Source organism: Leptosomus discolor, chromosome Z, assembly GCF_034619465.1.
Source record: "Leptosomus discolor isolate bLepDis1 chromosome Z, bLepDis1.hap2, whole genome shotgun sequence".
NCBI classification, from domain to species: Eukaryota; Metazoa; Chordata; class Aves; order Leptosomiformes; family Leptosomidae; genus Leptosomus; species Leptosomus discolor.
Genome location: NC_141419.1, coordinates 84346029 through 84417263, shown reverse-complemented (window position 1 = coordinate 84417263; position 71235 = coordinate 84346029). Strand labels below are relative to the sequence as shown.

Sequence of the window (71235 nt, the reverse complement as noted above, 5' to 3'; positions counted from 1 at the left end):
AACCAGGTGGTGGTCAGAGGACTGGAGCAGGGTCAGTATTCCACAAACGAGGACCACATAGGTGATATCCTCTGATTAATAGGTGTTTAGGGCTGACCATGTTGATGGAGCAAAAGAGATCGACTCTACTGGAAAAAAGACAATTCCAGGCAAACTTTAGTAGACAGATTCAGGAAGGAACCTGAAGAGGTATGAGGGGCATTGAGCTTGAAACAGCTTGTTGAGGCCTCAGAGGAGGTACGAAGGACTCACACTGCTGGATCAAGAGATGTGCTTTGCAAGCAGCACCAGGGGAGGGAGGAGGAGAAAACATGGAGGTACGCAGGAGTTTTGGGGAAAAGTGTGAACTGGGTCCTAGAGATTCATGGAGGAAAGCAGAGGTTGGGTTTGGGAAATCCATGCCATAGACAACAAAAAGCTTTATATTACAAAGGTTTTCAGGCATTTACGGGTGCCTTTAAATTACCATCTGACCTCAGAAGACTTACCGAATCCCTTGGGCATTCTAGCATCCTTAAAAACCTCAAATTGCAGCCTAGCATTTACACTGACATGTAAAATTATCTTCCCTGTGAGAGCTTGAAAGACAACCTGGAAGACTGTAGCTGTGGCTCCTGCTTGGCCACTTGCAGAGCACTAGGTTCCTCTGAGCCATGGTGGGTTCACAGCCAGGTGCATATATTATCAGCAGCCTGAGCAGCTCTCCTACTCACACACCCAGTCAAATACCAACAGGGAAGTTGGGTGAAATTCCCTAAATAGGTCCTCAGGAGAACAAAAATGGTTCTCACCTACAAAAGCAGGATCTATAAGTCCAAGTCCATTTGCTTTCAGGGGTCTTTAGTTAATATACGTGATTATAACACACTAGTCCAAGGCAGTTACACAAGTTGATGCTACTCAGTAAGGTAAAAGGTGGGGCAGCTGATGTGCCATGAAGCCGGATGCAAAGCAGAAATATGTACAGGTCAATGGCAACAGCTAACAGCTCCTTTCACATGGAGAAGTATCAGCAAGACCCAAGTTGGCTTATGGCTGGAGGTCCATCGGGTCCTCAAGCTGTTTCCTCTCTTCCATACAGAGCCCCAAAACAATGAGGCCTAATCTAAAAAGCACGGTGATACAATGTGCTCCGCACACTACAGAACAAAACCAGATGGGTCCCTAGAGCCCATGTGTTGCAGTCTGGAAATGGTGATGCAGCTCTCAGTGAGCACTCTCTCTGAACAGTCCTGTATTTCATCCACTGTTCACCATGGTAGAGAACTGATGTCAGGGAAACCACCAAATGCTCTTTTTGTTTCTCCTGCTTTGTGACTTCTGTCTAACTCCCCAGGAGAGATGTACAGCAAACAAGCAGCTCCCATCAGAAAATCACTGTGGTTTTCTGAGACACAGTGACATAACAATATCTCCTCTCCAATCCTGGTGTTGGGATCTAGGTCCTGATCCTATCCCCACCTCGGACAGAGAGGTCTAGCCTAAGGAAATTCACTTAAGCTTCAGGGTGTCTCTGAGATATGATAAGTCTGGAAGGTCCCAGACTGATGTGGAAGTCTTATTCTCATATTGCAGAGAGTCAAAGTTCAGAGGAGTTGGAGTATGTGCCCAAAACTATTCAGAGAGTCAGGTACTCAAATACCTTTTGTCTGACACCTGAGACACCAAACTGATACCTCCTGAGTCTACTGTGCCCATTCTCCTCTTCATAAATTGCTACCCAGTGACTCCTGGCTATAGTGGAGTCAGTTTGTGCAGCCTGAACATCACAGAAGCTCAGCACATGTTCTATGGTTGTGATGCTTTCAGGAACACTGTTTGCTCTTGGTTGCAACATGGCTTTTAGGAGCAATATTGTTCCTCATGAATTTCCAACATCCCCTTGAGATTCTGCTGATTCTCTTGCACTGTCAGGATCCCATTGTGCATTTGGGATGAGCTCAACCGTTCAGAGAGAACAAACACTTTAAATATCGACTGATTTTTTCAGGGGTATGATTTTATACAGCTACAGCCCTTTTTCTTCCCACCCCTCAAGCTCCTGGAATCACATGTTTCCAAAATAGCTTAAGGAACCAACTTTTAAAGCCTTGCAAACCATGCCTGGGCCCAGATCTCCAAAACTAACCCACATTTATTGGGTTGTCTTCTTAGAAAAATCAGCTGCTTACCATAGTGTTGAGTGCTTTTACCAGCTTTGACTGAAAATCTGAGACTTATCAAGCAGCATTTATTTTTACAGTCTCTTGCCAGATGTGTTGTGTAGCCATGAATAAATCAGGGTCATGTCCACATTATAACACTAGCTCAATCATAAAACCTAAGCCGACAGATTTAATGGTTTCAATATAAATAGGACTAAGCTGTTGCTAAACAGAAATAAATGGATTAAAAAGTAGGTGTTGTGCCACACTCTAGGCTTGGAATCTGATTCTCTTCTGTCTTCTCTGCTCGGAGGTCCTGAGAGAAGATACACCAGTGGCCATAAACGCTGCTGACTGCCGGGTGTGGAATTTGAGATTATGGCAAGGATCATTAAAGAGGAAACTTGCCTGGTCCCCCTACGAAAGCAGAGTCGAAAAGTAAACTGCAAACATCCAATCTGTCTCTCACTGTCCAACAAGAAGCAAAAACAAATATATAATGAGTCACAACATCTTCCTGTTTATGCTCCTTTAGCTAAGAGGAGGTAGATTTCCATCTGAGCAGCTCCACCCTGTCTGCATCTATTGTCTTATTTGTCCTGGCTCCCACACTCACTACTTTTACACTCGCTCATGCCCTTTACAGCATTGTATCTCCTACCCTGTCTTTACATCTGCTGAACAGCCGACCCCTCTTCAGTGCAGAGAAGCTAAGTCCCCTAAGTGCCCTTGCAAGGGACCCCCACCAGAAGCAAGGTCCCACCAGTGCTACAGACTGAGTCCTAATAGTGGACCTACCAGTAGCGTTTCTGTGTTCCCCAACATAGATCTGCTTATGAGGGTAGACCAGACCTAGCCACATTTTATCAAATGACATCCACAAATTTTCCTCGACCCTTGGAACGTTGGGATCACTTGAACATCTGAACTACTCATGACATGGGTCTCTGCCCTAGCTGGGTTTCCTGCCACAGTGAAAGTTGTAAGATAAATGCACATCAAGACAAAGAAAGGAGAATAAAGGAAACACAAGTGGCCTTGTGAGGGTGAAGCCACTTAATCTTCATCTTCCATCACCTATCAGATCCCACAACTTCCTCCTCTGTGAGATTCCTGCTAGCTCTGAGCAACGAGTTCACATTGGAATATGCCTTTGTGTCAAATTTGACAGGACTGACAGCTGCCCTCAGGGTGTCAGGTAGAAAAGTTGCCCTGTGTTCTGCAGGTTGGAGGAGACCACAGCAGCAACGACAAGCTGGACTTTGTTTTTCTCCATACATACCTCCGTTCAGACTGATCTGTCCTCCACCAGCCTTCCCACGGCACTAGTACTATTGGATCTTGTGTGGCAGTAGCAGAATAAGGACAGTTGGCTTCAAAGAGAGGATTTCAAACATGGATAATGGGTTCTGAAAAAGGAGTACTCAGCAAACCTGGGGAATTGACCTTAGGGGGAAAAAAAAAATCTAAATCAATAACACAAGTGCAAGAGATCCTGTGGGCTACCCAAAGACATTACGGATGTGTTTACTCATCACGAGAGATCAGTTAGTGCATCAGAAGGCATTACTGCCAATTGGTAATTGACTGTATGCAAAAGACTAGCCCATTGCAGATGCGATAAAAAGGGTTTGCTTAACACAGCCATGAAGGTGTTTAAACTAACCCATTTAATTTCACAACCAGGACAGGTTCAAACAGAAGGAGAGAGTCAGTTACTATGTTTCATCTGACAGGTAATAATTTCTAATGAAATGTTGACTTAATTCACTTGAAATTACATGAACATGCCCTTAATTAAGCACAGAAAGTCAATCTGTCCTGATGAGCAGGGGAGAGAGGAAGTACAGTAAGAGATGACAGTGACAGCACCAGTCACTGGTTGGTGACCTGGGAATCAGAAAGGGATTGTACATCAAATGGAAATGATGTCACATGAGTAACAATGAGCATGATGGAAAGGCCTAGGCAGGCAAGGATAAACTCAGATAGGCTGAAGAAGCTGCAAGGGTTGGAAGCTAGTGAGATATATAAGGGGCTCCACAGAAGATGTTCTGGAATTACATTGGAAGTAAGTGGAAGATGAAGAAGTGCAGACGTGCTACTTGCAGGAAAAGAGAACACATTGCAAGTGACTGAATGAACGGTGGTACGTCCCGTGCCTTGCTTCAGATGCAGGAAAACATTAACAGGGACAAGCTACCAACAACAGAAAGTGTTAATAAGCAGTGGGAGAAGAATCTGGAATAGGAAAAACACAGGTCAAAGCCCAGTGGGCAGAGTTTAATAAACCAGGGGTACTTACAGAAGAAGCTGGAGACACTTCAGACCCATTAGTAATTATGTCCAAGATCTCTTGGCATTCTCATAGGACTGGTGCAGGGTAAACACAATATCTATCTTTAAAAAGCAGGCCTAGGAGTACACCAGGAATCCCAGCTCAGTCAAACCACCTTCTGTACCTGGAAATAGCCCCACCTGCCCTATTAACCTGATCCATTTGTAAGTGCTGGGAATGTAACGAGGTGATAGGTGCAGCCAAGATGGGGTTGTTGAGAAGAAACGATGTCAAATCAAACCTGTTTCCTGGCAGACTACCTCGTGGTCTGGGAGGAATCAGGAGATGAGATACTACTCTTGGCACTGTCCTGCATGAAATCCTAATACAAAATCAACAGAGTGCAGCTGCAGTTCTGTTTTAAAAAAATCTGCACTCGGAAACTGTTGTGCAAAGCACGCTCTCAAATACGGGCATGTCTCAAAAGCATGCTCAGAAGGGCCAGCCTTGGGCATCCTTTTCGTCTGTATTTTTACTGATTCCCAGGGAGAAAAAGAGGAGGCTTACAAGTGAGTCTGGGAGGACTTTGGAGAACAGGCTCAGGTAGGATATAGATGACTTTAACAAACCAAACTAAAAGGCTGTAGTGCCCAGGAAAAAAAACGGTGGTATTGTGTGGGTAGTAAGTTCAGGAGAGCCAGAACTGGGGCATACAAAGTAATTATTTTGCTTTTTCCAGTGCTGATGGAGCTGGAGCTGGTGTCCAGTGTCCAACTGCTGGCACTACACCTCTGAAACACAACAGACAAGCCAGAGGAAGTCAGGACAGATCAGCAAGAAGAGTTGGAGATTTCAAATGAAGAGGTTTGGTGTGAGTTGCAACCTGCCTGGGGCACAGCTCCCACCTGCCAGAAGCCTATCACGAAGACCACAAGGATTGCATGTGGCAGGGACATGCAGGCAGGGTTGGGGCATCCATGCAATCCAGGGAGAATGAGGTTCCTGCGGGCACACCACAGTGCTGGTGCCGGTAACTGTGGTCTCCCAGCTCCAGCATGTGCTAGCAGTATCACTGCCCCACTTTCACAAGCCCTCCCTAAGGTTTCATGCCAGAGTAGCTGCATTCACTGGGCTTTGCAAGTTCCTGGTGAGTTCAGGGGAAAACAGCACTGTGTGTGCAAGGACTTTGCATGGGAGAGGAATCACCTTTGCCCACACAGATCTGGACTTCATGGTTTCCACCAGTCAGTACCCATTTATAGCACAGACCTTTCTCCCAGGGCTTGGTCAGAACAAACCCAAGGGTGCAAGGCCCTGACTGGGAACCAGAGAGATGCACATGTTGAGCAGCAGGCATCTAGCAGGGGCTGATGGAAAGCAGGGCAAAGGGAAGAAGCAAGGAGTTGCTGTCACCCCATCAGTCCAGCTTACTGATTAGTGCCCCAGATGACACAATGCAGGCGATTCAGCAAGGACAGATGGAAGCAGCACCCCTCTGCTCAAGCTCCCCACGGGGTCCCCATCCCCCTTGCCACCCCAGTTCTGCTGCCAGACCCTTCTGGGCTGAGAGACCAGACGCCCAGGTGCCTCCATGCGCCCATCCTCTCCCCAGCACAATGTCACCTCACCTTGTTTTCAGCCACTCCATGCCAAAGGGATCCTGCCAACTTGTGACACAAGAGCATTATTCATCAGCAGCTGGGAGAAAGGGAAGTCGAGTGTAACTTTCACAGTGATTTTTATTTTTTTTTATGCCGTTCATTCCCACAGGGGATACCTCCGCAGTTGGCGTTGAGTAGGATGAGCTAGGACCATCAAGCGAGATTCACATCTTCATTGGGCTGAAGGACGTTTTCCCAGACTGGGAGTGCTCACCTGTCACCTGCTGCAATAGTCTGAAGGGGTTCAGGAAGGAGACCCACACAAAGGTGGACATGCACCCAAACAATAGGTTCATACTGACATTTAGGGCCAAGCCTAGTGTCATCTGTCCCCAACCTGAGCCATGTGACCCACCCCCCCTTCCTCATTTATTTTATGTAACTTGTGCTCAGGCTGCTTCCCCATACCCCTAATTGCTGGAGCAGAGTCTTTTGGGGATGGGTCCATCTTTCAGAAAAAGGCCCCTCAGCCACAACAGGCCACTCAGCACAGAGCTACATGGTTTGCTGTCCCCCTGCTTATAAGATGGAAGCAGTTACCACCTAATCTCAATTAGTCCCCAGTCTTCCCCCACTTGGCAGGCAGAGCATGTGGGACATCCTTCATCAGCAGCTTCACAGCTCCCTGCCCCTGAGCTTGGACCCTTCTTCCTCATGTTGTCTAAATGTAGACAGTTTTGGTCATTAACTTGGAAGAGAAAATTCATACCTACCCACCCAGCCAGCATGGCTGCTGGAATTTCTCTTAAGTTACGAGCTAACCAGGCCCGTCTCCAACATTTTTCTTGTTCTCCATGCTCAGTCCAACATTTCTCTCCCCATCCTGCACAGGCGCAGAACTTAGTGCTGCCAGCCCCAATGTCCCCAGCAAGCTGCTTAATGAAAAGCCCCTTCCCAGTTCAATTCTTCCTGCAGAGAGACTCCTCCACTGCTCACACCTCCCAGGGCAGCCATGGCACTTTGCCTCCAACTCAATCCAAGCATGAGTGACTCAGTGATGTTCCCTGAGATCTCCCACATCCGTAGCATTGGGTCCACCAGGACCTGGCACTTCCTGGGTCCCTGGTGCAAAGACCTGACCTTGCTGAGCCTCTTGAGATCAGTCTTTGCCCAACTCAGAAGTGTGTGCCAACGGGGGCACTGCTGGAAGAGGGTTAAAAACCCAGTGCTTGCATATTGGTGGGGTATTTTGGAAACCGTGAGGAATTCAATCTACTTTGTACCATGGTGGACCAGGAAACCCAGACAACCACAGGTGGCTTGCTATGTGGTTTAGGAAGCTCTCAGTTAATTGCCATCTCCCAGCTGAGATGCAGTGCTGGACTGTATAGTAATTTAGATGCAAAACTGCAGATCAAGACATTCACCTGAACTCAATCACAAGCCAGAAAATAACCTTTACATGCAACTCATAAACTTGCTTTACATAGCAGGTTATAAAACCAGGGACCTTTTTTGTCCAAAAGGCAAGGAGATAATTAACGTCTTATGGGAAAGCAACTCAGATTTAGTGCAGACATAACATCTACATGAGGAAAGCAAGCTTTGTAAGATATTTATGTTTTTCAATGAGATATTGTTGTGCAAGACATACTGTATGGCTTGTTGGCTGGGAGCAAAGACGTAGGAGGGTGTTATTAGACCCATTAGAGCCATTAGCTATATCAGAAAAACATAAGCCTACATTCTGCTTGACAAAGATTTTAGTCTGAGAAAGACACTGCTTTGAGAAAGGCAGTAGTTTAACTATGGGCAAAAGGCACTGCAGATTTTGAATGAAAAGTATGTTTTTCTAGAGGCATTTTCTATCACCCAAACATCTCAAGTTGATAGATGGCTGTAAAAGTTTCTACAGGTGTTGATAACCTTTCTCATTCAAGACACTAACTAGCCTTGGTTGTTCCTTAACTGATTATGATGACAAAACTCTTTGAAGAAGTTTAGTGTGGATTTTTTTTCACCTTATACAAAGCTTGTAATTACTCCTTCATTGCTTTTTTATGTAAATCAGGGAGGGTTTATGTTGCATATGGCAAAATCCCTAAAAAAACAAATCTTAACAGAATCACCACCAGAATACAGAGTATTTATAAGAATCAGGAAATTATTTTTCTGGCAGCATAGAGACAACTTCCTTAGAAAATTCAGAAAGATCTGAAGGAGGTTAGGAGGAAAAAATGGTGGAATTTTTAAAAAGAAATTAAGTGTCAAGACTTTCTTCAAGAATCAATGTAATTAAAAAGACAACTTGCATGCTGGAGGACTTTTATACAGAAAGTGAAGTTTGTCCAGTTTATCTGGAACAAAACCTCCACTGCTGTAAGACCCTGAAAAATCTAGAATGGCATCTCACCAAACTGAAATCCATTCAGGTAAGTTCTCTACCCAAGAAAAAAGAGAAATAAAAACCGTTTCTCTAAGAACAAAAGAGTCCCCAAAGCCATGAGCTGAAAATTTCAACAAGTGAACCCCATTGACTCATTGTAAGGACATAGAGGCAACACAACAGCTTGCTTCAAATCCAGACAAGTATAAAAGAATTGCATTTTCTTTCTTCTTTGGGTCTTTGGAAAGAAGTGATCATAAAAAATCCTCTGAACTGAACATGTAAATGTGTCCTCTATCCTCATCCCTCAGCACTCATCACACCCTCTCTGCAAACAACCCCATCAAGAGGAACAACAGAAATAAAAGAATTTATCACATAGCACAATTGTCAAGACTCAGCAAAGTTTCAGCAAAATGATGTAACAGAGACTGCTACGCTTTGGGTGGGGCAAAGCATTTAAACCACTGCCCACGAATCAGACCCACATCTTTATAGATGTAAATGGGGTTTTTAAACACTCTGGTTAATTCAGTATATCCCTGTTAATCTCACGACTGGGACATGTTTTCCTGGAGATGAAACACAAAAAAAAAATTTCAGTGACAAAGAAAACCAGTAGGATTTGATTCTGCTTTGGCTAGTTATTGAGATTTGCTATCTCGAGTCAAGTCTTTAGATGACTTCTGAATAATAGGCTTAGAGGATTTCTTTGATTTCATAGGACTTACTAATAGCACCTGTGTTTGTCCATTGAACCTAAGAGTTTATTCTTGACGTGCCTGTAAGGATTCTCCAACAAGGAAATGGTGCTGCTGCCTGTGAAGCCTCTTAGCTACTGATGATACTTGCAGCAGCTCTTCTACTAATTTGGGCAAAAGGGTGAGCCCACTTAGAGCTGTAATCCCTGCAAGGCCTTTCTACAAGGGGGTTGCAGCTAGTACGAAACACTGTTTGCTTTCTGCTTACTTTAACACCGTACAAAATAACTTTGCCTTTGTTTACATTGCCCTGTAAGTCCTGGGCAAAGACACACAGGAAACCCTCTAGAGTGGAAACGCCCTCTCCACGAACCAGGATTAAAATGGAGTCTGTTAAGAAAAATCAGGCAGCACATGTAAGTGCCCCAAGTCATGTCCTTGTTGAGGTGAGAGGCATTTTCATCAGTGCTGTGAAGCTAATGTGGGGCAATGAGTTATTGCATGCCAGAGACAATGACTACCCCACTTCTAAACTGTGCCTCAACTTACCAATGCCTTTTAGACATGTCAGTCAAGGATTTGAGAGACAAGAAGCTTCTAAAACTGCAAATGAACTGTAGTGAATGTAACTGGAACAGAACAAAAATAGCAAAAAAATAAAGAAAGCCCTTGCCTTTGCACTGCAATGACAGAGGTCCTGAATCCACCCACGTGGAGTGCAAGTGTCTCACCTCCTCTGGCTCGTCCTCATTAAATACCTTGTCCTCAAACCGTGTTCCACGTCTATCAGGTCTTCCAGTCTTTCTTCTGCCTCTTAGTGAGGTCCTCTGCAAGAAGGTCTGCCTCTCTAAAAAAGTTACAGATACAACAAGGTTTTGACTGACTCCCAAACACCTCTCCTCACTAGGAAATAGAGGTATTGCAGTGAATAATTTCAGCTTTTGCTTTCTTCAAGCCACAGCAAGTGTTTTTAGAGGAATCAGTTCCTTGACGAACAACAGCAGTAGCATCACAGCCAAGGTTTCTGCCTGCTGTTCCTGGAATTACCTTTTGTCTTGATGCTACCAGGTAAAATTCAAGGCAGTGTTGATTATGGGAGAGGTGGATGACGTTCAGGAAGGTTTGTTTGTCAGCGCTGTGCAAAGTTGGGATCAAATCAGATGCTGTAAAAAAAAAAAAAACCTATCTGAGGCCACTATATTTACCTCCCAGAATCAACGTGCCAGTCTTGTGATGCAGAATCATAGAAAAATATACTTGGGGAGGTCTACCTAGCAGTTCATCGATACCTGGGGCTGGATTAGTGGATTAGTATTGCTCAATACACTTTTACTAATCCAGAAAGGGAAGTGAGCAGTTAGATGACAACTGGTTCATTCCTCACTGCCTTCTCAACTGTGTTTATGAATCTGTTAAATAACAATGACTATAAATTAGCACTAGTTAGTTACACAACTGTAGAGAACTGGGATGCAAAGTGACCTTGAGAGAGCCAAGAAGGGGTCAGCCCTATCCTTGTGATTACAGAGAGATGTTTATCTAGCCTGTTCTTTGAAATTCCCATGCCAGGAATTTCAAGCCTGCCCCAATGACACGTTCCAGCACCCAGCGATCCAGCACCTAGTGATCCTACTATCTGTAAGATTTCAGTCCCTCCATCTCCATTGCTCCAACACGCTCTCCTAACTGTCTGCCCCTCTAACTGAGAGAACAGTTTCTTGCTTGTATTTTATGCATTTAAAAATCAGCACTGGGCCCCTTTTCAGTCTTATCTGTGCAACAGCAAAGGTTCACTGTCTCTCACTTCAGTGTCGGACCCTAAATAGGTTCTCCTGCAAGCGCAGACCTTTTTAGAGATGTTGTATCTGTAGTCAGCTCTAAAGCATACAGAAATTCGCTTTTCTTAGTCAACTCTTCCAGACCCTTTACAAACAGACCAGAAGACAATAGACCAGTCCGAAAAATCGCTGCTTTAGACTAAACAACCCTGGTCTCATCACTCCTTCTCCCTGTGTCATGTTTCCTCACACTCCAATCACTTCTGTGGCATTCCTATGGACTCTCTGCCACTGGTACATATCTTTCCTGAAGGGCAGTCCCCAGAGTTGGTCATGTAACTGCCGTGTAGGCATGGCCGACACTAGCAGATTGTTGGAAGTATTTCATGTGTCCTACAAAAAATGTCGCTGTTTATACATCCCAGGCATGTTTAACTTTTCCTTTCTTTTTTGCAGCACCGTGACGCTGTTGACTTATGGTCAGCTGATGGTTACTGCAACCACCTGCAAAGCCTTTCCTATACAGCTGCAGTCTACCCGACTGTTTGTCTGCCTCTCCCCTGTTTGTACAGAGGACTATTCCTGCATCCATACAGAAACCTGCATCATGCTCCTCAAATTCCACTCTCTTGTCAGAGCTAACAAATACAGTGAACAAAGACCTGACCTGGCTGGGCATGGTGATGGTACAGTGGTCTGTAACACTGGCAGATGGAACTCCATAATGCCAACTGCAAGGAAAAAAACATTTGAATTATTCAAAACATTGCTTAGTTCAGCCTCTCCACAAAGAGACTTGATCTCCACAGTAGACGACTCACTGACAACCTCTATTCCACCTGCAGTGAGTCACATTGCTTATTTTTTATTTAAATCTCTGCTTTCAAGTAGGAAATTGTCCCAACACCTCCTGGTTCCTTGCTGATGGTCTGAAGGCGCAGTCCAGACAGTGCATGTCTCATAACAACCTGCAGAAATGAGTGCGTGATTGTGGTGCTGGCACCACACAGCTCCAGTTAACTCTGGGGAACGAGGAAGTTTAGGCAAGGATTACCAGAAGCAAAAGTGAAAAGTGCAGCTTTCCTAATGCCGAGCCGTTACCCAGCACAACCTGCTTCACTGCAAAAATCTCATCTTGACCCAACACCTGTTTTCACTTCACATTTCACCTCTGGAGGGCAGTGACCCTGCAAGCTCCCAGCAAGGTGGAGCTTCAATGTCTATCTGGGACTCTGTGCCTTGGCTGCTTGGGGGGTGAGGTGGATAAAATATCTCTCAAGAACAGTGATCATCAGGGTCATCCTGGCCTTTCATACACCCTTCAGCAAAAGCTGAAATTCAATGTAAAACAGCAGCAAGAAACAGGAGGAATGAAGTGGACATTTTCTAGATTTATCAAAAGAATTAGTTCTGGAGACTTTTGACTGAATACCTTTACTCTGAAATGCCCCATGCACCAGAGCTGTGTGGAGTGTCTCATGCAGGGTGTCCTGCACAGACTGTGCTCCCCAGTGAGACCAGGGTACTCCACCTCCTGCAGAGGTGGTGAGGGCAAGCCTCAAAGGATCTGGTAGTGCCCATCTCATGAAACTTCCCTCTTTTGTTTCTTTTCACACTGAAGAAAATTTTAGCTGACATCAAGCTTCTCAGCTAGTTCAGGTCACAGATTAAGAGAAAGCAAATGTCCATCAAATTGTCTGTGTATCTCCTAATCACTAGAATCTCACTTACTAATTATACCTCAGCTGACTGAGGAGTAAGTGCTTTTGCACCCAAAAGCCCTACAGCCTTCCCCACTGTAGTTTTTCATGCAGGACATTGTTCACACGCCTGACAGTCCCATCAGCCTCCCTGGTCACACACAGACAGGTGTCAAGTTCTCCTGCCATTGTGAAATACTCCTAATTTAAAGGAATACAAAAGAATTTAAAATCCCAAGTTATCCCACATGCACAACTTCTGCAGCATGAAAGAGCATTGCAAGAACCCTGGTTCTTAGTGAGATGGACAGGGCAATCCCACCTCACCGGGCTATGCAAGCTGTACCATGCCACAACCACACCTGCAGCACATGCCCAGAAATCTCAGCAAGAAGGACCCAACTTCTTTAACAGGAAGGAAGCAAGCCAAAAAGGACTAATGGGAGTACAAGGGAGGCTCTGGGATGTTGCAGCACCCCATTTGACCACCCCTCAGGACAACTTGTGTACTGGTCACACAATGAGCCAGCAGTGCTGCTGAGCCAGAGCCTTTTTCATGAGAGAGCCCCATAGCTATTTTTCTTCCATTTGGCACCTGCATGGGCTGTTTCCAGCCCATTAGCTGTTCCGTCGCAGCCTGGGTGTGGATGCTTCCACTCCTGGGGCATGGATGAGGCCCCATTGATGGATTAACCACCTCAGTGGGCAGCATGAACAGCAGGCAGGATTTGTGCACTCAGGCTGCATCTGTCAGGACGAACTGGATCTTAATCTCATGCTGCAGGGGTCATATCCTCAGCTCACAACCTGAATCACATCCTCACCTCACATTCCTGACCCACCTTCTAGCACGATCCAGCCCCCTTGGCAAAGAAATGGTGAAGGCTAACTCCAGGCATGTCACTGAGGCATCAAAGTAGAAAGACACGCCTGAGACTCCCGCTATAACTAGTGGAAAGTGGGGGCAGCTGAGCCCCCTTTAGAACTATCCCTCAGGAGGTCAAACTCAAGCCCTGCCTTCTTTTTTTTTTAAGGATAATGCAGAGACCTTTTTGGAGAAGGATATGGGCCAAGAGCTGTCAAACCCACGGCTGCATGGATTTGCTTTCCTGGCCCTCTAACACTACATCCTCCTAGGCAGTGAGCAGCCCAGAGACAGCAAACCCCTCTGTGCACCTCCACTTAGCCTTCTCCCGTGTAACAGGAATCAGGTCTGGTCCTTGATTCGGCAAATGGCCTGCAAATAAATTACATAAGAACCCTCTGATTACATAAAGTGCATTGCACAACGCATTATATAAAAAACTCAGGTCACGGCCCAATCAGCCAGCACTCAGCTCTCTGACATCAAGAAAAATTAATCCGAGGAGCAGAAAGGAAGGGAAAGAAAGAGGAAGATGCTTTTCTTCTCTTAAGGAGGCATGTGGCATGCACACGCCAAATGTGCCCAGCGAGTGCACCTCCATCCCCGAGCTGGCCCAAGAGAAGCAGCTCCCAGCCAAACCCTACATTTTGGCTCCAAGCTCACCTGCAGGATACCCAAACTGGAGGGAAGGTTATGTGTCCTGCAGAAAATAGTCCTATGACCACTACTACTACCTTGCCGTTAACCTTGTGTGGCTCTAATCGGGTTTCCCAGAGGGAAAGGTTGTCCATCCACCACTGTAACACACCTTCAGGAGGAAAAATGAGAAATTTTTCTTGAATGCCTGGCTCAAAAAGGCCTGGTTTTCTTTCAAATCAGCAGGAAATAACCATGGGGAATGTTTGAGTGCTGACAGTGATAGAGCAAGTTTCACACCAGAAGATGGAAAACAAAACAAAGTGGGAATGCTATACCGAGTATGGTGCCAGAGATGCCCCCAACACGTAGAACAGAAGCCAAAGGTCCTATTTCTGTGCCCCAACATTCAGATTTTTCCAGGAAAAATATTTGGGATTCATAGATTTTCAAGCTCAAGAACCCCATTAAATTAGATCCAGCATCTCCAATCAATCCACCATAGGGACAGCAGGTGGGATCTGCTCCTTTTCTTGGAAAACCTTGCTCTTGGGAGTTCCCTGAAGCTACCCGTGGTTTCAGTACAATTCTTTCAATGAGCTTTGACAGGTCTTGGACAGGATTTTGAGCTTGCAAGCACTTCAGGGCAGGAAATGTCTGCAAAAGTTTTCACCGTGCCTAGCAGGATCAGATCGAATCAGCAGAGATCTCAGTGAAATTAATTTGTTACTGCTGTTGTTTCTAGTGATAATAGCATACATTACAAAGAAAAAGCAATAAATCTGTAGGGGAGATACACCGAAAATAAACATTGAGGTTTCAGCTGTGCTTTGAAGTACCATGGAAAGGCCCAGAGGCAAAGAAACACTGGGAACTGCTTGGTCCATTGTGTCAGATCTGCAGAGGAGAAGTTTCTTGTACCAGCAGGGAGACTGAAAGGTGTAAGGAGAGGAGAAATACCCTTTCTGAGGGTTGAGTTTTGCTGCTGGGCTGGGCAAAGCAAGATGGGGAATTGGGAAAGAGCAAAGGCAGGTCAGAGAAGTCCTCACAGGATGTTTCTGAGCCTTGGCGGGAGACACTTTCTTATAGCTCTTCCCAGGGGAATGACCATAAAAGAATCCAAGAGGAGCTGGGGTTTTGTGCACTGGCACATTTCCCTTCAATCACAGAACCACCAGCTGTCAACATGGGAACACAGAGGTGGGCCAAATGGATGACATACAGATGGAGGGAACTTAGATCTCTCTGGCACATCCCAACACAACTGGCACCAGATTTAGGGGAAAAAAAAAAAAAAAAAAACAGAAACCTTGCCCTGCGTAACAAAAACAAACGGGAAATTGTGAGAGGTGGAAAGGGAGCCAGAGCACCATTCCCTGTAACCACCCCTGTGCAGGGAGGGAGTTCTCACTGTGTTTTCTGCAGAAATGAATGAGTCAAGAAGTTCCTACAGGCATGAGGGGCAGAGCAGGGAGACATCTTTCCTCCTTGGGTGACAGGAATGGGGAGGATAACTCAGAAAACCTTTATTGCAGCCAATGTCTCCATCAGTCGGGTCAAACAGGTCCTCAGGAGCAGAGGCACCACAGACAAATCGACATGCCAAAGCCTCGCTGTGGCACCAGCAGAAATTCATACACTTGGAGCCTGCCTGAGATCAGTGGCCACTGTGATAGCAATTGGGTTTGGGGGCAGAGGTGAGTGGGTTGCTCCTACCTAGTTACTTCACTCATCCTTCTTTTCTTCCAAAAATGGTGTTATCTAGGGGTTATTCAGTACACAAAGGCTTCTCCTTGCCAAGGTTAGTTCGCTGAGTCACTAGATGGAAAGCCAACCCGTACCACCGAGGAGATATTGTGCGTAATGAAACAGAGACTCTTGCACAAGGTTCTGGGTTCCAAACAATGACTGGCCCCATGCCTGGGGGCTTTTAAAAGCTGCAGGCTTTTATACTCCAAGTAAAATTCCCTGGGCAGACACGGGATGCCAACCCATGGGACACTCAGGCTGGCTTCACCTCCTGCTCGTCCAGTCAGGAAACTGGTTCTGCAGCGTGACCACAAAAACCTGGCCCCAGCAATGCCTGAATCCTCCCTCTGTATTAAACAACGTTGAACAGGCACTTCCACTCATGCTGCCCCCAAAAAGACTGATGTGCCACTCACATCCCTGCCTACATGAATGGTGCATTCAGGAGGTCCCCACTGATAACCAATCCAGACTTCGCACTGCAACCTGTGCAAGAGGAGATAATCAGGCTTTGAAGCTCGTACTAACAGGAAGGTCCCATCAAAGTCAAACAAAAGACAACAGAATTTGACAAAATGGTCTCATAGTTGGTCCTGGCAAGCCTTAGTGACAGTCAGGTAATCCAGAATCCCATTTGATACACAGGATAATGCCTTGCAGGGTTCTTTGTCATAGTGGGTAGCAGCACGCAATTGCTCAGAACCACAGGGGAGGTGAGATCCTCCAGCTGCAGAGGAGCCCTCCATGGGCCGTGGTAGAGGCAATGCAGATCAGCACTGGCCTTCCTGCACCAGGAATTTCCCGGGTCAGGGAACCGAGGATGATGGATACACTTTGCACCAAAGAGCGAGGCTCAGGGGAGAACACTGCAAACTCTAGGGTTCAAACCGTTCGCCGAAGCCAAGTAACGGAAATTACTAATGGCGCATTCTCAGCCAAGCAACAACTGTGTTGGTACACAACACGGGCAGCGCACAAGAACGTTTCCTGACAAGGCACCAGCCCATCAGTCCATCTCCCAGGGCTTTGTCAAGCCTCAGATGAAATGCGGAGGAGTCAGCACTGACCTTGTTCACCCAGTGGTCTTCACCTGATGATCAGGGGGATCCAAACTCAAATCCCTTCTCTCCCTGAAGATATCAGACCTGAAACTGAAGAGATCAGCCCCCATACTAACAGTCTCCCTGAGTGTCAGATGGCCATGGGTGAGATTTCCACATGTCTCCTTTGGAAAGGTTTCCCACTTTGCATGACATAATCCAAAAGAGAAAGTGCAAGTCACTTCCATCAGAAAGGGCATGGCAGAGGGCCTTCAGCAGGATTGCTGGTGAGAGCCTTTCACCTCAGTGCCCTCTCAAGTCCACTTGAGCTTGAGCTTGAGAGGCTTGAGTTCAGGTCTCTGTTGGTGGGGAGGGAGCTGGACCTGGCTCTCCTGCAACCACAGGATGAGATAGAGAGGTAAAAATGTAAAAATAGGAAAGTAGCCAGGGAAGGAAAGGAAGGTAGCTGTAGGAGAGGACAGACTAAGACTATGTACCCTCCCCTGCCCGGAATTAAGGGGGAAGGAAATGGTGTGTATTTGACTTAAACACCTCCAATCTCAAACTGGAGCATTTCGGGAATTTGGGGGACTCCCTTGCTGTGCAATGTATAGAGGCCAGGGCAGTTAATACTATGTTTACTAGAAGGCCACTGGAGTTAAACTTGTTCCTGTCCCACAGCAGTTCCCTTCTCCAGGCATCCCAGGGGAGCTTCACACAAGCTCTCCGTGCCTTGGCTGAAAATTGCCACGATGGAGCTGCTGTGCCTCAGGCTGTGCAGGAGGGTCACAAGGCAGAAGACCACAAGACACAACCACTCAAGTCACCTACAGCCCAGTGCAGAAAAGATCTAGTTGCTGCTGCGAGTACATTAAAGCATCCACTGGAATCAGGGTGATTTATGGGGAGCTCTTAGAGATCAGAAGCAGCCATGTGTTGCCAGTCCAAAATCACTATCTGCATGGGACCAGCTGCCCCTCAGAAGCCCCATAGTGGTGTCCACCCCTCCCTGGGCTCTAATAGAATAGATAATAAAGTTTCTTCCTCCTCCGGGGAGGGGGAGGCAAATTCACTGGGGTCCAGTGAATGGCAACAGAAAGTGATATACGTATATATATTGAGAGACAGGTAGCAGTGACATTCACAGTGACAGTTACGACTTGACTGAGTTATACAGACTTCATTGCATACATCTTGCCACAGGAAAACATTTACCAGTATTTTTCTGTCATACTTATTAATGTTACCACAAACGTTAAGACATTTTCAGGGCTCTGATCTGATGCACCAGGTCAGGCACAGTGTAAAGCCATGATGGAAATGGTCCACACTGTATGAAGGGAGGGAGCCCATGGGATATGCACCAGGCATGAGTTTAGCTGCCTGGTCCAACTCAGCCGACAGACCTCTGGTTCTAGTGCCACTCCTCCTGCTCAGAAACTATGTCTTGTAGGGGATCCATTGCTCGGTGAACACTCTGCAAAAAAGGTTGCATGCCTGGTTTTGACCAGAGCTGAAGCAGCAGCATTCACCCTGGAGCTCAGGTGAGAAGCACTACTGAGCCATCCTGGTGATGCCCTGAGCATGGCTTGAGGCAGGGAAGCCTTTCCCTGCACCGCCGCTCTTGCTGCTAGGGTGCAGGAGAAACAGCAGCGTGGTGCTGAGGGCAGGGGGAGGCAGGCTGTCAGGCAGCTCAGCAAGCAAGTCTCTTCCATCTTTTTCAACATTTTACCTTTCTTAATCTCTTGTGTATCTGCTGCTAGAGCTTTGAGGCACCACTTGCTGCTCAGCCACCTCCTTATCTTGCTCTCTACAGCCTCTTTAATCGAGGCTAATGAAGTCTTACAAGGCAAGGGAAGCAGACATCTTCTTGGAGGCATCAGGCATGAGCATCCATGGGCAGAGTAGACAGATCATGGGTGTAACATAGGAGCACTCACATCCCCTTCCTCAGGTCAGCCAGGTACACCTTGCACCTTCAGCTGCTGCTTGTGTGCTCTCCTATCTCTGCATGTGAGGGTTGTCTCCTTCTCACACTGAGATCAATGATAAAAGCAAGGAATAAATAAATAAATTGAGAAAGATCAGCTCATCAGGCCAAGTGCAAACACTACCTAGTCATCCAGAGTGTCTTGTAACGTGCAAATGGGAACTGACAGAGATCCTCTTCCAAGGGCTGAGCCTGCTCGTAACCAGCAGATTCCCTTGGCCAAAACTGCCTCCTGCATATCGGGGTGTGAGCACTGCTGTCTACCGCTGAATTGTGCACAGCGCAGATGTCTCACAGGCCATGGGCAGTTTTCAATTAGAGAGAATGGAAGCATCAACAGTGACAGATCTATTAGTCCAGCATGTCAGGGAGCATTTCAGGATGAAAGTGGGGGGAGGAACACACGTTTTTATCTTGTCACATTCTTGCATATGGAAGGGAAGAGCTGAATCCCTGTGATGGCTCTACCTAGCAGAGCAAGCCCAGCTGCAGGACCAGCCTGTGCATCTCATGCTACAGCCCACCAAAACATCCCCTTGGGAACATCTCTTGGGGAACTCATCATAAAAGAGCTCAGTGCCTGGCAATGACAACTACAATGGTGGAAAAATAGCCTCACCAAGGAGCTAGGGCTCTCAAGGCACTGCAACTCGCTTCACAACTAGTCTCACCTACTCTTTTTTTCTTTTACTCTGGGGAAGCTGATCGAAGGGAAGCCATGAGCTGAACCCCCTCATAGGAAGCGCTGTGATGGGGAGGGTGCCCAGCAAAGCATGTGGTCTCACACCTCACTTCCACTGCACAGGGCATTGCTGAAGGAACAGACATCTTAGGATCACTCAGGGGAAGGTAATGAGGCAAGACAGCAGCAAGGTGAAGCAACAATGTGGGCAGCACAAGGCATAAGCAGGAAAACCTGTTCTTGGGTCAGATTCCTTAGTCCAGGCCAGGACACATAGCTATGTCCCATTCCTGGCATTATTACTGCTCAATGCTGCAGAGCAAACCCCAACATCCAGAGACCTACAAGGCGGAGGGACTGTCCTGCTTAGTGGAGGTGGCCTTGCTTTCAGAGCAACACCAAATCTTGGTTGAAAGCCTGTGCCACACAGTGCAGTGCTGGGCCAGGACACCTCACACAAGCACTGCTTGATGGAGGATGGTAGTAGGAAGCAGATACGAGGTAGCACAGGCAGAGTAGCCAGCTAATGGGGGTGTACAGCACCCAGTGGCCAGTCCTGCTTGTCCAACACATGGTGGGATGCCTCCTTTCAGCCCCGCACAGCCTCCTCTACCCCCAGCACTGCCCCCAGCATGCACAAGATGCTCAGGGCACGGGAAGAGTGACAGAGCTTATCTACTCTAGGTGGTCCTGCTTTGGCAGGGGGGTTGGACTAGATGATCTTTTGAGGTCCCTTCCAACCCCTAACATTCTGTGATTCTGTGAGGGGCCGTATGGTATGGCTGTGCTCAGCTTGCTTACAAGGGGCCTGGGTGAATCAAACCAACAAAGGGTGGAAAACGGGCTTGGCCTTCAAAGTGTAAAACAATTATTTATTGGCCAACATGCACATACAAAAGATAGCTAGGACTTCATGAGCTCCTCGACTGTGTGTCACTGTGCTCACCACCTTGAAAAGGGGCCCAAAGAGCCTTTGCTGGCCAGGGACTGTGGTCTTCACAGCTCCTATAGGGATGGCCCCACCATGGTGCCCAAAACCCCATTTGACTCCTTGTATTTTTCCCTTTAGGATTTTGCACGTTTCCTTGCTGCCACTGTCTCGCCCATTCCACCTCTGCCTGCAACCTTACCTTTCCCAGCATGGCCATTTCCCCAGCACGTATGGCAGGACTTCGGACTTGGGGACCTGAGCCCTGGGCCATAGAAGGAGTTACAGAGAGATGGGGGGTGAGGGTGGAGGTGAGGGGAGGCTCTCTGTACCTTTTGCTTGAGCTGCTCCACCTCGCAAGGCAAAAAAGAAAAGAGTCCCTTGAGCCAGAGAGCACGTAAAAGCAAGTGCAGCTGCACCGTGAGTCATCTCTGCTTTAAGACAGGAAGGTAAAGTTGATGTTTCCCACCCCCTGAACGCAGAGGACAGTCTGGCATTGCCACTTCATGCTGGGGGAGCAGCTCCCACAGGGTAAGAGACACACAGCCCTCAGGAACTGCATAAGCCAGAGTTCTGCCCGAGAGGAGCAAACGCCACAGGACAGCTGATACATGGTCCCCAGCCGCGTGCCAGCTTAATGGGGTCAGGGCAAACCTTCCTGCAGAGCCAGGACCCAACCTGCACATAGAGAGCACAGGCAGCATCCGACCATCTGCTGGAGACCACTCCTTGGACGCATTACTGTTGAAATTCCAGGTGGATTAAAGATGAATATGGGAACTTTTCACGCTACTGCCACACTCCCACTGGAAAGACTAAGCCCAAACCTACCCTTGGAGCAGCCCGTGTCCTTTGTGCTGCTGCAGAGAGCACAACATGAGAAGTTTCCATCTGCTCTGCCCTTCCCAGCCTTTCCCTCTGTGTCCCAGGAGATGTGACAGGGAGCAGAAGCAGCATTCAGATGACAGAGCTTGTGGGACCCACGGGACTCAGGGGCACAGCTAGGGTCTCTCCCACCCCAGGACTGGATGGTGGTCACCCAGCCCTGCTAGAAGGTCGGTGAGAAGGTAGATGCTGCCCTCCAGCCCTCCCAGCTGCTTCACCAGCCAAGTGGGCCCATGCAGGGGATTCTCCTCTCATGGCTTTGCAGTTCTTTTTGGGGTAACACAGGTTTAGGCTGTCCTAGCAGGCAGTGCAAGGGTAACCCGAAGCCCAAGGGTTTAGCTGGAGATGGGTACGCTACAGAAGGCAGCATGGAGGCAGCTTGGGCAAAGCAGAGGGCAGTGCAAGTTCTACGCTCCTCCCAGCGCCGTATCTATGCCCACTACCCCCACTCCCAGATTAGGTATTTTTGTTGACAGTGGACACAGCCTGGATCCATGTCCTCTTGATAATGTGGTGTGAGTGATCCCCAAACAGACCTCAGCTCCCCTGGCATCAGCATGTTGCAACACTCCTGCTATGCACACTGAGCTCCTTATCGGACCTGTTCAAACCCCAGCAATTCAGGGACAAGCAAAACAGTTTTCTCCCCTCAGGAGCCCCAAATGGCTGCTCTAGTAGTGAATCCACCTTTGCTGTCTCTGGCATCTCCCAACGGAGGCTGTTGAGTTTTTTCCGAGGACAGCAAGACCTTCCCAAGGGCTGCAGCACATACATTGGCACAGCCAAGGTCTGCCCTGGCTCACTCTGAGACCCGTTTGCCCCAGGGGTACTGGTTCAAGCTGTAAATCCCAGCCTGAATGAGGCCTGCCAGTTCACGTGGCCCAGCCAAAATTCCTGAAGAAAAACTAACACTAGTAAATAAAGGTTTGCTGGAAGTGCTGGCACAAGCCAAAAGGAGGCTGCTGAGCTTTGCACAGAAACCTACCAACAGTGTTGTGGTTTCAGATGAAACTCAAGACACGTGAGTCCTTCGGCCAAGTTTCACCGCCGGGTTTCAGTGTCACCCTCAAGAAGCAGGAGCCAGACGCTGCTGTGGGACATGGCCGAGGCAGCGCCAGGAGATCAGGCTGATGGCTGGGAGCACGGCTGGCCCTCAAGGCCCTCCAAGGCTGAAGCAGTTGGGCTGTTCCAGGAGGTGGAGGGGAGCTGGTCCACCCTGTACCCGCGATAACGGGGTGTCCTGGCAGCCTGCAGGTCCCAGATTACGGCTCGCTCCCCATAAGGTGGCAGGGAAGCAGCCCAGCCCTCTCTAGGATGCACTGGGGATGCAGTGGAGACACACAAGCATGGCACCTGGCTCTCAAGCCACAAAATGCTGCTGGGACATGGGTGGGCAGCCCACACACCCCTCCACCACCAGCCTGACCTGCTGCAGTGCCCACTGGACCCTGGGGCACCTCCACGCCAACCACCCTCTCCATCCCTGCCAGTGGCACTGCCCCTGGGATCTACAAGCCCAAAGCGTCAGAGAGCTGCTCCGTCTCTCACCCTGCATCCCCGAAATGCTGTGGCTTGTGGATTCAGGGCTGCTTGAGCAGGCTGTTTCTTCCATCTCCCATCACCAACTAAATTTTCCACCATGCAAAACTGCAGCCAGGCCACCCTCTATTTCCAGGGGCCATTGCCTTGCAGGGGAAATCCCTCTGTTCTGGCATGGCTCTTCTGCCCTTATCACAGGAGGGACAGGAGCTTTGCAGAGTCCTCTTTCCACTGAGCTGCCCTGCAGCTGCACGTTGGCACCAGGAGGTGCAGGAGAGGACTCGCAGAAGTGTGTTACAGGCTGATAGCTTTTCTTGGATCACTCCTGAGCACCGGTAATCCCACATCCCTTGGAAGAAAAACTTCTTGGCAGCTTTGAACATTATTCTTCAGGTGCAGCAGCAGGCACACGGAAATATTTTCATGCTGAGGAACAAGCTATCTGTGAGACTCTATGCTCCCCTTCCCAGCCTGCAAAGCCCTGATACAGCATCAACTCGTTAGAAGAGGGGGCAAGAGTGGCTGGAGCCATATTCCTGCTCCCAGCCCTGCTGGCAGCTCGCCCTGTGGCTTTGTTGCCATCACCTCTGCAAGCGTCACAGTGGCCAGCTGAGATGAGAAGATAAAGGTAGTCATGTCCCAGCACCACCGGACTGTGGCTGTAAGGCATTTTTATAGGGATTTTCACATACAGGTGGCAAAGAGCACAGCCATGCAGGGAAACTGCCAGGTTTGACCCCTGTCCCGGCCTTGGGGAGATAGGGAAACGGCTGCTGCATTGGGGAAATGGTGTAAACATGACAGGGAGCACAGGTCTGGAAAATGCCAGCGCTTTTCCCCAGCACAATGGCAGCATGAGTGCCACAGTCCCACCTTGGGCTGGACAGCACGTCACTGGGGCAAGCAGGGAGTGCCAAACATGTTTTGGATGCTTTTGCAGAGGGCTGAGATGAGGTCCGTGTCAACAGCAGTGAAAAAAGCAGGGGAAGGGGCCCTGCAAGTCCATCTCGCTGCGAGCCAGCATGAGCAAGAAAGAGAGCCATCCTCCTGCCTGGGACGACAGGGACAGGCTCCCTCCATTTTCGGGGTCATTCCAGGACCCATGGCTGTGATGTACCAGCCGATCCCTGCCCCAGACCCCACGTTCCCCTCAACACTCCCTCCTCAGCATCTGCTCACACCCTCCACATCTCATCCCACCTCCCTACAACTGTCAGTGCTTCAGGGCAGGGAAACTGTCTCATTGCCTCTTTGTGATGGGCTGTGGCAAATTGCTGGCACTAAACAAATTGCAATTCCTGATGAAAAACCTCACGGTCATGGGGCAGGAGCTGCGAGTATTACTCACTCAGGGATTTGCTTTCTGCTATATCAAATAGGGCCGGGGGCAGGAGCTGCAGGGATGGAGACTGGTAGCCCACGCTCTTCGCTCCTCACTACCAGCCACTGATGAAGTGGCACAGGCCATCAGTCCCACAGCTACCTGTGCCAGGGAAAGGCATGTGGTTCCCCAACATCTTGCCATCTGCCAACAGGTACCCAGGCACCCCCAAAAAAGTGAAGGAAAGCTGCAGGCACACCTATGTAAATATAAGGTATAGGGCAGGTATAAGGCAGGGCAACATATTGCCCTGCGTCCATGCAAGGAAGGGAGATGGAGGTCTATTTTGAAGGGCATAGGGGAAAGGAAAGGTCCTTGGGATGGGACTGCCAGGGGAAGAAGGGACAAGGTCTTGGCACGATGGCCGTGGGAGGAAGGTAACCCTTCTGCAGCCCCAGGCTGGATTGGGAGGGAGCCTGGGATTTGATTGCCCATTATTCCACCTGGCTGAGCCTTTTAAGCAAAGCTAATCCCCACTGACAAGACCTAACAACAGCAAGAGCTGGCTCAGCCCTGCGATGTGACACCCTTCACACCAGGCAGTCCTGCCCTGCGAGCACTGATCCCACTGAATGGAGGAAAGACATCGCCACCTGCCCCTTCCACTCTTCCTTTACTTCAGGGCAGTGGGTCCTCACTCCAGGATAGAGTCTGCTGCTCCCTGGTGTCACTACAGAGCTGGCTGCCCACCAGCAATACAAGGGCCCTCATCCCTTGCCCTGTAACACCATCGGGGTCTCCAGCCGTGCAGAAGGACACACTTACCCCGTGGCAGCATCTCCGCCCCACGACGATGGTCTTGCCCTCCTTTAAGGCAAATCAGGTCAGCATTCAGCAAAACCAAGCTCAGCTACCACATGTTTTGGCAGGGAAGGGCCAGCAAACTACAAACTCACAGCCCAGTGGAGCCATCGCTGCAGTTTCCTCCCAGCGTTTCAATATGCACAGAAACATCAGGCAATTTAGCCAAAAGGGAGAGCTAATAAATCAACACTGTCCCAGGCTCCTGCCATGCCCTTTGCTGGCACCTCCCACGGCCTTTCCAGGCACATCCAGGAGCAACATGAACAGGAATGGTCTGTCTGGTACCTTCGGCAGCGCAGGAGCCACCGGCACAAGGCGCGAGTGTTTCTGTGCTGGCTCACAGCCAACACAAGCCCTCGGCACCTTCGTTAGTGACTGCAAACGAAGCTCTGCGGAGCAGATTCCCCCCCCCTTTCGCTCTCTGGTGGGAAGAGGCAGCGAGTTTGCTGAACGTAGTCACGATGCTCAGCAGGAAAGTGGAGTAACGGGGACACCCTCAATGCATCACCGGTTTGTTCCTCTGCCAGGGCGCACCACGGCATCACCAGCCGCGCAGCACCTCCCCACCATGCTCATGGCCGATGCTTATTTTTCTCCTAGTGGCTGCTGAGCCTCCAGCACTCAGGTTTGGTGCAAAGACTCCACGGCACTGGAAGCTGCATCTTTGCACCAGCCAAGGCTCATACTGTTTGAGCAACTTGCAGTTTCCTCCTTCTCTCCCTGGGAGCTCCCCCTTACCTCCTGCACAGCCCTGAGGTGCCAGTGACCAGCATCTCTTCCTCAGCCTCTTTACAGAGCACATTTCTCCCATTTTTCAGTCCCCACCCCTCACCTTTTGATTTTCCCTTCCCTGTGTGCACCCTGCACTTGCTAAGCACCGCCCTCACCCCTTGAGCAGCATCACTCTGCCTTCCCAAGGAGATCACGCACATCAAAATCTGCCACCCACCAGAGCCGCTTCGCTACAGGCACTTCCAGAAAGCTGCTGCCTCGGCCAGGAAAAATCACTTCAGGTCCAGAGCGTTTTCCTGGTAACAGAAACCCTGGCAAACAAGCCAGCCGCCAGCCCCCAGCCCAAGCGGCACGTCCGCTGTGGGAACACCAAACTAGGGGAAGATGTTCCCTTTCTGTGCCAAAAAACCAGGCAACCACTCCTTCCCCAGCCAGCCATGGAAATTTAGCCTAAGGGTTTTCAAAAATGACCAGTGATTGTGAGTGCCTGAGCAAAACATTCCCTACAAGTGCCTTTATTTCCAGGACACACGTGTTTCTTGCCTTCAGAGGATCAGCCTGAAGTCAGACAGCCACAGAGACCCTGAACTGCCTCTGAGAAGATCTCAGCAGCCTTGATGAGCAAGGGCTTGAAAAGTTCAGCGGGCAAAAAGGCCACGGCACTCAGCCTGCTCTGATCATCCCATCATCCCAGCTGTGTTTCATCAACTTGTTTCCCCAGCTTCATTTCATAAATCTTGTGGTTGCCACTGAAAGCTATCAAGGGTGCCTGGCAAGCAGGGGTCTGGTGGCAGAAGAAAAGCTCCATCCATCACCCCTTCCCCTGAGCCAGCACACCAGCTGCCTCCCCACAACCCCTTTTTCAGAGAGAATCCTTGCAAAGCAGGAGCTGATCCTTTTAGGAGAAAGCTCTCCAACGGGTGGCTCAGGGAAAGGCCCAGGAGGACACACCAGGTTTTGGAAAGGTCTGCTAGAAAGCAGATAACACTGAGCCCTGTCTTGGCTCACCCCATCCATCCACTAAGTGTACCAACATTGCTCCAGCCCAGCCCTGAATTTGGAACACCCCCTCGTTGGCGCTCACCTCCCCCATGCATGGGAGACCCAACATAAAGAGCTTCAAAGGACCTTCAAAGGCAGCTTTGCAAAATGAACACGGTAGCAGTGGCAACAAGTCAAAGCCCATCGCTATCACCTCAGCTCTGGCACTTTGCACCCTTTCCCCTCGTCCTGCCTCTTGCGACATGACGGGGCACGGGCTCTCCAGGGCAGCTCTGTTTGTACAGCTCTTGTTTATGGACAGGACCACAGCTAAGCAAACACCTGCAAACAAGCGAGCGCCCACTCACTGCTCTGGAAGTAGAAACCCAGCACGGGCTGTCAAACAAGCGTGCTCTGAATAACCCAGGCCCTACCCCAGCTTTCACAATAGAAATTAGTCACAGCGCACCAACAAGAGTAGTAAACCGGGCAACAGGAGATAAAGTTGCAATGGAGACGTCAGTTGTCCTCTCTTGTGTACCTGAGACATCCCTTTCCTCTGGATCCTGCCCTTCCAGACCACTTACAGGCACAGGGACTCTCTCCTCCTGAGGCAGAGATGCTTTTGTATTTTGCTTTAGATACAACTGTTGTTCAGAGAGCACCAACACCCATTCCAGGCCCTAAGAGCATCCCCAGGCTTTCCAGCTAAATATCAAGGTGGTTTTGTCTGCCCCCACTGGCCACAGGGGTCTTACTTTAGGAGATGATGAAACATAACATAGAACATTTGCAATGTTTGAATGTACAAACAAGGGCTCCAGAATGGCTTGAAGATGCCTTTAAATGTTTGGATACTGGGGGATTTGGGGCATTGAGGAGCTACCCTTCCTCCTCCAAAGAGGAGGAGGTAGGAGCCCGTGGATTAACCATGGCTTTGACAACATGAGGAGCACTGCGAGCACAGCTGGGATAACACGTTACTCGGGTAACTTGCTGACACAGACGTACCCCCTCCAGGTGACGTAAGCTGGGTTAGCAATCACCAGTTTTGCCAGTCTTAAGCACACTTATTTCAAGGCCTTTGCTGAGATACCAGTATCTGCCACCAAAATGGACCTTTACACCAGCAAACATCTGCAGCACAGGCCTGACCTAGGCTCACATCTGGGTGCTGAGCACAGCGGCATTACCTTGTGAAAAACCAGCAGGTTGGTGCCTGTATGAGGGTTTGGTTACGAGTGACTTCATTTATCACCAGTTAACTTGGCATCGTTACTTTTGCAGAAGGCTAGCCTGGACGCTTCCCGGCCCTTTGCTGCGCGCTGCAAACGGCGGTGTTTTACCCAGGGACAGGGGAGCAGAGAGGGGGTCCAATACAGGGTAGCATGAAGCTACACATAGTTTTATGTCCTTTTAAAGGCAAAAAGGAAAAAGAGTAGCAGTAAGACACCTGACAGCGTAACAGAAGCAGATAAAAGCAGAAGTGCTGCAGGGCTACCCCTGCAGGGTATATCCTTCACATATCCCGCGAGCTACTCCACGGCAGGAGCTGGGCTGGGCAGACAGGGCAGGGGGGATTAAGGCACTGCTCAGCTGCAAATGCAGAGACTGTCTCCCCATAAATATTCCCAGGCAGGGGACAAGCCAGCAAGGGGCTGCACGCTGTGACAGCCCTGGGGAAGGGAAAGCAGAACCTTCCCATCTGCCTGGTGCAGCAGTGGGGCTGGAGGAGCTCTGCTCCCCTGCGAGCTAGCACGGGCTTCGGCACATGCCTCTGCCCTAGGGAAAAGCACAGGGAGGGGAGCGCACCAGCCCAAAACCATTTACATCCACAACACACAGCAAGGGGAAAAGCAAGGGCAGGACAGGGAACAGCGAGGGAACAGCCAGAGCTCTGGCACAAGCAACTCGCACGGCAACTTAAGTGTTGTCCAACAGTTGCGCTGGCAAATTTACAGGATCCCAATTTCAAACTGCCTGTTCGGAGCAAAGGCACAAACAGCGGGAACAATCTGACTACCGAGGAAAATTACAGCCATCGCTGAAGGCAGATTGGGCAATTCCAACATCTACAGATGACAAAACAGAACAGAAAGGAGCTTAAAAATTAATCCCTAATTAACTGCTTCTGAAACCTGTCAAAATCACTGCCTGCATCTCGTTTGCTAATGGACCTGTCAGCAGCTTCTTAGGCTGCAGGGGTCATGGTAGCAACAGAAAGGACTGCTTTGTTCTCAAGTTTGACATCTGTTTTGCTCACTAAGTGCTTTTGATGTTTTCAGTTTAGATGTACTTGAAAAGCTCTTGCAAGCAAAGGATGGGCAAAGGATTTTACCTACAGCCTCCATCAGCCATCAGCACCGGGAGGAAAGAAAAATGTTTGTGATTTTAGTATAGCAGGTAATATCCCAAAACCAGGGATGCTGCACACGTGCATCTATCCCGTAGGCAACACTGTGCCTCCGAACACTGGATCAATGGGCACTAGGCAGAGAGCAGCGGCCCACGTCTCCACCACAGCCCGCTCTCAAATGCCTCAGAGAAAACATTTGAAAAACAAGTCATGAATCTCCTCCACAAAGCCTTAGACCCACTCCCGACAGCCGGAGAGGCCAGTAGGTCTTGAAGCAACAGATTTAACATCCCATCTAAAATGTGTCTTACCAAGCAAGAACTGCCTACAGATATCAAACTGCCTGAACGTCAACTTGCCTTTCCAAGATTGACCTGTTTTTGGTTTCTGCAATATCTGCTGTCATGACATGTTTACTCCACTCCATACGTGATTCACCCATGCTTTGCTCTTGGAACACGTGTGCTGCCTTCATTGGAAGAGGGGATGGGACTAGTGCATTCGCTCCCTCTTATTTCTCTCTTTGCCCATCAGGAGTGCCCATGACCATTTCACATGAGGAAAATAACTCAACATCCCTGCTCAGAGCAGGCTACCCCGGACCACATCCAGTTGGGTTTATGACTATCCCCAAGGATGGAGACTCCATCACCTCCCTGGGCAATCTGTGCCAGTGTTCAACCATCCTCATGGTAAAGAAAGTGTTTTAAGAATTTCCTGTGCTTCAATTTACACCTCTCATTCCATCACTGGGCACCACTGAGAGGAGCCTTCTCTACTCCCCCATCAGGTATTGAAAGACATCAGTAAGATCACCCTGAGCCTTCTCTTCTCCAGGCTGGACAAGCCCAGTTCTTCCACCCTCTCCTTTATGATCTTCACTGCCCTTCACTGGACCTGCTCCAGTGTGTCCTTGTCTCTCTTTTACTGGGGAGTCCAGCACTGGACACAGCATGTAGTTGTCTCTCACTGGGGCTGCGCACATGGGGACAATCTGGCCATTTTTGAATGACTCCGTGTTTCTTTGCTTTTGCTAACCACTAGAGTTAACAGCAGTTGCCACAAACTCTCTAATGAACTAGGAAACTGTCTTCCCAATGCCCACCTCAGCCAGAATGCTCAGGCCTTGACATTTTCATGTAAACACAGCTTTGTTTCCTAAAATGAACAAGAATACTTCCAAAAACTTCATCCCATTTTTATATTTTCTTCAAAATAAAAAGGCATCTGTATTGTTGAAAGGAGCAACAGGTCCCATCGCTTTTCTGAACAAGGCATATAAAGATAAATAGAGTAAAACACACAGTTCTGGGATTTAAAAAGCTGAAAGCCTTTCCTAGGACTGATTTATAAGAAGGATCAGTCCCAGAGTGAAAAAACTTCTTCAGGATGGGTCCCTTTGAAACCTCTCAGTGGCCTCAGATAGTCCATTTCTCTGTACGTGCTTCCACACCTTTGACCAGGCCTTCTCCCAAAACCTTGAAGTCCTCCAGAATTGCCTCCACATTGGGAACGCAGACCAGCTCGTTGTTCAGAGTTGTCACCATCCTTCCTTTCATGCTGGAGACCTGCAGGACACACAAACATTGGGCAAACAGGAGCACCGGCTCAGAGCTGCTTTGCAGCTCCTGTAAGCCCCAAATAAGGTAAGTCAATTGCTCTCCTGCCTTGTCACGTCCAACCCTGCCACACCACTACGTCCAATGTTCTAAGCCTCAATTCTCAACACTATCAGTGCAAGAGCAACCCTTCCAGCCCCTTTTAGGGTTTACACTGAAGCCACAGCCCAAAGACCACAAGGGAGGTAGAGAAGTAACAGCCAGGGCCACTGTGGAGACGGGAAGAGTGTGCAGGTGCACGGCGGAGCCTGCGTGAGCAGAGCAGATGGGGTATGCAAGAGAGACCACACTGTAACACTGAGTAAGAGCTGCCTGGGCTCTGTTCTGCTCTTGATGGGTGTCAAAACCTTGAGTGGGAAGAGATCCTTGGCTCCACCAGAGGAAAATAAATACCCTCATGTTTAATCAAGCCACACTCAGCTCAGATGCGAGCATCTCCTCCTCTCTTTTCACCACTAGATTTCACAACTGCAGCTAGGCTGAATGGCCAATGCCCTCTGGCCATGAAGAGAGGGGAGATAAATCACCCAGAGACTGACAGAAGAGCCTAGGGTGCCAACTCTGAGGCATGAGTCACCAGTTTCTTTGCATCTTCCCTTCATAGAAAGCAGCATGAATCACTCCAGCGTGCCTCACACCTAGCTTAACTACCCTCTAGAGTCTGCCAACCCACACAGTGTAGTTGGAAAATATATCCATACATCGATAGGACTCCAGCACTATTAACCTAGGCTTGCCACCCCAGCTTCTTGCAGGTCGGGTATTTCTGGGTAAGAGGCCCAAAGCCATGAGAATGGGACAGCCCACTACACACACCAAACATCTTTGGCAAATGAGGCATCACCCACATCCCAGAAGGAGAACAAAGAGCACCTGGGAGAGAGAGCTCTGTTCTGACCCATGATTATGGTGCTGGGGTTTGTCCAGGGACACATGTTCCCTTCTCAGCTCTGCTGATGACTGGGGGCACTGTGGCGACAGCCCTGTCTTGGTTTCAGCCTTTCTAAGAGTGGACAGAAGTATAAGCTTCATTTCTCAAAGGGCTTTGGGGCTGGTGAGAGCTAGAAAAAGTAATGACAATGCAGAAAATAAGCCCTCCAAGCTTTCAGGCATAAAGGTAACATAGAGCTTAAAGCAGAGTCAAAAACTCACCTTAAAAGGCTGAGGCTGAAAGCTCAAAGGTTTCCACAAAACTGCAATCACCTCCCCACCATGCTTGTCGTAGAAGAACAAGGCGAGATCGCTGAAGGCATCCTGGGTAGAAAACAAACAGAGGTTGTGCCAGATATCCTAGAGCCAGAGCCCATCCGTGATTCAGTCTCCTTACACAGAGACACACAGTAGCTCCACACCAGCCAGGAACAAAACTGCAACTCTTCCAGTGGATTCCCAACAAGGAAAGCAACTGGCAGCCTATGGACAAGTCCTGCTGCCTGTTGTCCCCTAGCCGTGATGGATACAGTGCACTGCCTCCAAGTTTTGCATGCAGTCCTTCACCGTTGACTCCTCTCGCTATCCCAGAGAGCAGAAACATGATCCATCACCTCTCACGGGCCTGCAAGAGCACCCAGAAATCAGCACCCAGCTTTAGGACACTGGACCCCTTAGGCGACAACCCAAGTGTTCCTCACCATGGTCCCCCATCAGCTGGATCTGGCACCACAAAGCTGTCCTATCCCAGTGTCCAGAAGCTATGTCCAAGACTTCACAGTGCATCAGATGGCAAGAGGCGGGCCCTGCCCAGCAGACAATCCTGCCACAATACGTTCCACTACATGGTAGCAAAGACAAACCCCAGCTGAGGACCCTTCACTAGAGGCCAGCATCTCAAGCTCTGCAATCTGTGCAACCAAGGTATCAAAGCTTCTTCTTTCCCAGGATAAACCCCACACGTGCTGTCAGCCCACAGCATTCCAAAAGGAAACCTAAGAGCAGAAATTTTAAGTAACACAAAGTCCTGAGAGGTGCAAAGAGATGGAATGCTCAGCGGAGGCACTGCAGGAATCTGCCCTCCTTGCCCCTGTGTTTCCAGCAGCTGTGTCAATGAGCAGCTCCTTTGGTGCTGCTGGGCAGCAGAGCTCAAAAAGAGACCTTGCATAAAGAGATGGCTGGAGTCCACAGCCTGGTTTACCCCAAGCCCACGCAAGCCGGATTCCCAGCGCTGCAAGGAGGCAGGGGATGAGCATTGCAGCAGAAGTAAACAGCACTGCATGCAAGTAACTTTTCGAACCCAAAAGTCTGGTCCTACAACTCAGCACCCAACACGCTGGTAGCTGGAGACATGCATCCTGAGCGCAGCTGGCCGGGACAGCCAAGAAGCTGCTCCCTGATGCTTGTTCCATCTTGGTGGAAATTAACATCAGGCAACAGCACAATGTTTACTGGGCCAAGCAAAGAGCCCCAGTACAGGACAAGTTTCTCCACATGGCCTCACCAGCTTTGGAGCACCCTACTACAAGAAATACAGACCCTCTGTTCCCTCTTCATCCTTTCCTCCATCCCCTTAGTTTCCCTAGCTGCAACTCTGCCACACTCTTACAAAAAAGAGGTCTCTGCTGGCATCGTTGTATCATGAGGTTTTCATGTGGATGTGCATGAAAAAATACCAACATCAAAGGCAAGCTTGGAAGGGGTCTTGTATGGACTTACCAGGATTGCAGTAGGATGAGAAAAAGGTGGACTGGTTTGGTATTACCAGTGATCCCAAAGGGTGGGGTGGCATTTTAAGAGTGAAGACCTGATAAGCAGGGAGGGGTAGTGTTGTCTGCAACCTTATGAGCCAGATTTATGGGTTCAAACTTGAAGTATCACAAACAGAGGGCAACATGATTAGGCCATCAAGCTGGGAAGATTGAGACCTGCCAGCTCATCCCACTTCATGGGATCTTCACAGGGGCAAGGCTGGCCAAGGCATTATCTCACCAAACTGGCTAGGAAAACCACTGTCTAAAAATACATTGAGAAAGAGGGAACGCACCCTGGCATTTCTCTGCTGAGAGCAGCGGGTTACACTCAGAGCCCAGTCAACAGAGAAGACTCCTCCTTTTGCCAAAAGGCAAACAGCAGGAAGGAGGGAAAGCTCAACAAAGGGCAAGGAAGCTCATGGCACACTGACCGCCAACATACAGCTTTCCAAACCAAAGGGGAGCAGAGCGTGTGAGAACCTGGAAAAGCCCCGCTACTCTACAGGGCAAGGTCTCGAGTGACACGCAATGCTCCCTATACGAGAAAGGTATTTTTTACAGGCACATTTTGCTGGACAGGAGCCAGGAGCATTTGCAGGAAAGGAGCTCTCCCAGGCTCAGCTTATTTCCCAATAAAACCACTGTTCAGCCTGATGCCCAGCACGGAGCAGAGGGCAGATGCTAAAAGGATGGCATCCAGTTCAAAACCCCAGAAAAGGGCAAGCTTCTGCACTTGCACTGCCCCCAGCATCGTCCACATGACAGCGCTTCGGGCCGGCTCCACCGAGCTGTGGAGATGCACATTCAGCCCTTGAGAAAACACAACGTTGAAAAGGTCTGGTTAGTCACCACACTTCTGTTTGTACAGGGGCTTGAGGAGTAAAAGCAAACAGAGTTCACCTCCCTTTCTACATCCATCCCATGCTCCATGCCTAGTGCCACTGGGCTTGCCTGAGCCTGCAAAGACCTTCCTCAAGTGAAAGTTCAAGAGAAAAGGCAAGGAGTGTATTTGAACCCCTATTCCCTTCTCAAGCTGCTGTATCTTTGGTTGCAATTCAACTTTAAAGGCCCAGGGAAAGCTCTCCATGCTCAGGAGGATCCCTGCCATCAGCAAAACCTACAGCCGGTTCACATCTCGCAGAGACACAGGGGACCCGCAAGCTCAGACCTGTGATCCGGAGGGGCCCCATTGTCCAGCAAAGTGGTATATGGCGCCTGGAAGATTAGCTCAAGGTCTGTAAGGAGCCATCTGAGTTGCTCAAAAGAAAGGATGGAGAAAAGTGGTGGGTAAAACAATACCCTGATCTAAAATGGGATTAATGGATTAAGCAGCTCAGTGAGGTAAGCACTCACTGCTAGTTAAGCAACTACACTGTTGTTATTTAGGGGTGGGGTTTTTTGGCCTAACCATTTATCCACCCATTCTTTCCACTGCTGCTACTTATACCCAGAGATTGGGCTCATTGCATCACAGCTGCTGGAAAGAGGAGGTCTCTGCACCCAAAATGTGCCTAGCAGCTCTTCCTGGTGCGACAGCAGTTCAAGCGGCAAATGCATCAATCAACAGTTGCTCTGTGCTTAGTACATTTTAAGTGTTCTAAGCAAGGGATCTACCAGTAAAAACCCCATTAAAGCTATTTCCTTCCAACAAACGACATTCGTGGTTAACACTTCAAGGTCCTTGTCATTCTACTGCGAGCTACCCTGATGCTCACAGGTTACGTGACACAGACAGAGCTTTCCCCCATGCCCACACAGAGCAAGGAACACTGTTGAGAAAACCAGGCTGGGTTACTTCTGTGTCAGTCAGGTTTTGAAAGAGAAAAGAAACCTGGGTGTTAAGCTTGGAATTCAACTGGTAAAAGTTACTTCAAACTATCCAAACTTTTCCACCTTTGAGTGTCTCCTCACAGCCACATGTGCATTCTTGTCCCGGCGGTTTGGGGCAGCAGCAGCAAAGAAGTATGGCAAGGAAAAAAGCTACTCATTCTCCTGGCTGCATTAGCAAACATGCCTTACCCACCAAGCCACCTGAGACGAAAGCCTTCAGCCAACTCCTACAGGACAAATCCTACAGGACGTCTGCGAAGGCACTACCAACACAGAAGAAATGCGGCCACAAGCACCCTGTCAGCTCACTCGAGGAGCACAAGGGGCTGATGCCTTGCTAAGCACATGTGCACCTGTATCTGTACACACACACACACGTGTGCCCATAGCTCTACACAAACACACACATATGCATCCACCCCCAATCTCGGCCACTACGCTAAAGGTCATGGAGCTGCTCGGCAGCTGTAAGATTGGGTATTTTCCTGCCACCTCTGCCCCTCCAAAGGTGTAGGCCAAGACAGGAAGGTTTTCTCCATTCTACAAGAGCCCACAGAGGTTTTTCAGTTCCTCTCTGCCTTTCTGGAGTCTCCATAGGAGGAGTCAGCCCTGTCAGTCAAAACAGGAAGGGAGCAGTCTGACCTGAAAAGATTTCACCAGTTCCAGCTACATCCCATAACCACAGCTTATATATTGTAAGAGACCAAGAATTTTTAATGCCATTAATACCTTCCTAACATGCAGCAGCAAGATACACATTCCTGCACCGTGGGAGGAAGAAAGGAAAGGGCTGTTAAGTCTTCCAGATAGGTCTTGTCTGAAGGTGCAAGAAATGCAAAACATCGCTTTAGTGGGAAGGATGTTTACAGTGAAGCAGGAAACATTTTCCTGCTCATCTGCACAGGAAAAATCTCCCATGTACAAAATGGGCAGGTCTTCTGCCACAAGCTCTCCCACAGGCATGTGCAGCCACAGAAACCTAAATCTCAGTGAAAGACAGCCCTTCACACCCAGTGACGCAGCAAGACCAAAGTCCCCATACGAAATATTAGGTTTTTTAACAGCCATTATAGACATGCAGACGGACATGGCACAGGCAGCTTCATCCTGTTTTCCTCACCATGAGAGAAGAGCTCTGGACCTCAGGGAGGTGACAGGGGCCTTTGAGCTTTGTGAGCTCCTGCATGCATACACAAGATGGGCATGGCAACCATACCCACAAGTCCCGCGTCCTCTGGATTGTCCCTTGAGTCCAGAGAACAGCCAAGCCACCCTGGAGCAAAAGCTGTGCTGACTGAGCCTTCCCATGCCACATCCCCAGCAAATGGCTGTGGGTTCTGCAGCTTGACAGCCACCAGGACACAGACCAGCAGTCTCAATGGAGATCCAACAGGAGCCTCATTTGAGACACTTAAACTTAATTTAGCCTTGCTGGAAAATCCCCACCAGGGATTGCTCACCAAGGCGCTCGGGACTGTAAGCAGCAGGGAGGCTGGTGATGGGCTGAAGCTCCAGGGAATGCCTCTCTACAGGACGTCTGGCACCTGCTTTCCCTCAAAAGCGTCTGTCTGCAAACCCTTCTCATCTGAACAGACTCCCAGAACAGGCCTTTTTTATCAGATCTGTCCTGGAACTCAAGAATTTGCTGTCTGAATCTCATGACCATCCTTTCATCTCTAATCAGAGCCTCCCAGGCACCACAGCAACTCAATCAGACCAGGTCCTGCAGCACACCTCCTTGTAGCAGGAAAAATTAAAGCAGTCAGGACTCAACACCTCCCCTCCTTTCATTTTCTCCTCTGGTTATGCTCCTTGGGGAAGGCATCCAGCAACCCTTCAGCTCCAGAGCACTCATGCCTTGCTAACCCCTTTGATTTGAGAAAAACAGGGATGGTCCCTGGAAGGTCTCAGGAGCAGAGGCTGGACAGGAGAAAAGTGGGTCTCCTGGTTACTGGGCAAGATGCTACTCCCTGCCCCCTTCAATCAATTTGCCTAAGCATTTAAATCCCTTTTTCACATGGGAAGCTCAGAAAAGGACAGACATTTCTTTTCTGCCCACAGAAGGGAACAATCCCACAGCATCGCTGTGTGGCAGATGTCTTCATTGCTATAAACCCACCACAGCCGCACTGTCAGCCTCGGCTACAACCCTGTTGCTCAATTCTGTGGTTCATGCTACTAAGGAACAGCAAATTACTCCGAGTCAAAGCCAGCCAGTTCTGCATCCAAATGCCTTCTCATCCAAAATCTCTCGTAAGTATTCACTGCTGTCACCACACTCCTTTCTGGCACCAACTTCTTGCTGCATTTGGATCACCTTCAGGGCTCCCAGCCTGCAGGACGAGGAGGAGCTGACCACCACTTAGAGCAATGAAAGCCAGGGGAGGAGAAATAGAAGGGTGCTGGAGAAGCTACCAACCAAAGCCAGCTCAAAGCACAAAGCCGATGCAAAGGTCTTGCCTTTAAGAACAACACCAGCACACTGAGACACAAAGCCAGATGGTTTCTGATAGAGTAGTTTCCACTGACAGCTCTGCATCACCTGCTTGCTGTCGACCCTGCAGTGCAGTGTCACCTTTTGAGACCTTCCAACACAGGTGGACGCGAATGAGTTATCTGAAAGCACGTGCAGCATCACCTCTGTGATTTTTCCAGGGGAAGAAACACCTGTTTGCCCAGAAAGAGATATTCATCACTGCCTTGAGGTCTGCCTGCTACCGATCTAGAAGCTACGAGAGACAAGCGAACTGGTAATGCAAGATAATTCCAGTGCAACAGCCGCAAGGGAACACAGCCATACCTATCTCAGAACCTTCAAGAGGATGAAAAGCCCCCCAGACAGGGCTGCTGGGCAGATTTCAGGCTCTCTACCCCATCACTCACTCTTCAGAGAAACCTGTGACCAGGTCCTGCTCTGCTCCCTCCTGAGCACCCTCAGGTCAAAGAACAAGAGGCACAAAGCGAATGCAACACTGATTCCAATGATGCAACTCATATCCACATTTCTTCACTGGGATGTTAGTATACTGGACTTAGGACCAGCTGTAATTTGTAACCCAACCAAACCCCATTCCAAGTCTATTATTACCTGTATTAGAGAAAAAAGGGAGTAAAAATTTAGACAGCTTGGTTGTCATTGACTGGACCAATTAAGTCATAATTGCTTAAAGGATAATGAAAAAACTTTCCAGGGAAGTCCATTCTGCACCTTTCACCTCTGGAGCTGACACCGAGTTGACTAGAAGCACAAAAGTGTCCTACAATCTGCAACACACCCCAACGAGTTTCCTGACTGACTGCGTCAATATACAGCCAGATCTGTTGCAAGCAATTAACAGGCTCCCCAAGGAGCCTGCTCCCCCGGTTGACTTGTCCAGCAGTCCCCAGTTCCTCTTTGAGCAAGAAATCAGCCTCCTGCCAGGTCTCCATGAGGGTTGTTTAGCCCTGATGCCTCCAGAGACACGGAGGCTCTGATCCCATGCATACTGGTACCTCCAGCACCTTGGCAGCTGCTAAAAGGCTCTAACCCCTCCTTCCAGCACAGGGTGGAGAAGGATTTCAGGCTTAAGAAACTCCATTTCCTATTCACATTTATGCCTCCTGCTTGAGGTCTCACAGCAGCAGGTCAAATCCCCATAATTTAGGGAACAAAAGAGAGGGGCTGGTCTTTATATTCTTCCTCAGACACCAAGAAAGAGTGAAACAGAGAACAGTCCCCAAACGCTGTGCTTCCTGCTCCCTTTTAGAAGTCTTGTGCGTGGTGCTTCTCTCCCTCCTTTGTGCACATCCTGGACCCCAAGAAAACCCCCAGTGCTCTCTACAGTATGTCTGCAGGATCTCCAGCTTCTCAACCACCATCCTTCTCAGAGGCAGAAGAGCACTAGGGCTCCTCTCCCCAACATCCTTCCAGCTGAAGGAGCAGAGCTACTTGCAGGGAAATTGTGGGACAATTTTGAGGTCTTCCTCAATTCAAAGAAGCATTGTGTCCATCCCTGTCTCTCATTTCCTTATCCCCCAACACTGTCCCACCCTGCTGTGGGTGACAGGAGGACTGAGCTGGCACCTTGCTAGACCTGTCAGCTCTACTAAAGCCACAGCAGATTCCCATGGGTAGAGGCCATCATGCAGCACAGCTGGCAGGCAGCTTGGGAGGTACAGGGCTGTGCCCAGGGTGAGAAAACCTTCAAAGAAAACCTTGCAAATTTTGTTTGCCCATCTCCTAAGCTATCTGGATTAAGGTGAAAGGAAAGCTTGAACTGAAAGGGTCCAGCATCTTCCAGCCTGAACTGGAGTTTAAATTCAGGCACCACTTTCACAATGGTAGCCAAACATTGGGACAGGGCAGAGGGAAATCTCCATCCCTGGAGACAGTCAACATTCAACAGGACTGGGCTTTGCACACCCTGCTCTAATGTCAAAGCTCGCCCTGCCCTGAGGGTGGAACAGGGCTGGGGACCTTCACAGCACCCTTCCAGCCTACAATTCCTACAGCAGTTCTGACACTGCTCACAGCACTTCTGTGGGTAATGGATAATGGCACTTGAAAGTCAAGCCAGGTTTTGAAAAAAGGGCATCACAGCCCCATCTCTCTGCACACAAAACATTTAACTCAGCTACTGCACATGAAGCTGGCAAGGGCCAAAGAGGCAGAGGGTGCACATCTGCAAAGCGCTGGCTGTCCAGATCCAGTGTGGATCACTGCTGCCACCCACCATCTTGCATACCTCCCCAGCTTGCTGAGCCTTTGGCATGGCCACATAGTGGAAGAGAACAGGGCTGATGATACTGATGTTCTCTATATACCCACATTACCAACTTCCTCTGCCATCATGCATGTAACCAAACACAGAGAAACCATCCTGTGACCAATATTCTGCCTCTGTGGCTCTTGCAACCATTGGCCTAACAGCAGGAGCCCTACTGCTACCCCGCCATGGATTCCTGCCCATCCACCGCAGAAAATACGGGTAGCTACTGTCCATCATGCAACCCAGTTGCTGCAAGAAGCTATGAAAAGTCAATTAACTGACTACAGACAAATGGCTTAAAGATGCTTTTGCACTGAAATATAATATTCTTCAGCAAAAGCTCCAGTGTTGTCTCTGACATCATTCTCACATCAGCAGCACTCCCATCTCCATGGAGGAGGGTGGGCATCCACCAGGTGTTCTGCTGAAGAAGCAATTTCAGATGCACAGAAAGAGTGACCATCCCATGTAAAATACATACAGATTCTATGTCACCAACTAGGTCCTGGAGTGGCAGACAACCTGAATGGCAGAAGCGAGCTGTCTGTTAGGTGGGTAGCCCCCTGTGCCTCCAGAACAGGCCATGCTTACCCTCAGTTCCTGGAGGTAGCACTGTACAGGGTCATAATCCACCACAGGAAAGAGGATCTTCACAGCACTGCTGTTCTTCACCACGCCCCGGGAAAACGACTTTAGTGGCCGGTCCACACCCTCCAGATGCCGAGGAATCTGGTTTGCGTTCAGGTGGATTAGGACATCATAGAAGTCCAAAGGAGGGCGGAAGACCATCTGCAGGGAGAAAAGACCAGTGCTATTCAATATAGGACACAGGCAAGCAGGAGAGACAAGAGGTTTCCCCAAGTCCTTGCTTGCATTTTATTCTATTCCCTTCTCCTTAGAAAGCTGTATATCAAAGCCACAATTTTTGTGAGAGAAATGTCAGAAGTTTGCCAAAACATCCACAGGAAAAACATGGCTGTGGTGGAGCCATGGGGAGCTCTAGCCCTTACCAGCCACCCTGTTCCCTCTGGGCTGAGACACATCCCCGTTTCAGCAGAAGCCCTGCTCAAGTCAGAAGGGTGTGACCCTCACACCCCTACACCCCATGCAAGTGTTGTAACAAGGACTCTTGTGGAGAGCAAGGTGGTTCCCCTATGGCCATCTCCTGGTGGACAGGCTAAATGTTCTCTGGACCACCAACGTGCACCAGGAAGGACTCACTTGATTGCCACAGCCCAGCCGCACAGCAAGCTCAACACTTAAGAGAAGGGAGGCGCTCCCTACCCACATCAGATGACTAGCCAGAAGGACTACGCTCTCTGCCCTATTGGTTTCACAAGTCAGCAGAAAAATCTAACCACTGTCCCCAGGACCCAGGGATGGTGCCTGGAGAACTTTCCACAGTGGTAAGGTGGTCTTCTCCAGCCCTGACCACAGACCCCAGGAAGGCCACTTGAGTGCACAACAGTGGGGTGGGCAGTCGAGAGAGGGACAGACTGTGAGCTGAGACAGTAACCATGCTGCGTGTGGCAGGGTCCCAGAACGAAGAGGGAAGTCAAGAAGCTAACAGGAGTCAAACAACATCCAGAGGACAGGAGATGCTGTGTAATAATGGGATGGTCCCGTCTGTCCAACGGGAGTTGCCCCAGAGGGCAGGAGCATCTTCCATGAAGGAGACAAAAGGTGAGAGCAAGCCTCATTAATGGAGAGAAGCAATCTCAAACACATAAATATTTGGGCAGCATCTGGGACTGTGGATGCAGCTGTATTAAAGTGGAAAAAACTTAAAACTGTGCCTGTTTTCAGGGAATGATGCGGAGACATGAACAGAGGCGTGGAACACCGCCCAACTTGGTCCTGGCAGAAAACCCATTCCTTGGAGCTGGTTTACAGCCAGGCTGGGGAGAACATGCATGAACAACATCAGTGAACAGCACTGGAGTCCCAGCACTGGTTCACACAGCTCCCCTTTCCCACCCAGCTGACCAAGCCCATGGCTTATTGTACACCCCTGGAAGCAAAGAAACATAGCTCACAAACCCATGTCTGCATCTGCATGAGAGAGGGCATGTCCCCAAATAACTCAAATGCAAAGACAGAAAAAAAACCTTGGAGCACCCTCTTAGACACATGGGAAGAGGAGGCAACTCCAAGTTGCACTGGAAAGGCCTTTCCCTCCTCCCCACCCCAAGCTTTGCTTACAAATAGATTAGCAGCCCTGGAAACTGCAGCACGCTGGGCACATCTTACACATGCAGTGTCTCACCCCTTCACAGCCCTGTAACGCACACTGCTACCACCTCAAGTACCTCTCACCCCTGTGATACTTCCAGTGCAAAATGCAGCAGAACCAAAAGCAAAGTCAGTAAATCCTTTTCATGTTGCCTCGGCAGAAAAATAATCCACTATATGTGGGTTTTGTTTTTTCCTAATGTGAATCTGACATATCTAACCACAGTCTGGCTTTTTGAGTCCTCTCAGCTTCAACTGCATAGGTCACTACTTGGTACACCAACAAGCTGCCCTCCAAAACACACGTCTCTCCATTCAAAGGGCAAATAAATGTGTCTACATCTCCCAGGTCCATTTCAGTAATGGATGTTTTAACTTAAAAAATAAAATCACTGAGAAAACAAAGAGGGCTAAACTAGTCTCCCAGAGGAGCCATTTGCTCCAGCCACAGACACACAACCGATTCAGCACAGGAACAGCATGGGTTTGCTCATGTTCCAAGAAAACCAGAGGATACAAAATAAGTATGTCCTAGTCAATGACATTTCACCCCAAATGGCTAGGCAAAGCTGGGTCCCCCAGAAGCTGGGTAGCACAGTGGGGAACCAGCCTCCATGCTCCCATCCCTCCTGCAACCACACACAGCCACAGCCTGAATCCTACTAACACAGCCCAGTGATCATCACCGATGACAAGTATGTTTTGCCAAACCCTGAAAACCCTTGTGCTGGTGCCCCAGGGGGTCACCTTCACATCCCGGCTGTTGAGCGGGTCCATGAGCTGCTCCTCCAAGGCGCGGAGAGACTCTGAGGCCAGCAAGACAAGGCGCTGCAGGATCTGGGGAGGGAAGAAAGCCAGAAGGTGAAACTCAGCAGTCCTGGATGTAGCAGGGACCCTGCTTACCCATGGGGATGCCACAGCTCGCTCCAGCACTGGGAGCAGGGAACTGCCCCAAGCCAGCAGCCACCATGGAGCAAGGACAGATGACCCAGCTCACCTGTGCTGAGGGTTGCTCTTGGGTCCACATGGAGCTCCACTGGTCTTTGGGGGTGGCAATGAACATGATGGGGAGGCGAGAGCGAGCAGCCAGAAACTTGTTCTTGATCTCTGTGCAGTCAGCATCTGCAGAGGACAGGCAGATGGGTGTGATGCTCTGCCCCATCCACAGCTCTCTGGTCTCTTCACCCATGTATCACAGCCCAGAAGAGGGCAGCACAACAGGCTTTACCCTCTCCCCCCCTCCAATCCCTCAGTACACGTGCAACCAGAGCTCCATTGCCTCAGGCTTATTCTGCTGTCACACTTCGCACAGTATCCACCTGCAGGAAGTTTTGGAGACAGGATGCAGGGCTAGATGGGACTTTGCTCTAAACTCACGCAGGCTGGCCCAGACACGGCAGGCACTGGGACCGATGTGGGTTGGGAACTCGTGTTGTAAGCTAACGACAGAGTTTGTACCCAAAGTGTTTTCTAACTTCCCCCCCAACCTCAAGTGGGGAAAAAAATAGCTCTTTGGCCAAAACCAATTCCCATTTAGTTCATTAAAAAAAGCTGGAGGGTAGAAAAACATCAGATTCCAAAACCCAGTTCTCTCCCAAGCAGCTTTACCTTTTTTTATAAATCAGATTTAAAAGTTAGGTGTAGCTATCTCCCCTACCCCACAACCACACAAAGCCAAGACAATCCCGTGGTCTCTTCTGGCTCCTGGGGAAATACATGTATCCGAAAGACAATCAATCAACAGACAAGAGCACGGGACTGCAGGTCCATTCGAATGAACCAATGCACCCCTTTGGAAACCAGAGACCTTTACTGGGAAATTCTCAAGGCTCAGGAGGTAACCAAACCTAGAGGACTGCAGCCCTTTTACCTTGCAGGTTTTGAAATGGAAGACTAGCAGGTCATCGCCATGATCTGAGTGGCTCAGTGGGGCTCTCAAAGCAGATATGTGGCAGGAGGCTTTGAAGCTTCCCATTCAAGAGCCCAACTGCACAACCAAAGATTTGGCCTCCAAGAGCCAAGGCCAAGCCTCAAGCAAAAATGCCAGCTGCAAAGGAGCAGAGGGCTTCAAAGACACCACCACATCCAACACCACCCAGGCTTGTCTCAGATTTCAGGGAGACCAGAAGCAGCAGAGCATCATCACTGAGATTCATCTCTTCTAAGGCAGGCATGGGGAAAAAAAACTCACGCCACAACCAAACCCATCCTGAAGCCAACTTAAGCACAGCAGAAATAAGGGTGTGGAAAATCTCCTTGCCCCTGGCAGAAGCTGAAACTCCTCCACATATCCAAGACCCCTGAAGCCAGGTGCTGACCAAGGAGGCATCAAGACCCTCATGCCACGACTCTCCTGCATGCTGCCTGCTCACCTGTAAGGCCAGCATTCAGGTTGACGATCAGAGGGTTGTTTTTCCAGTCAAAGGTTGCCAGTAAGTCAAGGAAGCGCAGGAACCCCACCTGGGGAGAGCTGCAGGCAAGACAAAACAGAGACGTTTGCTCCCCTGACAGCAAGAAGGGCTGGACTCAGGGCTGACTTGGTGATGCCCAGCCCACGTGCAGCCCAAGAAGGGATGTCTGCGGTGGGAAAGGGAAACCCAGCAGAAGCACAAGGCACTTCCCCTTCTCTGAATCCCTGGGGAAAGTCTTTCTGCCTTGTTGCTCCCTCCTCAGGTAAAAAGAGACCAGCAGAAAGTGAGACCCTGCCCCTGGCCACCTCATCTTCTGATGTTCCCCCCACCCAGAGTCCTGGGGTTGGAGCAAGAGGGAGGCAAAGAGAGGGCTGCTCCCATGTCTGGTGCAGCTCTGAACACCTGCCAAGTTCCCACTGTGCCTTTTCCCCCGCAACACAACACGCGTGTGAAGCCAGACAGCTGGGAAGATGGGGCTCCTGCTAGCAGAGTATTTTAGGAGACATGAAAGCATCCTAGGCATCAGGCTATTACTCCTGCTACTTTGGAGAAGGAAACCAGAGCCCTACTGCAGAGCAGAGTAACCTTTTGGCTCCACATGGAGCAAAAACATTTCCTCTAACTTAACTTCACTCCCTCTGGGCTGCATCCCATGCACCTGACAGGGGTCAGCAAGCAACTGGCCCCATGGAGCTATTTACCAACATGCTACTCCATTCGTCTTTCAGCAGCCAACCTCCCGCCCCTCCCTATGGAGTCCTCTCCAGGAGGAAGAGAGGCTGCAGCTGCCAGCACCACCATAACATCCCTCCCGGGGAACCCAGGATCCCCAGTGTGCTGGTAGCCACAATGCAGCCCTCACCCCTGCTTCTCCTGGCCACCACGCCCAGGACTAGGGGCCTCACCAATCCTCAAGAAGGCACAGGACACCCCGTGGTTGTGCCACCAGCACCCAGAGGAAACTTGCTCCCATCCTCACCTGCTTCCCCCCGCTTTCTCTGCAGCACACACAGTAGTGGAAGCCACAGCCCTGAAGCATCAAGTATCTCCATCTCCTTTGGTCAGCCACTCCCAACAAGCCTTGGGACAGCGTTTGGCAGCACAGGGGCCTCACGCTGCCTGCTGTGCACCCTCCCAGTACCCCCTGCCCTAGCAGCATCCCATCACTGCTCCATCCCAGGTAAGGAACAAAGCATTAAATCCCCATTGGGCCAATCCAGACTCCTCATCCTCACCTGGGCGGCATAAAGGGGGCTGGATGAAGGAAGAGAAATGCCACAAGGAGGTCCACACACTCCTCAGAGATGTTGTCGCTCAGGAGCTGGGCAGTGACCCAGCGCTTGGCCAGCCGGCAAGTGCTGCCGAAGACGGGGTGCTGCTGCTGGAGCCTGCAAGGAGGGAGACAAGCCACTGCTCAACCCACAAATCCCAGGGCCTACAGCAGACTTTTGGCATTTGGCAAGAGAGAAGACGGGCAAAAATCTGCCAGGAACATGTGTGCAGCATCACAAGCACAGGGCACTCTCTGCAGGTGTTGAAATTTTGGGGGAACAAAGGGGAAATGCTGTCACATGCTCCTCTCTAACCATGCTGCTCTTTGGTATTTGTCTCCCCACACCAGTGAACTCAGATGTGACAACAGGGACAACTGGTGCTGCGCCCACCCACATTCATCCCTCCATCCTGCAGAGCCTCTCACAAAGTGGGATGAAGGGCCACTTCCCACAGTGAGCTCTTCGCCCCACCATCAGCCTCCAATATCAAAGGGCACCTCCCCACTAGCTTCCAGCCACGTCTCATGTCCTGTTCCCCCTAAAGCACCCCCCACCTCACCCACCCATGCAGGGAGCTGGTTAGATAGGGCAGATGCAATGTCTCCAGCTCCAGCTGCCGAGACTCCTCTGTGTCCTGGTACTTCAGCATCCCTTCCGGGGTGACTACTTCCTTCAAGATCAGGGGCTCCCGGTGGTAGGCTACTTGGAGACGGAAAACATAGCCATCCTGAGATGGGAGCAGAAAGTGAAGTCAGGGTTGCTGGTAATATAAGCAGACTGGTGTGCTACGCTGCACCTCAGGGACACAATAGCAGCATCCTGGCATCAGCGCAGTCTCACCATGCTCTTTCCCAGGCCCACCATCCAAATACTGGTTTTGTCCAGTGGGACCACAGCCACAGCCCCCCACCTGCCTCCTTGGCAACAAGTCAGGTCTGGAGAAGATCCCCGTCACCCCCCCTACCTTGTACACATCCGTGTGGGTGACTGCAGGTCTGCAAACCAGCTGGTGTTGCTGCTGGAGGAGCTCAGCCAGCTGGAGGTGGAAAGCTGCCTTGATGCGCTTGATGGCCTCTTTGTCCTGCGGCCACTGGCCACTGCCTTCCATGTGGCAGACAACTGGGGGCAAAGGGATAGCAGGGGGCCAGTAAGCCCCACGCAGAAGTAAGTCATTGGATCGGGGTGGCTGGGACTAGAGGTTATGGTAGGAGCCGGGGCTCAGCTCCCGTCTGCAGCGCACCAACGCAGGAGTAACGGAGCCAGCGTCGCTGCCCGCCTCTGCTTCCCCCCACCAAATCAGCTCCCACTCACATCTATCCCCACTTACTCTTCAAAGGGGCTATGTAGGCCGGACAGGGCTTCTCCTCCAAGGGAAGCAGCAAGTGCTTAGTCCTGATTCGGTTATGGAATGAGTAAATTGGCTTCATGGGAATGGGAGGAAAGACCTGGGAGAGAACAGGCACCCAGTGACTGAGAAGAGTGAGCAGAAACCCCAGGGCACCACACACCCTCAAACCTCCTACCCCAGCAAAGCCCTCTGGGCACAGAGGGCTTAGCCAACTTGTGCATAGCCAGCTCGAGGGACAGGACAGCAACAAGAAGGCACCGCATCACCCCAAGAGCTCTCAGGAGCCACAAAAGCAGAGCGTGGCTAATTCTCTCTGTCCCCCCTCACCCCAGGGCATCCTCTCAGCTCCTTGGAGACCCTCATGCACCGGCCGTGCCCAGGGACACTCACATCTGTGTACCGGAGCGCTGGATGGACACCCTGCACAGCCGTCACCGTCAGCGGCAGCCCCTTCAGGTTCCAAAGCTTGCGGCTCAGGTCGTCGTAGGAGCAGACAACGCTGACCATGGCCTCCTCACCTGTCCCCAACACCTGCAGACACACAAGAAGCCTCCCCGTTCACCTCTCCTGCTCCTGAATGGGCACCCATCTCACCTCCCTCTCAAGGTGGCATCATAGCCAAGCTCGAAAGAGCCAGCGCTGCCACCTCAGGGAGCAGCTTCTGTCAAGAGTGCTCAGCAAAGCAGGGAGGTAAGCAAGAGAGGGAAGACAAGGGCAAGACTGTCTGTAGCTCACCAGCAGCCACAGGCATTCTAGAGGCTGCGTTTCAAGTGGTAAGTGAAATTATTTCCTGTGCAAGACACTAAGCCAGCACCAAGAGCTGTACTGCCAATTCTCCCTAGGAAGGGAGAAGCCAAGAGTGATCTGGGAATAAAGAGAGCACATGGTGCTCTCTGGCAAGGCGAGAGCTCTGCTATTGCCTACCCGCCAGTTACTGCAATGCTAACAGAGGCAGCACTATGTCCTTGGCCAAAACACAGCTATGAAGCACGGCAAAAGCAAAGACAGAAAATATCCAAAGCATCACAGGAGCCCTGGGGAAAGCAAAAGAGAAGCACCGAAAGGAGAATTGCTGCTGCCCTTGCTGCTTCCAATTCCCAAAGCACAGCAGAGGAGCCTGAACAAGGAGAAGGAGACATCACTGACAGCAAACCGCTCAGCTCAGATGCGGCTGAATTGAGCCGCACGCACCCGGCCAGCCTGAGCTTTACGGCAGCGCAGCAGCACCCTCTGCGGGGTGTGCCACGAACGACAAACCTCCACCCTGCCTGTCTCTAAAGCTGGCTGCACTGTCCGTCTTCCATCATCCCCCAAGTCCCTCAGTCACTGCAGACTCCATGGGCTGCCTGCACACAAACAGCTGGAGAAGCAGAGACAGACACCCCTACCCACCACACCACATGAGTTTCTTCTTAGTTCCTTGAGGACTGGCAACAATTGGACTCCCAAATGCCCCTCAGCTTCCAGGAAAGTGCATCCCCTCTCAGCGTGGGGTTTATCAGCCCTGCTCACGCCAGGCCAACTTGTAGAGACATGGCACACACAGATTTTGCTGCCTTGCCACACAACAGGCTGTACAAACTAGCATCTCATCCCAAATCTGACATGCAGCTCTGCCCAGACCACAGTTGGTCCTGGCACAGAAGATTCTTTCAATCAGATTTGCTCCCCTTTGCTCTTAAAAAGGAGAAAGGACACAATTTCCTCCTCCATCCAACAACCAGGTAAAAAGCTGGTTTTACCAAAGACCAGCAAGTGGCACCAAAGCGCTCACGGCTCGTCTCCAGGCTTTAATTTCACAAGCTGGAGAGCAGAAGTAGGGAGAGGGACATTTCCCAGCCTCCAAGATGCCTCTTTTCTACCTCAAAGTGACATTTCTTTGTTTCAGCTGCACATTCAGCTGGAGCACTAAGTAGCGCTTGGTGGGCATGATCTAGCACTTTGCATCGTGACAGGAAAGATCCTTTCCTAGCTGGACCTATGGGATAAAGGCACAGAATTGTCTGGCCCATGTCCTGAAGGATGCATGTTTGAAAGGTGCAGCTGGAGGAGCACAGTGGGATGGAGATATATCCTCAGATGATGTGGACATAAGCAGAAGGAGGAGACCAGCGGGATGTTTGCCAGAGAAAACGGGGTGTGGGGGCTGCCAGAGCAAAAGGACTTCAGTGGCTACGCCTTGGTGGGCATTAAAGGCTTGCCAGATCCAAGGAAAGCACCACGCTGCCCATCAAAGTGCCCACAGGCAGGAATTTTCCTTACAACTTTCTCTTGGGAACACCACAGCTGCCTCACAGCCACAAAGCTAAAATGACCTCCCTGTAGCCCACCCCATACTGCTATCTATTCCTTCAGAAACCCACAGCCCCACCGGGGGAGCAATTATACCTCTTTCCCAGTCCTGATCACCGATTCCAGCAGGGCTCCCGTGTAGCAGATGGAGGATTCAGGAATGTCTGCATGGCTACATGGAAGAAGATATCAGAGCATTAGAGCTACAACAGGCCAACCCATCCATCCTGACACCACACGCTGCACCCACAGGCAAGGGTCAGTCCAAGAATGAGGAATCCCTCCATACAGGAAGGTCACAGTGAGAAGACCAATCTCTGTGCATTCCTCCCATGCCCAAGTTATCCACCCAAAGTGGCCCAGCAACTCGTGCAGCTTCAGAGCGTTCAAAGCCACAGCTGCCAGAGTGCAGCCTTTCCTCACAAGACCCCTCCTGGAGTCGGGATAAAGTGTCCCAGGCAACCCCTTCATTCTGCGCAAGATGATCTCAATTTTGGCAGAAGGTATAAACTACTACGGGGAGGCTTTCCAATGCTGTGCACCACTACAGGGTTTCAGAGACTTCCATGAAACATCCTGCAAGGTCCAGACAGCTTCTCTTCCAGCTCTGCCAATGAGTGTCTCAAAATCCCACCTGCATGTAAGAGCAGGACCACGCTGCCCCCGTGCCCCTAGCATTACCATCAGCAGAAGCTATAGCACCATGTGCTTGCCCTCCCCACCTTCTCTTGGGAAGCAGCTCCCAGTATTAGGGCCACAATTGAAAATTACTTCCAGATTTCACAAACCAAAACAACCCACAACATTCCCCAAAGCGTGAAGCTGACAACAGGGGGTTACCAGGGGTGTGGCACAAGCCAGGAGGACAGCAGTGACCCCCACACAGGTGCAGGTCCCCCAGCCTCTGCTGCTGCTTGGTGCAACTTACAGCTTCAGCAGGTGCCTGACGATCTGCTCAGGAATGAGGCGTTTCTGGCAGACAGTGTTGGCCTCCCACACCACTGCCTCACAGATGCTGCCATCCTGGAACCGTCGCAGCTCCGATTTTTCCCCCCAGAAGGTCCGAAAGTCCATGGCCTGCAGTGGAACATTGGCCATACCAGGCCAGGGACACAGGTCACCGCTGGGGCCAGCCAAACTGCTCCCATGACTAGCAGCCAGCCCTGCAGCCATCTGAAACCACAGCATGGCACCAGCTCTGCTCCACCCTACTCGGCACAAGCAGGGCTCCCCTCACCTCGGGGTGATCAGCCTGAGGTCCCTTCTCCAGCACGCTGGCAGCAAACTCAGGGACAAACAGGAGCCCAAATGTCAGGGGCCCGACATCCTTGTGCTTTGGGGGCTCAGCATCAATCGGCCACTGTAGAAAAATGGGGAACATGAAGCACAAGGAGAGATGAGGTTGTTGGAGCAGCAGCTGCTTTGGGGTACTGGGCTGCTAGGTGAACCTCCTGCTATATGCTCTTGGGTGCCCAGACAAGCATAGACAGGGAAAGCCTCATTTAATAGTTCTCCCTGATGAAAAACAGTTGTCTTCACCCTGGGCCAGTACTTCTGCCCAAACCAAGCCTCCCAGCTGCACCCCACACCCCAGTGCAGGTCCTCAGGTTCTGTATTCCCCACAAAGGGGACAGGTCTGTCTCCTCCCTCAGTGAGAAAAGATCCCTTCCCTGTGTCCAGCAGTGCCACAAAGGACACACGAGACCCCACGTGCTGCAAAGGATGCAGTGTCATTGCCAAGCTGCATTACCTCAGGGATCTGAGGCAACGAGTGAGCCACGAGCAGCACTCTCCCAGAGAGACCACGGGTCAGCAGTGAGACAACAAAAGGAAGGGCTGCAGCCACGTAGTTCCCACCCCGATCCATCAGCTCGTTCAGCAGCTGCATCTTCTTGCAGGCACCCTGCAGCTTGGAGACATGCTTCAAGCTACAGGAGAAGGAGAGAAGCTGGTCAGCCACCTATACTACAAATCCTTTGAGAAATATGCTAGAGGATGGATAAAGTGGTGACCAGAGGGTCCTGGCCCAGGATGGGGGCTACAAGAAGAAACCCTGCACTTTAGCATCTCAGGACGTACCACAGGAGATGCTGGTCCTTGGGATAATCATCATTCCCAAAGATCAAAGCATTGCCCTCCTAGGAGGCTCTCTAGACAGTGAAAGTGGAAATGGCCAAACGCAAAGAGGAAATACTGTAAATCTCAAAACTAGCAGCATCTCCTCCCACCAGGCAGGTCCAAATCTACCCCAATCCAAAACCAGAAGCAGCCCACTCCTCTCTAAACAGGCTCCTCAGCACTACCCCACCAGCACAGTGAGACTCACTGGAAGACATGGTCAAAGGCTCTGAGCATGGGCTTTGCAGTCATGAGCAACACCTGAAAACCATCCACCATCCGATCATCCAAAATTTCCATGGAGCGCTTGGCTTCAAACTGGACCTGAGCAAGAAGACAAGACAGAGCAAGAGCATGAATGGGAGGGGAGAAGGAAAGCAAGTCTCTCCAGCAGTGGTCACCAATGCTCCCCCATCAACCACAGCCACCCCAGCTCCACGGTCACCAGGAGATGCTGATCCCAGACACCTGCTGCCCTTAGCCTGAAGCCAAGTCACCAACAGCTACCGCTGCTGGCCAAACAGTCCCTCCCTCCTTGATAGCCCTGTCATCAAGGTGGGTTTTTTCTGCTCCAAAACAGTTACATCTGCTAAACAGGTGCTTGGCTTCACCCAAAGGTACTCACAAAGAAGAAAACAACTTTCCTCCATTATTCTAGCAAGACAGGCAAGACAGCAGTACATCCATGTCTCAAAATTCACTTCTAAGCTTCAGAGCTGGAGATGGATGTTAAAAGCTTGAAATGCAACACTGTACCCCCTGCCTACATCCAATAAGCTCCTCCAAGGTGTTTAACCACCCTCTGCCTGCTTCAGCTCACTCCTAAGACAGCATCTCAGGATGCCACCACAACCCGCTTGGTACCTGGTGGTATTTGCTGGCAGTCATATCAGCACAGAGGTTCACCAGCCCAGATGGATCCACAAAGACCACTTCAAACGCCTGGTGGAAGTCGTCCAGGACAGGCTGGAAGAGCAAACACGGTCCTTAGTGCCATGGCGCTGCACATACATCAGGGCACCACCACCTCTTTGCCAACCAACTTCCCTGTAACAGGCATGTCCCTGCCCAGGCAGCACAGACAGACACAGGCACAAATCCCCCTGGAGGGTCGCTTACCAGGGAGGCATCCACATCCTTCACTAGGCTGATCCCCGTCACGCTCAGGTCAGTGGTGGCTGTGGGCAGACGGGAAGGGACAAGTCACACGATCATCCACATCTCCCCCGCTGGTGACAGTGGGACAGCTATGTGCCAGTATCACCGTGGTCTCACAATGTTAACAGTGCTACAAGGCAATGCTGGCCTCCACCTTGTGATGGGACCTACCCCCTCCTCTGTAAGCTGCTCCATCCAGCCCTACTCTGCTGCCTCAACCCCTCCTGTCCATCCCACCCACAGAATCCCAGCACTGGAGACAGAAAATCCACAATTCCCCTTTCCCCGACTGTGTTCATGCATCATGCAGAGACTCTGTGGACACCAGCCTTTCCCTGTCCAGAGAGGAAACTCACCCAGGAACTGCAGGGTGCTCCGCAGCACCTGGTACCCACTCATCATCCTGACAATCTTGCGCTTCATCAGCAGGTAGGCAACCAGCATGGAGATCAAGAAGCCACTGAAGCACCCCAAGCCCTGTGAAAAACAGAAGGCTGAGCTATAAGAGCTCAACCAGGCACCATAAGCCCCAGAGCACACCCCACATGACTGCTTCTGGCTCCCAGGCCTGCCAGGAAGACACTGCGGAGATACGGATCCCCTTGCAGGAAGGCAACACCTCAAAGTTCTTTGGGAAACAGGATGAATTCCCCAGGAAAAAAAAAAACAACAACGAAAAATCCCACCACATCATTCCAGGGATCTCAAAGAAGCACAATTATCCAGTACACACAAACTCATTGCAACCCACAGAGTAGTATGGTGGTCCTTGAAACCCAAGACAGTTCAAATCAGAGTCACAATCCCACCACACCACCCACCAGGACCAAGTCACCACCTTTCTACCCCTAAGAAGGGAGAGCAGGCCAAAGGCAGGTTAGCCAGGCAAGCAGAGCCTGCCCTGTCCCCTGTCACAGGGAATACCTTGCCAAGCTGCCGCTGGTTCAGCCAAACTTTGAGAAGGGCCAGGCCATCCTTCATGCCTGGAAAGTCAGTGGCCGCGCTAGACAAGAAGTGTAGGTGGGACACCAGCACCGTGTCGCAGAGGATGGAGTTGTTGTAGTGTGGAGTCGGGGGCTCAGTGCCTCCTGTGTGGGAAGACAACATCACATTGGACCCAACCACAAACCTCCTGTTCACAGAAAAGGGCCGCAGCAAACCCACCTCTGGGCACTGGGGGCAGTCTCTGGCTGAACCGAGCAGCCTTGTGCTCCCCCAGCGCCAGACTCTACCTTCTTTGGGGGTGTCCTGCTCCATGAACCAGGCTGTCCGGACATTGTTCTTGCTGGGATAGAAGCGGCTGGGTTTGAAGAGACCCGGGGCAGGACAGGCATGGAGTCGGACAGTGACCATCTTCTCATCCTTGCCTGTAAGCACCAGGGGGTAGTGGTGCAGGAGGAAGAGATGTCAGAGACAAACTTGAGAAAACAGGGAGCATCCCCAGCTTGGCAAAAGGAAAAACCTCTTTCCCAGCAAAGCTCAGTAGCAGTGGAAATAACCTCAGAGCAGAGAGTGACCACATCCCAGAGCCAACAATAACCCCAGGGTCACATTGCTCATGTCCAAGTCCCATCTTCATCCCCACTGGCCAGCCTGGTACCCCAGCACTCTCCTGCCCGCCCTGGCCTTGCCACGCCACCACCCGGACCCAAACGTGCTATCACCTGGGGTCTGTGGAAACAAGCAGCACCCAGCAGCCCATGCATCCCACGTCACCTCAGGGAAGAGCCAGGCTGCACACAGTGGCCTGAGGAAGGCAAGAGGATGGTAGGGGGCAGGTATGGAGAGAGCCAGAAGGAAGGACTTTTGTAGGGTCTGCTTTACTCCCTGAAGTACCTACAGGGTGGGCCAGCCAGGAAGGCCAAGGCTGGGGAGCCCAGCCAAGCTGCAGAGGGGGACTGGGAGGTGAAGAGACCTTGAGGCCTAGGCTCTGTGTGGAGGGAGAGGGCAACTGGGACCACCGAAGCTCCACAATTTGTCACCAATTGTGACGACAGCCCCAGACTGACCCCTCTCCAAAGGGCCTGTTAAATGGTACAAGACCACCACCACCACCTCCCTTCACCTAATGCCAGTAGCCACTCACACCCCCCACCCACCAGAGCAAAGCTCAAGTGCTACCTTGAGGCCTCAGGAGCAGGATGGGCTTGAGATGGTTGCTGTTCATGTAGGCAAACCTCACGCTGCCAAAGAGCTTCTCCTTGGAGAAATGCTGGGCAATGTGAGCCAGGTACAGAGCTCTCTTACGGTGGTAGCGCTGATTCAGGTTATCTTTGTCCTGGAAGATCTCCTGGGAAGAGAGGCACTGGGTAATCCCACCTCACCTGCCTGCAGAGACCAGTTCAGCCCATGGCACTACACCACCCACTGCTCTCCCTGACCCCTCAGGCAGCCCTATCTCAGCCATGTGGCTACAGCCCCAAGGAGCTCCAACTCGATCAGGAGCACTGCATTGCTGCTGGCTCACCAGGCCCAAGGATCACTAGAGACAGAGTACAGCCATGCAGCCAAACAGGGTATCACTTTGTCTCAAACCCCATTAGACCAAATCTGGGCAGCAAGGGGAGGGAGCTCAACAGAGGCAACAGCCTGCAAACATCACCCTCCCTGTAACACAGTCTTGGGAGCTGGGATAGAAGTGCAATGGGGTACAAAGCCAGACAGCATCTATCTCCCTGAAAATGTGGAATATGTTCAGCCCAGGCAGAAAGAATGGAGATCCTCATGAGGAACTAAAATCAAAACAGCTGCAAGCTCTGATAGAGCAAGCGGTGAGACTGCACTCCCCAGCTCCTTGTGGGAGCCACCACACTGCACATCTAGACGCTGTAACCTCACTCAGGAATGGAGAGGACAGAGCAGCAGTCGTGGGGGACAGGTGGGGACGGGTCTCAGCCAGGCCCCGGGCCACTCAGGAGCAGGCATGGCCAGACTCACCCGCGGCATGGTCACCGCCACATCCACGTTGATCTCCGGCTTAATGCAGGTGCCCAGCAGGTAGCTGCCCACCACCTTCACCTCAGTCGGGGGCACGAAGCGGAACCTCCCCTTCACGCTGAATGGCACCTGCAGGAACGGGACCTTCACGCTCTTGGGGAGCCAGGCCTGGTCGGTGAGCTGGGAACAGACAGGAACACAAAATGCTCTAAGCATCCCCAACAGTAGATGCGCAGGGATCAGGACCCCTCCTCCCACACAGCTGCAGGCGCCTGCACACGGGGCTTAAAGAGGAACTGTGCCCCTCTTCCGTCCAAGATAAAGCAAAGCAGGATTTTTTCAGTCCCTGAAGGAAACAGTCCATGAGGACCTCTGCTTGCACAGCAACAGCAGAGCCTGCTCCATACAGGGGTCTTGCCGCCTCCTGCATCCCTCTGAAACATACTTCAGTTTCTGTGGTCTCCGGGATGGCGCTCAGGAGGCTGTTGATTTCATGAAGGAAGGCATCAATCTTCTTCTTCTTCGTCTCCTTCAACGTCACCTCCTTCAGGAGCTCTTCAATCTGTAAGGGGAAAAGGGACCGTCAAAGGTGGCTGCAACACTGGAATTGTTCCTGCCTATTACTTGTCCTCCAGCACCAGCCAGGAGCCTGGTGAAGAGGGCAGCAGGTGAGCTGGGGAACACATCCATGCCTCTCCACAAACCCTGCCCAGAGCTGGGAGTCAGGTCAGCCCATAGGCAGAAGGATAATGCAGCTCCTGCCATCTCCTGTGAAGTGCTGGATGGCAATCAACTCCATCTCACTGGCTTCTGTGTGAGGTCCAGCCATAGAAAAAAAAAATCAGTGCGATTCACATAGGCATAGCTCTCAGAATGGCTTTTTATATGGCACAGTATCAGCTGCAGGAAACAATTGCACAGGTTCACACCAGGAATTGGGCCTTAGAGATCGCGCCACCAACACCAGTAGGTAGTCAGGAGATCAAAGCCACTTTTTGGTAAAAATCACCACTGTTACAACCACCAGGAGCCATCTAGTCACCAGCCTGACCTCCCCCTAACACAGCTTGCTTTCCGAGGACATAAAAAAATCCTCCCGTCCCATCCAGAAGGTGGTCAAAGCCAGCTGCCGGGCACAGCTGGCGGTGTTCCTTCCTCATCCCGGTAAGCAATAAATCACCGCAGCGAGGGATGCAGGGGTCACGCTTCCGCCATACTGCTGTTATGCGCTGGAGGAGTTCAACTCTAGTGGTAAAACAGGCACAGGGCCTGGGGCGGGATGGTAACAGGAACTACGGTGGAAACACCAGTAACATGCTGGGTGCTTTGTAAAGCCTGTGCTTTCTGCCCCTGCCCCGCGACTAGCTCCTGCAGAGGAGCGGCTGCTGCCCGAATTTACCGGGTCAGGAGGGCTCAGGGGCCTGCCAGCGGCCCGGGGTCTCTTTTCCAGGCGGTTCCTGGGAAGCTCCGGCTCCGGGGTCCCGCTGCTCCACGGCCCCCCGCCTCACCCCGCGCCCAACTTAGCCCCCAGAGGGGCAGAGCGCGGCCAACGGCGGCCCCCCAGCTGACCTGCAGGCGGAGCAGGCTGGAGTGGAAGAGATCCTCCGTCTCCTTCAGCTGGCTCAGCTCCTCGCTGGTCGGCGGCTTGTAGAGCTCGGCCCGGCTCAGTTTCGCCGGCTGCAGTGCACCGGCCCCAGCCGCGGCCGCCCTCTTCCCGCCCCGCGCCGCGCCGCCGGCGGGGGGCTCCCGGCCCTGCGCCGCCGCCTCCTCCGCCGCCTCCGGAGAGCCCTGCGAGGAGAAGACAGCACGGCTCGACCCCGAGTCCCGCCGCACGGGCCCTCGGGGCGCCGATCCCCCCCGCCGCCGCCACCCTACCGCCATGGCCGCCGCCGCCGCCGCACGCGCGCGCCTGGGCACCGCCACCACGTGCAGCGCCACGCACCCGGCGGGCGGCTGAGCGCCGCTCCCCATTGGCCGCTCGTACCAGCGCGAGGCTTCTATTGGCTCCCCCGGGCTGAGCCCCGCCTTTCCGCACCGCCCACGGGATCCGAGCTCGCTTGCGCGAGCGGCGGAGGGAGCGTGTTTCCTCGCTTTGCGGCGTGTCGCGCGGGCAGCGGCGCGTTTTGCAGCGGTTGCGGGTGCTTGACGGCAGCGTGGCTGTCACCCTGCGTGGCCGTGGGGAGGCGGGAAGTCTTCGCGGGGTGGGGGTCGCTGCCCCACCCCACCCCCCCGGGCCCGTCGTGGCGTGCTGGCCCAGTCTCGCCCCGCTGAGGTGCCCCGTGCTGCCGCAGGCCCCACAGGACTCCCGCTGGGCCCCCCCGACCCCCTCGGGCCTTCCCCTCCGTGGCTGGGGTGGAGCCGAGAGCTGTCCCCGCCGCCAGTCCGGGGCCAGGCGGGCTGCACGTCAGATTCACAACGTTTAACCCCAAAAGTGCAGTTCTCGGGGCAGGCCGGCGTGGGTCCCACAAGCCAGCTGCCCCGCGGGGCGAGCGGGGCTGGTCACCGGCAGTACCCCGCCGACTGGGGCCTGCCTACAGTGCCTCCTGGGGACCCTGATTTAAGCAGCAGCGCGTTTTTCACATTGTGTTCCACAGGGACCTTAAAATAATTGGGGAGGGGGAGATGAAGTGTGCCGGGGTTTAATAAACATACTGGGTTCCAGTTTTCAGTCTGGTGTGACTTTGTGCTTGAGACATAGGGAAAATTGGGGGCTGTTTGTGGTTTAAGTGGGGAACCAGCACATCGGCTGGGCTCAGAGCGGCTGATGCCAGCTGTATATACACACGGAGTAAAGTGAGCTGCAGTTTGCCCAAGACGCACAATTCTGGTGAATGGATGAACTAGGTCTGGAAAAGAATCACACCCCAGTTTTGAGCCTCGAGTGGCTCAGCAATAGAACTGTGTGTCCCTTCTGGCATGAGGATTTTCGAACAACCCTGAGTTACTCGATGTTTTCAAGACAACGTGGAGAGAGAGAACCGATTCCTGCACCCTGAAAAGAGCTTTATATTCCAAAGCATCCAGGCTGCAGGCAGCACCTCTGGGTTGATCCTGCGTAGGGCAAGCACAGAGCTGCCTGTATGCTGCAGAGCCGGGCTCTGGTACGTCATGATTAATCAGGGTGGACATCCCATACGTGACCTGCAGAGAGCCCAAGGCAAAGCTGCGGCAGCCTGACCCGGCGTGGCCAGGTCCCACAGGGGCTGGAACAGGCACCAGGAGTGGGGCTGGGCCAGCAGCAGCCTACAGGCAGGTTACTGGAGCGGGAGAAATATCACCTTTATGTATGCCTTTACATATATATGCCTTTACAGAAGCAACTCCGAACACTGGGTCTGACCAGATTTGGGTTGTGAGGCTATTTAAAAGCCCACCCCATGTGTGCCCCTGAAGAAGAGATCACAGATTTGGGACTCAGGTAGGTTTTAGTTCTGTTTCCATCTCTTTGCCTTTTGCATAGCTGTAGGCAGTTTAATTCAATTCTCCGCATCCCACCGTGAAACAGGGATGTTGTGACTCCAGTGGGACCATCCTTGTTTAGGACTCTGCTCTGGGATAGCATCCCGGCCTGGAGTGTGTCATCTCCACACCAGGTCCAAATTCTTCTCCTTGAAGCCTAGCCACCCTCAGTTCAGTTTTTTTCCTGCTCTGTGGGAATGCTATAACATGTAGGCATGGTAAAAGAGAGGGTAGAAGATCATCCTGAAGGTAAATGTAGGAATTCCCCCAGTACTGAAAGAGAGTCTACAGGAAGGATGAGGAGGGACTCCTTGTGAGGCAGTGTAGTGACAGAATGAGGGGTAACGGTTACAAACTGAAAGAGGGTAGATTTAGATTAGAGGTAACGAAAAAATTCTTCACTGTGAGGGTGGTGAGACACTGGCACAGGTTGCCCAGAGAAGCTGTGGCTGCCCCCTCCCTGGCAGTGTTCAAGGCCAGGTTGGATGGGGCCTGGAGCAACCTGGTCTGGTGGAAGGTGTCCCTGCCCATGGCGTGAAGTTTGGAACTGGATGACCTTTAAGGTCCCTTCTAACCCAAACCATTCTGCGATTCTATGATTCTATGAATAGGGCTGAGCTCTGTCCCCAGCACAGGTCCCCTAAGCCAAATCAGCCCACTGCTTATGGGCTGTGTTCATGAGAAATATGAGCAGGTTTGGGGAAAAAACAAGCAGGCTGGGTGTTGGAGGGGAAAAAAAAAATACAAGCTGTGTTCAGAGTGATACCTTAACATAGCTTAGCTAAATGGAAGTTTTGACAAGAAAATAATTACTTTGTATTTCATTCATAATCACAAACCTTTTTAGTAATCACTCTGTCCTTGGTACATGTAATCTCAACATTACCACAACATCCTGTCCTTGATGCATGTTTGTTACTGCAGCAGTAGTTTCGATACTTTAGTACGTGTGAACAGATAAGAAGCTGAGAAATATCCTTCATGCTGGACAAGACCAGCCAACTGAGACAAGGAGGTGCATCACCTGGAATATACCCCTCCCTGTGCAGACTCCAGAGAAAGATGAACTTTATGTAAATGGTTTCTTGGAAACAATATGAATATGTATGAAAATTCCAGAGGAAAAACTGTCCACATGTATATTATTGAGTAATATAAGCTCCACTATTTGCTACATGCAGCATGCATGCTAGGTGGAATTATCCCTCGTGCATCTGGTGCCGTAAATAAAGAATGCCTGCCTTCTAAAACTTCAAGCTAGGTCTTAGAGGGTTCTTCTGTGACCGATTTTTACAGTATCAAAAAGATGTTGCCCTGTTTGTCCTGCAGCTGTTTGCTGCATCTGGCTTCTGACAGAGCAGAGCAGGCTCTCACCATCACCTCTGCCAAGGAAAGCAGAGCACCGCTGCATCCATCGTCACCCAAGGCTCCTGCTGTGCAGAGCTTGTTTCCACATGCTGCTGCTGTGCAGCCTCTCTGCCTCTGAAATCCTGGTGCTGAGCTCCTGCTCAAGGCCAGTCATCATTTCCCAAAAAAGGCTGGAACCAGTCCATGTGTCATTTGACCTGCTGCCTAGCTGGTCACGGTCGCCAGCATCATTGCCAAAAGACACCTCAAGCCTCACATCCCCAGTATTTAACAATTTCCACAGGAAAACCTGCTGGAAGCTGGGTTTCAGCCTTGTATCAACTGGGGGACAGGGACTCCTGCAGGTGGATGTTTGGGTCCTGCTTTCCAAGAAATGTCTCCCAAGAGCTGAGCTGACCTGTTGTTGTGTTTGGGGACCACCTTCTGTATGCAAACACTTGCAGTGGGGATGTGGGTGACACTTGTAGGTATGAGACTAGGCTGCTCGTCTGTGTTGTGGCTTATTGCAGTTCCTGCCTGGCCACTGCATCATGGCCTCTCTCCATCCCAGCCACTAGCAGCAACATCCCCAACCCCCTCCAAAGCATCCCAGGAGAGGATTTTTACTCATTGTAACCTCTGAATCACTTCCTCCTCCATCTTGGCGGACTGGGTTCAGCTGCTTCTCAAGGTGGGGAGGCAAACATCCTTCATCCATCCATGCCCATGCACGCGCTGCCCCACACTCACTTGCATCCCAAGGTTGCCTCCCAAATTAACTTCCAGTTAGCATAGATGTCCAACTCCCAGCTGGTTTTGCAGGTAATTCTTGTGCACAGACCCAGTGACTCCGCTGAGTATGAATTACAGCGTCATCTCCTAACTGGGGAAGAATTTATCCTCCGTGTCACCAAAAGAAACAGTTCCTTGGGTGGAGGAATGCCTGTTCCTCCTCCTTCCCTCCTGCCCCCAACAGGACTACGACCCCTGCGCTCCAGCTCCACTTCTCTCCACCATTCCCAGTTCATCACCCACTGTCACCACTGTGCCACAGTGCTCCCCAAGATGTGATTCACTGCCTGACACCTGTGGGTGCTGTGGGTATACCCGCAGTGTCAGGCTCCCCTCTGATTTAAGGCAAGGGTAATTGCAGCTCTGCGCAGGATTTTTAGGAAATCTGGGAAAACCAGTTTGGTCATCCCTGGCCCCAAGGTCACATGCCTGTGCTGCTTGGGAGCAACAGGGGAGGAAGGACTCAGTCACTTGGGGAATAAATTGGCAGGTTCACGGTGGGTCGCTGGGGTGCTCATCCTGCAAACCCCTCAGCGTCCCCCCTTAGACCCTGCTGTCCATGGGAGGGGGTGTAATGACCAGCTGGAGTGGCAGAAGGGGCTCAAGGTCTGGCCCTGGCGGGGCTGGATGATGGGGCAATGCCTGGAGCCCCACCGGCCTCCTGCCATCCCCCACCACCCTGTGTCCCCCAGCTTCCAGGTGAAAGCCCTCGTCCCGTAGCCTCCAGGACGGGGCATGTGCACACACATACACACACAGATAGATGTGCATGCACGCATGTATGCATACATAAACACTTATGTGCACACAGAGCTGCACACAACGTCTGTATACACCCCACCACACACATGTACCTCTAGACATACACGCACAGATGTGCATGCCCACACATGTGCACGCATAAACACACACATACGTAGATTCATACACATATATAAACATGAACGTATACACACATATGCACACACACATACGCACACACACACCCTACAGATATGCACATATACACATGTGCCACACACATACACAAACATATGTATGCACACACACACAGGTATGCACGCGCATACGTATGCAAGCACTTACATACACACACAAATACACACATACACAGACATGCATGCACATACACACAAACCTACATACGCACACTTGCAGGCACGTGCACTCATGCACACACAGCCGCAGCAAGACGCTGCCAGCTCTGCTGGAGCCAGGAGGGCCCTGGGGACCTGGGGGTGCTGGGAGGGGGTGGTGGTTAGGAGGACTGAGGGGATGCAGGCAGGTTGGCTTCTGGACATGCCACCCCAGGGCAGCCAGGCAGCCTGGCCAGCCCTGCAGCGGGGAGCAGGACCAGTGACGCCTTTCCTGGAACAGGTTGTTTAATAAAGTATTTCAGCACCTAGTGAGTCATTAATTACGCCCAATCCTACAATGCTAATACTAATACTAGTAATAAAAAAATATGTTACAGCATTCCGCACCCCTCACCCACCCTCACAGGCATCATATACCTCCCGCCATCCCACCTTGCCCAAAGAGCTGCAGCATGGCCCCAGTTGCCCACCCACTGCCAGGCACTCGCTTCCAGCCACACTTCGTTCTTGCTGCCTGGAAGCCCCTGGGGAATCAGAGGAATCCCTCCCCTGACTTTGTCCCCAGGAATCTGGGGTTTCCTAGCCGAGGTGAAGCTGTTCCCAGGTGGTTTCTCACCGTCGGTGAGCATCCCCAAGCTCTATGTACCAGCATTTTCTTGGAGTGGCATCCCAGAGCTCCTGCTTTCCTAAGAGGCGCAGAGGGATGGCAAGCTGGCATCAACGCACCACTGGGGAAATCCCATATCAACACCGGCTTTCCAGACATCACCATCAAAATTCAACAGTGGTATCTTACAAACGGAAAAACTCCCCAAAATATCAAGCATAATTTACGTCTCCATCACACTGCAGAAGCCATGACACAGCCCCTGACTGCTGTCACACAGACAGGCAAGCCACCCAAGTACCTGATGCTGTGCCCTATACAGTCAACCCCAAATCCCAGAAGGTCCATAACGACCAACCCCAGGGCAAAACCCACAACCTGTCCCTTCACACAAATGGAAATCACGCAGGGGTGGGCACACAGCCTGCTGCCCCACACTGGGACAAGCCAATGTGACAGACAGTGTTCTCAAATACCTCCCATGAGATAACGGCACTGGTGGGACCAACAGGCTGGGGCTGAGTTTTTACCCCTCCCCATTGGGACATTCCTTTTTCCATCTGTTCCTCACTTGGTTCACCCATGCTGGTGGTGCTGGGCTGTCCTTTCCCCTGGGGTGCAATGAGGGCCAGAGGCAGTGTTGAACCACTGGCAGGAATCACTGATGTCCCAAAAAGGGACAGTTGAAGAAGAAAAAGGGTGTTGCTGCTCCCACCATCCCTTTACTCTTGGCAAAAGCAAAAGCCTGGTGGTGACTTGCAGACATGGTTCCCACCCTGGGAATGCCACTGGCATTGGGCACAGCTGGTGGGAAGGGGCTGTGATCAGATGGGCCTGCTGAGCAGGTTTAGCTGTCATGTTGATCCTGGCTCATGTTGCATCTGCCCTCCCTCTGCACCCCCCTGTTCCACCCCAGGTGCCTTCTCGCAAACGCCACTGCTGTGAAAATGCTCCAGTCCCATAGCAGCTGTGGGGAACTAAACCTCAAGCTAAAACCTCGGCACGTCACCGGGGCTGTCGTCTCTCGCAGATGTTTCACACTTTCTCATGGGCAAAGCCAGCTCCTGCCTGGGGCTTTCTCCACCAGACCTTTGCATCCCTCCCTAATTCCCCTTGGCTACCCCACAGCCATGGCCAGTTTCTTTCCAAGTCCCCCCCAAATGTGATCTTAGCGATAGCGCCTGGTGCAAAGCAGAAAGCCATGGTCCAGCCATACGGGGATGTGGCACTTCTCATGGCCCGGCCAGTCCCTCCCAGCAGCTTTACCCAGATTTTATGGGGTTTCTTCCTTCTCCTGGGGTGAGGAATTCTGTACCACCCCAGCAGAAGCTGTATTTCATTCTAGTGTTAAACAGTTCATCCCGTTGTTTTCTAAAGTACTTTCAGGTGCTTCAGACTCTCAAGTATTAACACATGATAGAGTCATTTGTACCTCCCAAACAAAAATAAACTGGTACATAGGGTAATTGCAGAAGGAAGCACTCCTGTAACGTTTGACTGTCCATCCCAAGCATGGCCATATCACAGAAACATGTAGCTAATGAGCAATCTTCATGATGGCCAAGAAGTGGGAGACCTTATCAGGGCACAGAAATAGGGTAAAGTAGATATCTGTAGCCATCAAAGCTTTAAACAAAACCCCAAGAGTTTCACCCCGGGATTCAGGCAGGCACACAGCATGTTTCTGTCAGCCACTGACAGAAAAAAGGTCCCAGGAGAGCTAGTGCCCAGCTCCTGGCTCAGACACCACCAGCTCCTCCACTTGTGGGATGGTGTCAGAGGTCCCTCCTTCTGCTTGGGGTCCACCCACACAATGCAGCACCACATTGATTAAAACAAGCCTTAATCATCAGTTGTTGCTTGGATGGATGATGGTTCAATAAGTCTCACCTGGTTCATTAAATCTCGCCTGTCTGCATGGGGATGGAGCAGCCACTTTCACCCCCCCACCAGCAGCAGCAGTGGCTCCAGGCCTTTACGAGTTCATGGGATGGCACAACAGCCAGAGCCCTCCTTGGTGGGTCATATGCTGGGAGGTTGGGTTAGATGCTCTGCCTTAGACAAAACAAAAAAGCCTAAAAGGTCAAAAATTCAAAGAGGACTAAACCAATCCAAACCTACAGGTCAGGGGCAGAGAGGGGGAGACATATTTTGACTGTCCAAAGTCAGTAGCTCTGGCAGCTTTATCTCAAAACTTTGGCAACCTGAATCACACTAAGAGAACTAACGGGAAGTTGATATCTTCGTAACATAGCAGTGTTTTGCCTCCTTTTAAATCACCAATTTGCTTTCTGCAGAGATTGTTTTCTGCCCTTTTTTTAATTTTCTGATTGCTTTTTTCTTGTGTTCTGCAACAGGCAAGAGAGCAAAATTATCTGACTTCCTGTCTGTTGCTGTGGGCTTTACACTTAGCAACAAGAGGAAAAAAACCTTTTTTTTTTTTTTTTTTTTTTTTTTTCCCCCTAGTAGTAAGGTTACTCCAAAAATCACATTGGAGACACTGACAGAGGAGAAAAGCTCTGCCCCTTTTCCTCTTGCAGTCGTGTCATGTTTTATCAGCAATGGTTGGTTTGCCTTGTCTGTCCCACCAAAACAGCCCTCGGCAGTCTCCCTGCATTATATAGTGCTCTGTTTCCCCTCCAAAAAATAAAAATTCAATCTCCGGGGTGGCTCCTGAGACTAGAGGGCGTGGAGAGAGCCAGGAACATGCAAATGCAGCTTTTATTTATTCATGGCTTAAACCTCCAAGCGCTAAACCTCGTGTCAAGGCAAGTGCCCTCCCTCCCCCCCTTTCTGTCAAACCCAACCCTCACAGCACTGCACAAACATCAGCAGAGGTGATGATGACAATGACTTGATTAACTGAAATCTTCAAGCACACCTGGCTCAGATTTAACAGCTCTGGCCCCTTTTTGATTTGTTCTATCCTCCCATCCCAATGACTCTTCAAGGTCCACCCTTGTTCACCCAGTGGGGAAACTGAGGCAGAGCAGTGGTGGGGTGTGCCGGGGTGCAGGAAAGCTGAGTCAGAGCTGACATGGGCATTTGGGAAACTCCCTCACGGTTCTCCATTTTGCTCTTGCTTCCCACAGAAACAAAGATTATGCAACTGTGTTGTCTCTCTCTCTCTCTGCCAGATCCCTCCTTGTTTGTGGTTTTTAACCCACAAGGCAGCTTCACCCCCAGATGCAGGTGTTTCAGGGATGTTTTATGGAATCAGGCAGCTCAGAGGGGAGGAGGAGAAAGACTAAAGTCTTCCTCCACTGGGAGGAAGGTAGCGGAGCACACTGAACTGCATTACTAGCCAACCGACACTCCACTCAAGAGGGTGCTACCAGAAACAAGCTTCAAAGCTCTGCTGCTCCAGGAACGTCTTACAGAAGTCTTACCCTGTGGGTGTTGAGGCTGTTCTCATGGGTCTCCTTCTCCACAGGTATGAGTCCCAAGCATGTGGCCTCACCCCACAGGGTGCTTTGGGCCTGGAAGGACAGAGAGAAGCACCTTGGCTTTGAGCTGGGGTAAACCTCTCTTCCCTGTCCCCTACAACCACTGCAAGGCTGCTCTGCGAGCCAGAGCTGTCTACTGAGGTCAAAGATGGCTTCCACATCAGGGAAGACCTCCTTGAGGTCTACATGAGGGTCTTTCCATCAAAATAAAAACTGGGCACTGGCTTTGGGGAACCTGTGCAAGTCTGCTTTGCTGCCTTTTAACCTGATTTGACCTCAAAGGGCAGGAGTTACCTGCCCTTGCTTAGAAACCCATGAGAGACTTGCCTCGAGACGAGTCAGGAAACACAGGGTGACTCCAGCTGTCTCCTGAAGGTGCTGAAGGCTGCATAGGGAGCTGAAAGCTTTGTGCTCTCTAATGTCCAGGTGAATCCGAAAATGCCCAGACCCAGCGGTGACAGGCACACTTGAAACTCCCAGCTGGATACTCTCGCTTGGATACCCCACGCTGCCCTGCTGTGGCTTACCAAGTGATGAGCAGAAGGCTTCCTTGCCTGCCGAGTGATAAGCCTCTGTCCTGAAACAGGCTGGTTACTTTGCCCAAATTTTATGCTGGAGAGGAATGACTCTGCTGTCATTTGGGGTTTTCTTTGCCTCCCCTGTCCCTAACGTAGGAAGAAATACAAAGAGACAGATTCCCCAGGTCTTGGAGTCTGGGTGAGGACAGCAGCAGCACCCAGAGGAGAAAATATGGGCATGAGACAATTTGAAATCACCTGGGAGATGGTGGAGACCTCGCTTTGCGGCATTTTCCTTTGATTTGTCTTTTACACAATCTCGGGGGGGGGTGTACGCAAGACTCCTGGTGCTTATTATGAAAGGGATGGAAACAAAAGGGAAACCATCGTTAGGTGATCATAACGCCATAAGGTCTCTGTGTCCATAGGAGGAACAGCTGTGCAGGCAGGGACTCTTCTGTGCCAAAAGACATTCATGGGAAAAGTTATGGTAGAGCCTGCAAAATTACAAGGGGCAGAGTGTGGATAGAAAAGGACGACTCATCGTCTTCTCCACCATGAGGATGCGGGCATCAAAAAAACTAGCAGGTGGCAGGATCAAAACAAACCAAAGGAAATGATTCTGCACCCAAACAGGTCATTAGATTGGGCACCTGTTTGCCACAGGATGTTGCAAATGCTTAAAATTTACCCAGCTTCAAAAATAACTAAACAAGTTCACGGGCAAAAAATCTGCTGAAGACGATTAAATGCAAGGACACCTCTGACTCAGGGAGCCTGAGTCACAAAAAAATGTTGTAGGTCGAGGAAATATTCTGGGGAATTATCACTTGTCCTCATGTCCATCCAAGGGTGGACTTCCACGAAGAGAGGTGCACAGCTAAAGGAGCGACTGTGGGCTATTTCTATATTTGAAAATATAGAAGCACCCAGTGCTGAAACACAGCATCACTTGTGATAAGTTTGTTGTTCACCTGCATGAATCTGCCCCAAGATCTCTCTGCTGTGCTGTGCAATGGGGTCGGCCGGGGGGGGGACACGGACAGGGGGATGGGGAGGAGGACACGGAGATGGGGGGGACATGGACACGTGGCACCCGGCAGGTGGCAAAAGGAGATAGCGCCCAGAGGAACCCATGTAGGCAGGTCCCTGGAGATAGGGCGACCGTGAGGGAATCGCTTGGTGCAGCACCTTGATAGAGCACCAGCTGCCAGCTCTCGAGCTGAGAAAAAACAAGCCTGAAGGCCATGAGATAAGGCGACGGCAGAGGGAAACCAGCCCATGACCTGGCAGTGAGAATTTCCAAATCTCCTTTTTTTCCTGTGACACAGAAAAACAAGATCAAAAAGGAAAATATTCAAAGTAATTATTAGATACTCTGAGTACGCACAGCCCAGCCCAGCTGCCCCAGACCCAGCTGCTGGGTCAGGCTCTGAACGGGTGAGCAGGGCACGGCATGTGCAATGTCTTCATGGTCTTCATGACCAAGATGCCCTGAGAGTTGGGTGGTGTAGGAGCTGGATTCAGAGTCATCGCAACAGATATTTGCACCTTTCCATCTTTTGGGCAGCTCTCATGTCTGTGTCTATAAAAAAGACAATTCCTTTGCCCCCAAAACAGCCTCCAAGTCTTCAAGTCATCCATTTCCCCCATATTACTGTGCATCCACACCAAGGGCTTTGCAAAGCATTACCATCCCTCTGTGTGCAAAGTGTCTCCTTTGAAGCTAATGTCAGCACCAGCAGAAAGCCTCAAAGTCTTGGGTCTCACTCTGCAGCCATCTTCAATGTCAATAAGATGCTGCTGGTCACATCGCCAACCAGATGCCCACAAAACACAGTCAATAAGTGAGAAGTCTCTTTTCTCCTACTTTGCCAAGCCTTTGGAAATACCTCCAAGGATGAGAGCAGCTGGGTGTGTTGCAGGTTATATATATTCCCATGTCCTGTGTTCTGAGAACCCCAGATAAAATATTTTTATAATAATTTTTTATTATTTATTAATCATCAGAATATTGAGAGTAACAGCAGGGTATTCTTGTCATGCTTTTTTATCAAGTCCTTCAACAGCTTTCACAAATGTTTAGACAGCAAGCAGATATGAAAGAAGCATATATGTTTATGTATTTCATATGTATGTGAAAGATGTGGTGTTGATAGGTGTAAACAAAAAGAAGAGCAGGGCAGCAGAATGAATGGGACAGTATTTTCACATATATGAAGAAAGAAAAAAACAGAAAAATTCCCTACAATCAAGTCAAGCTTGGAAATGACTCTTAGAGGACAAGCTACGCAAGATGTTACTAAACTCTCCCTTCTAATTTCATTTGCTCATAAGTGATCAGGTATATGAAAATATGTCTCACTCTAGGGAAATACTGCCTTTCTGAAGTTAAGCACGTGTTCTGCTGCTGAGGAAAGGATCTGAGTGCCCTGGCAATGCTCACCAGTGCTGCACTTAAAGAAAGAACAAAGAAAAATATATTAAAAATGGATGCTGAGAGAAGAACATCCTTGTGGTGGACAAAAGCTTTTATCCAAGCTGTTTGGTCTTCACAGTATTTTGGGTGATTCTTTGCAAAGAGAAGTATTTGCTGCCTGTAAGGTGCTCGCCGCTTCCTCTGGTTCCCATTTTGCTTTCAGGCTTCCACCCCACAAGGCATCCCTGCTTTGTCCCACTCACTGCCCCCACCACCACCAGAGGGACAGCAGAAAGAGAGAAATTGCTAAAGTTTGCCCTTTTTTGGTCCTTCCCACCTGCCAGCAAGCACTTTCAGGGTTGTTTTTTTTTTTTTATCTTCCCCAGGGCAAAAGCAAGGAAATCTCCAAAATACTTGGAGATAAGTAGAGCACAGACAGGAAGGGACCAGGTTGCAGCCAGCTCACTGGCTGACCACCTCCCCCGCAGTGCCAGTGAATGTGTTGCCCTCTCCCACCCATTTCCCACCCTGTACCAGAGACAAGAACAAGAGCATTTTCATTCAAAGCATTGCATTAATTTAAAGTGAGAGTCCAAGCGCGAAGGCTTGGGTTGGCTCTCAAACTCCCATCCTTCCTACTCTTCTAGACCCATGGGATATCCATGCAAAAAGAAAACAAACCCATTTGAGGCAAAATCCACAGCTGATATTTTGGGGCAGCATCAGAGCCTTCTCCACCTTTAAAATGGGGATGGTCCTACAGAGGGACCAGCCGTGATGCAAAACCAGATGCAAACATGCAGCCCAGCATTGGCTTCTTCCACACTCTGCCAGCCCTTAAGTTGACAGCTGAAGTTTGGAGAAGGGGAACAACCAATCCTACAGGCCAGGCAGAGGATGCTGAGATGTGCTAAATAGGACAAGGATGTGGGATGTGCCAAATCCACCATGCATTGAGAGCTTCAAGTCAGTGCAGCAAAGGGATTTCCTGCAGGATGGATAAGCATGCAGGTAATTAATGGAAAACTCCCAGCAGGTAAACAAGTCTGGAGGATACTTATCTGGCCCTGCAGGCAGCTGTAGATGGGGGTTGAGATGTTGGTACAGCAAAGCACTGAGGCACAGCACCTACAGGGCACCGCCCTCTCCCCTGTCCACAGGTCTCACAGAGCTGAGCCCTCCAGCCACAGCCACAAAAACAGAGCAGGGACATAACTGGTGTTGCCCCAAGGTCTGCAACAGGGTGCGGATGGAGCAAGGGGGACCAGCAAGCGGTGGCTGGAGGGGACATGGCTGCAGGGGAGCTGGTGGGGCTGAGTGGCAGGTGATCAACGCCCAGCTATTGCCTCCTGAGCCCTCATCCCTGCAAGCTGGGGTTGAGGCACCCATATCTCCAACGGGCCTCCCTTCTCTCAGACCAGTGGTTTTCTGGTTGTTTTTTTCCAGACCCCTTAGAAGTTCTTCCCAAATTTCCAAGGGATGGCAAGCCTCAGGGTGGAGATGACTGTGCCGCTCAGCGCATTCAGGCCAAGGAGCGAGGCATCTCCAGACTTGTTCACCTATACGGGAAATTTGCATTAATTACCCTCCTGGTGATTCAGGCTCCCAAAGGAAACGTTCAGCCTCCTCCTCGCCACGCATGGGCGCACAGAGCAGTTTGCAGGGCTGGTGCAACAGTCTTTGCCTTCTCAATGCTGCTTCACACCCACCACAGTGTGGTTTCCAGAGCTCATAGCCTACCAT

General features: G+C 50.8%; 1 protein-coding gene across 1 annotated transcript; it reads right to left on the bottom strand.

The window, feature by feature from the left end:
• Positions 1–30338: 30338 nt before the first annotated feature.
• On the bottom strand, positions 30339–57778 carry NOL6 (nucleolar protein 6). Its single transcript, XM_086480185.1, has 26 exons — positions 57683–57778; positions 57377–57595; positions 56253–56369; positions 55808–55987; positions 54992–55160; positions 54103–54237; positions 53795–53958; positions 53227–53347; positions 52832–52890; positions 52577–52678; positions 51921–52036; positions 51345–51522; positions 50832–50954; positions 50523–50671; positions 49691–49766; positions 47693–47833; positions 47282–47399; positions 46919–47073; positions 46518–46681; positions 45916–46068; positions 44642–44739; positions 43267–43391; positions 43017–43106; positions 40629–40826; positions 31928–32029; positions 30339–30724 (listed from the first exon to the last, which is right to left on the bottom strand). The coding sequence occupies exons 1-26, from the start codon at positions 57776–57778 to the stop codon at positions 30575–30577; spliced, it is 3498 nt and encodes a 1165-aa protein (XP_086336311.1). The 3' UTR covers positions 30339–30574.
• Positions 57779–71235: the final 13457 nt, after the last annotated feature.

What these genes read in the sequence shown, in the direction of transcription:
- NOL6 (XM_086480185.1), bottom strand. Translation starts at nt 57,778, where the DNA reads ATGGGGAGCGGCGCTCAGCCGCCCGCCGGGTGCGTGGCGCTGCACGTG. An exon ending in CCCACACGGATGTGTACAAG is followed by an intron (nt 46,682 to 46,918) that starts GTAGGGGGGGTG and finishes CTCCCATCTCAG; the next exon opens with GATGGCTATGTTTTCCGTCT. An exon ending in GCTACCTCCAGGAACTGAGG is followed by an intron (nt 32,030 to 40,628) that starts GTAAGCATGGCC and finishes TTTTCTACCCAG; the next exon opens with GATGCCTTCAGCGATCTCGC.